The 72,089-nt window shown below is 43.5% G+C and overlaps 2 protein-coding genes and 2 non-coding genes across 4 annotated transcripts; 1 reads left to right on the forward strand and 3 right to left on the reverse strand.

Annotated features, from left to right (window-relative positions):
* Nucleotides 1-23,100: 23,100 nt before the first annotated feature.
* TRNAL-UAA (transfer RNA leucine (anticodon UAA)) lies at nt 23,101-23,184 on the forward strand. Its single transcript has one exon. It is a non-coding gene; the product is annotated as a tRNA-Leu (tRNA).
* A 6,246-nt stretch (nt 23,185-29,430) lies between these two features.
* On the reverse strand, nt 29,431-31,590 carry LOC142497345 (uncharacterized). Its single transcript, XM_075605005.1, has 5 exons — nt 31,393-31,590; nt 31,220-31,297; nt 31,018-31,116; nt 30,591-30,752; nt 29,431-30,440 (listed from the first exon to the last, which is right to left on the reverse strand). The coding sequence occupies exons 1-5, from the start codon at nt 31,463-31,465 to the stop codon at nt 29,431-29,433; spliced, it is 1,422 nt and encodes a 473-aa protein (XP_075461120.1). The 5' UTR covers nt 31,466-31,590.
* A 1,843-nt stretch (nt 31,591-33,433) lies between these two features.
* LOC142498116 (uncharacterized protein F54H12.2-like) lies at nt 33,434-34,741 on the reverse strand. The gene has a single exon (XM_075606621.1). It carries the CDS (start codon nt 34,739-34,741, stop codon nt 33,434-33,436), a length of 1,308 nt encoding a protein of 435 aa, XP_075462736.1.
* A 3,153-nt stretch (nt 34,742-37,894) lies between these two features.
* Nucleotides 37,895-37,978, reverse strand: TRNAL-UAA (transfer RNA leucine (anticodon UAA)). The gene has a single exon. It is a non-coding gene; the product is annotated as a tRNA-Leu (tRNA).
* Nucleotides 37,979-72,089: the final 34,111 nt, after the last annotated feature.

Raw genomic sequence — 72,089 nt, forward strand, 5'->3', positions numbered from 1 at the left:
AAAAGCCTCACTGAGCAATAAATTGTTGATGGGCTTTAATAAATGCCATAACCCTGTGCTGGAAATTAACCTATTTGATGCCTGTGACTACCAAGGTACACCACATGCATCAAAGGGGTTAATATTAATACAACAACACTACCTACTTCCCTTGGCTACCTAAGCTTTACTAGCCACCAAGTAAAACAAACCATCGGAGAGGACCTAAGCCCCCTACCTTGGGCAACTACCTTAGCACCCTCCCTCATCACCCCAACTCCCTCACCCCCTGTTATCAACATAACTCCCCCCTGTTGAATAATGGCCAATAGCCCTATTAGTCAAATGTGACTAATAGGGCTTTTGGCCACAATTACAGAAAAATAATACAGTAACTAAAAAATTACAAACAAAACAGTCATCAAAATTGATCAAATTATATGTGTATTAGAAAACACATTTCAAACATAAATCCATTGATTATTACTGTGGCTTCATGGGCCCTCCCAATGGGAATCTAGATAGCTACCTTAACAATCAATGAAAAGCTGTAAAAACATTTAGTGACTAACCCCATCCTAGATAAAAGCCCATTCCCTTTTTGTAATTCTTGGACTGCCCTGCTTTGGTCACTGGTTATTGTTTTATTAATTTTACTACAATCAATACTAGTACAGAATTACTGCTGTTCAGTATAGTTGTCAGTATTGAAAGAACGAGAGGGAAACAACAAAACAGTGAATACAATAAGATTCGTTGCCTAGCCACAGGCTGATGCTTAGTGAAAACAGGGAACTGGTTCTTATATATTGTCATGGACATTGTAACAAAAAAAAAAACAATTATCTTGCTATTGTCACTGGAAGTTGCCTGTTAGTTTTTGTATGGAATATGTTTTACTGGGTTTAACCAATTGTGCTGTCCCTTTGCTGCTGCAGATAAATTCACTTACACTTCACTCTGTGGATTATACAATAATAGTATCATTCTAAAACTTTAAAAATAAAATAAGGAAGGATTACTTGGCACAATTAACTCAGTATAATGTATTTGGGGTTTAAAGCTGGCTACTGAAATCTTTGGTAGAGATGAACAAATGGGTCAAAATTCAGCCTACAAAATTTTGCACTAATTTTTCTATTTCTTGGCAAACCCGCAAAAGTTCCTTTTGAATATTTAATTATTAAAACATTGATTGTAGCCTTTGGCTACTACAATTTGCTTTGAACTTTACCTATATTTCAGGTTCTGGGTGAACTTTTAGAGAGAGAGAGAGTTTGATAAAGGTGTGATGGGGGTGGTATATAGGCAACTTGGGATGCTAGTAAACAAGAGGCTCCGTCTTAATTTCTCTCTCACTATGGTTCTGGACAAAGTTTTAAACTCCGTTGAAGTGAATCATAGCGCCCAAAGACAAATGTGCTTGCTTTTGCTTTGTTCTTTAAAGGCTTTGTTTTTTTTGACAACTATTCAGCCTTTTGAATAAATGCCATTTTTGCAGCGGATTTGAACTTTGCTGAATGATTTCGTCCATCTCTACTCTTGGGGTACGTACAGCTTATAATGATACTATGTATATATGTACCTGTGACCTGTATTCATTATGCGTTATATGCCATAAGATACCTGTAATCCATAACAGTAGGGTCAGTGAAAAATGACACAAGGCTAATTGTGTATGAATCTCAACAAGACCAAAGTAATGTTCAACAAATGTGTCAACTCTACAAAGATCAAAAAAGAAACAATAGAACTAGAAGTTCAAAATGGTCTACCTTGGCCAGAAAGTATTAATGAATGGGAACTTTCTGCATTACATCAATAGGGAAAGATTATGGAAAGGAGCACATTTGGAAGAGATAAAGCAATTTTCCAGGAGATCTTGTCTCTGTGCCTTAAAATAAATACATTTAACCAGTGTATTTTGCCTATGCTCATAAACTGGTGTAAAATGTGGACCCTATAAATGAAGATAATTAAGAAGCTTCATACAAATAGAGAAGTATGGAGATATGTAACCTGTGTATTAACTGAAGAATTAATGGGTCCAGAAACAAATACAAGTCTGTGACATTCTCTCACAACTGAAGAAATGAAAATGGTAGTGGGTCAGTCATACTGCAAGATGAAATTACCATCGTTGGATTAAGATGGTATTAACTGGATTCCAAGAGTCATCAAAACACCAAGACCACCAAATGTAAGGATGGATGAAATTAGGGAATGTTTTGGAGTAACGCAGAGAAGAGAGGCTTGCAACCACAGTACCTAGAAGATTAATGGTGAGGCTTTTATCAAGCAGTGGATCGACAAGGGCTGAACAGGTAACCTTTTGGGTGTCAGCGTGTCTATATATATGTGTGTGTGTGTGTGTGTGTGTGTGTGTATGTATATATATATATATATATATATATATATATATATATATATATATATATATATATATATATATATATTGTGACATAGTCCAAAGATATTAGGCAACTTTCTGCACGGTTTTAGGTCAGAAAGTGCAGGAACAGTGCAAAATTATCTGTTCCACAGCTTCACATTTACTCAGGCTGGTGGATGGAAAATCCAGACCACAGTTTGCAATGTGTCTGGTTCTCCCTCACCTGCTCTCCTAACCACTAGAACAGGTATTTAGAGCAGAGAGGGTTGCTTTTCAGTCTCTCTTCTTAGAGCCTGGAGGTTTTGCTGCTCCCCTGTATCCAGTTCGGGGAGGACGCCCTTCAAGTATCACAGTACCAGAGGATTTGCCTGGACACTTGGGACCGAGTTCGCACCACGAACAGATAAGACAAACAAATGTTTATTGCTGTTTCTAAAAGACTGTATGCTGTGTCTAGTGACCCTAAATGAGAGGGCATTGTTTTAAGCTGGGGAACCAGGTTAGTTGGCCCAGCAGCAGTTAGAGAGGCTGATTCTGCTGTGTAGTTAGATCCCTGAATGGATAGGATTTTGTTTATATGATTTATTTCTGTTTCTTAAAGTAACAGTGTGGGAAATACTATAACACTGATATGAGTAAACCGGTGAAGGTTCATGTCTGAGTGCCTCCTGCCTACACATGTTAAAGCTGCAGTCCCTTACTGGGATGAAAATAAAGCAGGCAGAAGCCTGAGTTAAGCAACGTAATACTTCGTATGATCCTGTTTTTTTAATAACTAACCCTAGAGGACTGTGTCGGGAAGATCCCAGACAGACGTCAGCGCTACAAAAGAGGGGCGTTTGTCACTATATATATATATATATATATATATATATATATATATATATTACTGTATATAATGCATCAGTCTATGACTGAGCCATTACTGGGTCACCTGTGCTGAAACAGGGATATCTTGAAAATCTGACCTGTTGGTAGCTTTTGAGGATTAGAATTGGCTACCCCTGGCTTAACCTGAACCACAAGAGTGCAGGTGAGGGGACCAAGATTTCACTCCCTTGAACTCACCCATCTCTAATGATAATTCTGAAGTTGAGGGATTGCTGCTTTCTCTGCCTTCAAATTACTTTTGTCAGCATTTTGCCAAAGTGAAGGTTTTAACAATCATGAAAAGGGAAAATTCTGTTGGACTACATCTTCAGAGGCCATATAGTGAATAAAGGACATAAATCTATTGCTATGATTTTTGCAATTGACTTGAATTGTATAATTTGCATATGACGAAGTGATTCTTATTTAATGCTATATAAATATAGACTCAGGTTCATTTGGCAGCAAAGACATTATAATAACTATGCAGATGATCCATACCAATTGAACCTCTTAAAACTTTACATACAAACTTCTTCCATGTCAGAACAAATGGTTAAGTAAACCATGCACAGTTAAGACCATGAACAACTTTTTGAATCTATGATAATGGCAGGAATGTTTTAGGTAATGAATATAGAAAAGATGAGTAGGCATTGAACACAACTAGTGCTTAGTTGCCTGCTGTACTTATATTGAAGGTAAGATAATAAATTGACCTTGGTGTTCACTTGTGTCTTCATATTTATCCATTCATCAGTGACAATCCTGTAATAACCTTGTAACCTCTACTGTTGCATTATCTATTTATCAGTGTAGCTACACTATGTGGACATCACAGAAAACACTCCAAAGCACAAACTCCCCCCAAGCATAAAAATAGAAAAAACATGCAAGGTGCAGATGTGTATAACACATGTCAAATGTAAGTAATAAGAATAGTGAGGGCCAACTCACATGGTAGAAATTATTTTCAAGTGTTGCTTAATATATCTGGATCCGTTTTGACTCAGACAGAAACTATCCCGACCATGGAGGGAAGAAAAGGTTTAATAGTGTAAAACCATTTGATGATAAAAATATATAAGAGCAGTGAGCCCATTCAACACACATGCTGGAAATGGAACAAGAGCAATTTGACCACTCTAGCAGCAACAGCTCCCTGGTCAGTGATCAGCTGGCAGCAGGTTCTCCTCGCGCGTCCTCACTTCCGGACTCCCCGGCAGGTGACGGCACAGTTGGACGAGCCAATGAACACCTCTGATTGAGGTTTCCTTGATCTGTACAGCAGCAGACAATGGAGCCTCACAGCAGCACTTGCGGTGTTACAAAGTATTCAGGGACCAACTTACGCATTTGTTTCGGATGTCGAACTTCCCCAGGGGTGCAATAAAGTGTCCTGGTGCATGAGTCCCATAATCTAATCCCTAAAAGCGACGTGACGACGAAAGGGGGTGGTGCAAAATTCAATTCAAATGATCATAGATGGGCAGCCAATTTGAATAGTTGTCTGCATAGAAGTAGATTCCCCCTGCGTGGATTGTGATTAGGGTTATTAATCCCTGCTTCCGAATGGTAGCACACCTGTTGTAACGCCTGTATGCCCGCAGACCTGGCCAGTCCCCAGTACTGAGGGGGGTAAATGTATAACACGCACCCACAGCAGTGAGAGCGTGCCTGGAGTGTGGTAGTTGTGTTGACGGGCCTGGTGAGTAAGGGTTAACGTTATACTTGCTGCGTCCGGGGCGCCAGAGGTCAGAAGGTATTGTCCAAGAGCCAGAGTCCAGGGATTGGAGAGGGCAGCGTGGTGATGTCCGAAAGCCAGAGTTCAAGGGCAGGAGAAGGCGGCGTAGTCAAAGTCCAAAGCAGAGTTCAAGTTCAACCAAGGGAATCCAAACAGGGGCAGGGACAGGAACCAGAGCTGAAACAGACAAGGGAGCTGGGCATAGACACTGCACACACAGGAGCTTCAGGAAAGCTATGCAGAGCAAGGAAAGAGTGTACAGACTGGGGTTATAAAGGAGGGAGGACAAATAGCAGGAAGGGGTGGAGCAGGGGTTTGATGGGAGCTTGCAGGGATAGGTGTGAGGGAGCAGGGGAGTAGATAGGAGGGTAATAGCCTGCAAGCTCCGGGGGGCGAAGCCAGTACCTGGGGAGGGTTGGTAAGTAGAGCGGGTGCGCGCGCCCTCTGTAACAAAGTCGCGTGCGACGCGCGAGTACCAGAGCGTGGGGGAAGGATCGCGGAGGAGGTGCTCGGCTGGAGAGTATGAGAAGGGGACGGAGCGGAGGAACCAGGTAGGGAGATGGAGGTACGCCGAGGGGCGTGAGTCCCCTGACGGGAGACCAGGGACCGGGAACGCGCGCGCACAGTGCGCGTGCGTTCAGACCGCGAACCGGAGCGTGACCGTGTCGTGAGGGAATAAGGCCGAGATCGGGAAGGCAAGGAAGGGGGAGGGTTAGCCGGAGGAACCAAGGTGACGGGGACACGCTGGGCAGAGCGAGTCCCCTGATCCGTTACACCTGTGAGCACAGGACTTGTATACGTGACAAGGGCTAATACACACAGCTATGAAGCGGACCCATTTTTCTCCCCTACAGGGTTCCTCAAATTAGTAATATCTTCCCTCAATCCATCACAAATATAACTTTAAATCGCTGCCACCACCAAGGATATAGAAAAGCCTTATCTTTAGGGGTCCTTGATCCCAATTTACTAAGAAAAATATGTAAGTAACACACAAATATCTATTGTAGCAAAATGTGTCTGAAAATGCAGTTATTCTTTTCAAAGCGTGCAAAGTTCAATTACAACCCAAAGACAATACTTATTACATTTTAGATTTAATATACAAAAATAGTACAGTGCTTAGTTACAGAAAAAGTTTAGAAGAAATATACATTATAACATATGTGCAGACAGTTTCAACAAAATAATGGGATAAACAAACAGAAAATGGACCCTGATGAAGTATCGTTTTGGTCATGAAACGCGTAGGGCTATCTGTTGGAGATGCCATTGGGCTGAAATGCTGAAACGCGATCAATTGGTCACACTGTGCTGTCACCCAGATGCGCAGACTTTGGAACTCTGTCAAAATCTCCTGAACTAGTAAGGCAAGCATCTTCTCTTATTCTTATTTTACTTCCTATCTCAACCCCCTCCACCCCCCATCACCCTTTCCCTCCATCCATCACTGGAATGTCTACTGCAGCCAAGGTGAAATAACTTTTGGAGTAGATTTCCCTGATAAAATAAATAAAATAGAACTTGCACTCACCCTTTCCAGTTGTGTGTAACTGGTGATCTGGTCCAGTACCTCCACTAACGGGTACAATTAATATATACAAAAAATTAATTAAGACCAGCACTCAAATAAATACTTGCTAACTCAATGAGTAATTAACAAAAATAGATTTAAACAAAATGTACATTTTTTTTCAAAAATACTGTTTAATAACAAATTGTTACTCACAGAGAATGTAAGTGGCAAGTGAAAAGTAATTTTAGAGCTACATATTTACCACACAGATTTCCCAAATAAGCAACACTAGCGTTTCAGGCCTGAAGAAAGTTTAGGGTGCCCTGAAACGCTAGTATTGCTTATTTGGGAAATCCGTGCGGTAAATATGTAACTTGTAACTTATTTCATGGTGGTGATGCTGAATCCTTATTTCATGCTTGAAAGCCCCTGAAACAATGTTATCAGGAGAAGAACAGTTTATACAAAGGTTTTGCTTCTTAACCATCTTTTACTGCCCTGTTTTGCTTAATTTGCTTGTGTTTGTCGAAGGTTTTATTAGGTTAGCAACCCAATCTTCATGCCCTTGCTAACACAGACAATGATTTCTGTGTGTATTCATATGGATTAAGAATGTATTAAAATGGCTACTTAAACAGTGTCTAACCTTTTAACCGTAACCAGCATCCCATGAGATAGGGAAATCAGGAACTATTCTTATTCCAGCACACTGGGAAATCATTGCACTTTTGTGTGAACTATTTCAACCATTTCCGGGGATGATTTGGAGGTAGCGTGGTGCAATCATATAATCCACTGGAATATATTAGTCATCTCAAGAGGCATTCGAAAACAAATTACAACGGAGTCAAATTGACATTTGTTGTAAAGTTTATTATAGCAGACAGGGTGCACAACGTTTTGGCTGTTAACCCCTTTGTCAGGTGAACCTTGGCTTTGTTCATAACCTCTTTTCTCTGCTTAATGTCGGCCCAAGAGTTTCCATCATATTGAAATCTAAGAAGCACATTTTGGCAACCATTTTTAACCATCGGTTTAAATCAAACGTGTCTTTTTTACTTCCACTAGGCACAGATATAAAAACTTGTCTAACCCCTCCTAACCCAGCTGAAAAGGCATGTCACATCAAGTATCTGCTTTATGTACAGATGATGCTCAGGGTCTTTGTTTACCTTTCTCAGAGTTCTGGCATCCATGCAGGCTGGTATTGTAAGCTGTGATTGTAATGAAGGGTGTCAGGAACTTTTCTCTCACAAACAGTATTTGTGTATTCACATTGAACATCATATACTTCATCTTTGGTTGCCCATGCCGCATTCCCAAAGAGGTACATGGCTTGTCACCTTGTTACATCATTGATATCGGCAATCCCTTGCATAGCAACTGGGGCTTTCCTACATCCAACCGGGACCCTTGGCAATGGTGCCCTCTCACTCAAGGATCCATATCATGTCACCCTGTGCAGGAACATCCTAGTCCATACCTACTTGATGCAGATTTGTTGGTGGACCAGGTGTTTGAGCAGCTCCATGGTGATACTCCAAGGCCCATATTAAATGGACCTCTCTTGGAGTACCATGCACATCCCCTCTATTGGGTAGGACACACCTCACCCTCATTGTATAGCCCTATTCTCAATAAGGGGCACTTTCCCTAACTGGAAAACAACAAAGGTGACAATACATTCTGACACATTTTGTTTCACACTTAGATTAGACTCACCCTATATACAATGAGATTTCTCATCTGTCTCTCCTCCTGGGTACCTGGACGTAGAAGCCTCTTCAGCACTATATATACCCACTAATGACATCACAGGTCACCATGCCTATAGTGGGAGTGGCTAGAATGATACTTAGTATCCTATACCCAGTTACAGACTAGACACCTTCTATATCTAGAAGGTGCATGTTTTTAGGTTTCTGCCTAGTCACTATACATCATGCAATTGCAGAGGGTTTTACTTACTTTGATTATCATCATCATCATCATCATCATCATCATCATAATAATAATAATACAATTGCATTTCTATAATTATTTGAATTTTTTTCAAAGTCACTTTCCACCCATTATCTAAAAATAAAACCAAGGGATTTTAGGCAAAACCAGAACTAAAACCAAAACACAGAGTTAAGCAAACAACTCTAATGCTTATGTTTTTTTTTTAAGTTTCTTTCTTGGGGATCTTGTGGAGAATAACAGCTCAGGAATCCCCTGGTTTTCCAACAATGTCACTTGTTTGTGGGTTTCGTTTAAAAGACCCATCAGCAGCCATCATCCAAGAAAGCAATCAACATTATGGAGAGAAGCAAGTTGAATGCATATATAAAATATGTAGGTGTCAGCAGTGCTGTCTCACCAGTAGGCAAAATATTGATAACCATTTAAAACTTCCCAAACTCTGAAAAATGAGAAATAGGAGAATTGCTGGGGAGGGAGGCTCAAACTTAAAACTAGAACTGTTCCAGAAATATAAAAAAAACCCATAGAAATAATAATAATAAGTGCAATAATAATAATAATAATAAAAAGCAGACCATAAGAAATGCTTTAAAACTTAGTTCTAATTAATGCTGCAGTAAGGTGTTCTCCTTTTAACCACTCTAAAAATAATAAATATTGTAAGATGGTATATGATATGTATCATTCTTCTTCTCACAAAAGGTTATACAAAGTCATTTTATCATAGCCTTTACCAACAACATAGAAATGTTAAATATATAGCATCAGGATTCCCAGACAGTTACTAAAATAACAGTACAGTAGTTGTAGATAGAGATGGGCGAAATTTCCGCAGAAATCCGAATCTTCCTTGGATTGGCAAATTCCTTTCAAACGTGGAATTCCATCGATCAGTCTTTAAAGGGCAGATAAATGGGGGTTTTATCCTATCTCGGAAAAGCCGTCTCATGGATAGCCAAATCTGTGATGTCATCGTTACAGGCGACAATCACATAGCACAGCAACCAACCTCAGAGAGAGCAGAGGGAAGGGGGAGAGAAAGAAAGGGGGCAGAGAGAAAGAAGGGAGGGGGAGAGAGAGAGAAATGGGGAGATGAGATAGAGAAAGGCAGAATGTGGTGAGAGAGGTAGAAGGAGTAGAGAAAGGGGGAGGGGAGAGAGAAAAGGGGGGAGAGATAAAGGGGAGGGGATAGAGAGAGATAGAAAAGGGGAGGGGGAGAGAAACAGGGAGGGGGATGAGAAATGGCGGGTATAAGGGGAGAGGGAAAGGGAGGGGGAAGAGTGTGAAAGAGGTGTGGAGTGTGTTTGTGTGTGTGTGTGTGTGTGTGTGTGTTTGAGAGAGAGAGGGAGAGGTGGAAAGTGTGTGTGTGTGTGTGTGTGTGTGTGTGACAGGGAGAGGGGGGATAGGAGAGAGGGGAAAGTGTGAGAGAAAGATAGGAGTGAAGGTTCACAGAGGGCAGCCTCAGTGGGTGTACATTGCACAAAGAAACAGACAACATGGTGGTCATCATCACTGCCTTCTTCCTCTCAGGCCTCAAGTCAAATGACTTTTGGAAGTGGTGGTGTGAGTAGTGGTGGTAAGGGTGGTGGCAGTAACAGCAGCAGAAGTCATGGTGACTCATCACTATGGCATGGTTCACACTAGCACAGAAACAGCAGAGACCTCTAATACTATTAGTATTATGGAAATGGTGGAGGCGTATATGGGTGATAGTTCATTCCTTCCTCCTGACTATAATCCTCTTGTATATTGAGCTGCTAAAAGAGAAAAATGGCCTGCTCTTGCAAAGGTGGCAGTGGAGTGGCTGAGTTTTCCTTCTGCAAGTGTGTTGTAAGAGACAGTGTTTGGTGCAGCTGGTGCAATCCTAGCCAACTGCCGGACTAAACTGGCCCATGGTAACATTGAAAGACTCCCTTTGATCAAGATGAACCAACATTTGATTCCTCAGAAATATACAGCCTCTGCTCCCAGCATCAAAAAGGCCCTGGAGGTGCAGGCTAATAACTAAGATTATTACAACACTACCAGTGAAACCACTACTCTACAACAGCTGTCTGCCCATCTGCAGTATCAGTGCAAACAGCTGAGATGTTGTCAATTAGCACAACTAGTACTAGTGATGGCACTGGCCAGTGTATGGCATTGCCACAATGCTTGGCTTGTCGTGTCTAAAAATATATGTATGTCTGACTCCTAAACTAGTTACTGTTCCATCTCTTAGTAACGCACGGTATGAGGGAGGGCCCCAGGACATATCCTTTTATTTTGTTACAATTTACTCACAATTATTACTAACCTGAGAAAACTAAGTCCACTCCATTACCTAGTCTAGTAGCATTAAGTGACTGTCGGACTCTGACGTACCTAAGCTTTGTGGCTGCATGATCAGTTACAGTCTCAGACTGACGTATGTGCCACTGTGTGCCTGCTATCAGTGGCTTGTTATGTGTTGTTTTTCATCTGCCCACCACCACCACATCTACCAACACCAGAACCACCACCACCATCATACATCGTCATTTTATTAGCAATACCCAAACTTGCAAATATGGCATCAGATTAGTTATATTTTATTTTAACCATCTAGGGGAGGCCTAAACAAGCCAGCGCTAAAACTGCCATGCTGTGTTAGGCAGGTAGTGCAACAACAATCTCTAACATCTGTTTCAGAATTGCCAAACAGCAAATTGGCACCTTTCAATGCAGGCCAGCCAGCCAACAATTACTTAACATCAAGGTTGGCATTGGCGCAGTGCTTGCCTTGTTGTGTTTATGTATATTGTAAACCACATTTACTGTTCATCTCTCAGTAATGCATGGGTGGGAGGAAGGGTCCAAGGTCATACTACTTTAAATTTGTAAAAATGTTGCTCAAAATAATTATTAACACTAAGGAACTATTCAGGTAGCATCGATAAGTAACTTAACACTTGCAGTTACCAAGACATTTTGCATGTGTAGCAATTCAGGAAGCTTCGATAACATGTCAAAATCGCTTGGAAAAGGCTTTTTAACAATCGTTATCACTCTTGTTGTGACAAGCCATGTGGTAGGTCAAAAAAAGGTTGAAATGCACATTTTTTGGCAGTAACTGCTATTTAGCTAGCTTTGATATACACATTGGGGCCTATTCTATAAACTTCGGACAACCAACTCATCATTTTTTTGGCACTCCCCATATGATTTGGCAGATTTGCTATTCAGAAAGTTTCAATTACTGTCCCGGCCAGCTTTATTCTAAAGCTTGCCGGGTTTAATACGGGCCAATGGCGGGGCTTTTCTCCGATTTGAATCGGAGTTTCCTGCGCGACGGCCGCTTCAATAGATAAGCGCTAATGGCGAAGATTACTATTATCCAGATCTGGATGATAGCTCATTTGCCCATTTAAAATAAAACATTATCCAGGCAGCATAAAGTAAATACAACTTCTACTTACCCCTGCAAGGATGAAGACCGTCCTCCCCGTCCATGTCCTCCATGGGCAGCAACAGTAAAATAAAAATACAAACTAATGGCCACTAACCCTTTAATCACCTTAGCGGTTAGAAACTGGTATAGTAATTAAGGGGTTAATCCCCCTCCCTCACTACCCACCTGGGAGATCTAACCACCCTCCCCGGGGCAACACCCCCACCCTCTACCATTGATTGGCACAATGGTACATTATGCCCATATAATAGGGGCATGATTAGCCACTATGGCAGTCAATGGGCAACCTAAAAATAATTACAGCACCAAAAAGACACAACAATAAAAAAAACAAGCACCTAAACAACACAACAATTAAATAAACCAAGCACCTAAACAACACAACAATTAAATAAAACCAAGCACCTAAGCAACACAAAAATTAAATAAAAACAAGCCCTACAAATACATAACAATTAACTAAAAACAAGAAACAAAAATACAAAACATAACAATTAATAACAAGCATTTGACAAAAAATGCATTGCCTGTCACTGCATTTATCTATAGCCCGAAATGGGCATAGATAAACACATTGGCAGTCAATGGGCAACCTAAAAAAAACTAGCATCAAAAAAACAGAATTATAAAAAAACAAGCATAAAAATACAGAATTAGAAAAACCAAGCATTAAAAATTTAGAAAAACCAAGCTTAAAAAAAAGAATTAAAAGAACCAAGAATAGAAAAAACACATTTAAAAAAACCATGAATCCAAAAACACAATAAAAAAACAACAATCAAATATACACATTAAAAATATATACAATCAATGTTTTTCTTATTTTGACGTCTTCACCATCCGATTACGAGTCTATCAGCAATGACGCAATGATCCTGAACACCCTTCCCTGCGGGAGTTAATCTCCTTAACCTTATGATGGGCCCACTCTTTGATGTTTCCTGTGGGGGCTCCAACATGCCCTCTACTTTTGGGGTAGCTGATGGTGGATTGGGTACCACAGAGACACACACTACCTTCACCGATTTCACCACCACTGCTTGGGTAGATGGCATGTCCCTTGGGTCTGTGGTACTCTGGGGAGTGTCATCCTCAGTGAGTACCCCATGGGGAGGGTCCAGCCCAGGAGATGCCTCCTTCAGGGAGCCCAACTCGGACTCTCCACAGAGAGGGCATTTCTCAGAAACATCACCGATATATAATTTTGAGCACTCACCATAACATCTCCCCTCATCGCACTTCCGCTGCTCCTTTCCCCATCCACCCAACAACCCCTTTAATCACACTCCCATAGTCATTCATGTGGGTCAGCCCTATTTTATCTCCCTCCCTGAGTGACACGTACAGGTAGAACATCTGGAGGGGGCCTTTACTGACCCCCAAAGTCCATGTGCCCAACCCTTCTATGCGTTTAATGGGATGTAGGTCCACCGCACAGCAATGCCTTTCTGCACAAAAGTATTGGTGGCACCTACTGCAGAGGGGATAACTACATTAGTCACAGTCCTTATATAAGCTTCAAATAGCCCTGGATAAGTGATATAGGGCACCCCACCCATGCTTCCTGCTAAGGCTAGGCTGGGTCCCAGCATTGTTGTTGCTGGGGCCAGTGCCTGCAGCAGCCACCTGGCTGAGGAAGGTGCTGCCAGGGCACTGATGGTTCCAGACTGAGGGCTGTGGCCATGGTTGGCGTATTTTTTTTGCGCATGGGTCTGAGGGTCAAGGTGCAGCCCCCGTGCCCTACTGGCATTCTATTAGTGGCTTTTGTATCACGGAAGGAGGAAGTGCCTGGGAGAGAAGTGCAGAGAGGAGCTGTCCCTTTAAGGACCAATTAGCTACCTCTCTGCTGAGGGAGAAAAGCCGACAGATTTTAAAAGCCTGGCTGCTCTTTCTTTCTTCCTTCCTCTTTAAACCTGCTCTCTCCAGAAAGTAGCTGCACCCAGCACTCCTTTTTTTTTTTTTTTTTAAATAGAGCTCCCAAATCAACAAATTAAACAACTCAAAATAAGGGGCATAAAAATAAAATCAAACAACCAGTGGTGGGAAAATTAAAGGGGAGTGAGGCTGCCGTTACCAGCCCAGGGAAAGTAGGGCTGTGATGGGATGAATCGCTGCAGCCTCTGGGTGGGAAAGGAAAAGGGGTTTTAAAACACCCCAAATAAATTCCAAACACAGTTTGGAAGCTCTTTTCATGTGCTGCCACCCCCTCTAACAGCAGAAGAAGCATATTTTATGAAGAATTTAAACAAATTGGAATACCAAAGCTGGCCAATGTGTCAAAGGCAGATACTGATCAACAAAAACTGGGGTTTAGTGCAACTGTAAGTAAACTAAAATCTAGAGTAACATTGGGGGGCAGGAGGGGGTGCTCGGTGAAAAGGAATCTATAGTTGGGGACACTGGGCAGAGCACACTACCTGATGCCCATCCCACTGGACTCGGCGTATGTGTACTATGCCTGGATACAGGACCAGTGCCCAGAGCATCGGCACAATGTTCATTGTATTGTATTGTATGTCTTTATTTATATAGCGCCAAAAGTGTACTCAGCACTTCACAAAGAATGCAGTACAGGGAATTCTAATAATACAATACGTGCAGCAAAATCATACCATAGGAAAGGAAATCCCTGCCCAGAAGAACTTATAATTTAGAGTTTTGATGGGGAACTTACAGAGACAGTAGGTGAGGGAATAGGGGCTGTAGATGGCAGTGCTTGGTCACAATGGGTGGTAGGAGTAACTGAGTGTGGGAAAGTAACCGTGAGTGCAGACTATTGGGATGCTTGATTTGTGGGGCGAGTTTTAAGGCGAGTCAGTATTAAATCAGAAGATTAACACGATTTAAAGGGGAAGAGATGGCAATGAGGCATAGGTGAGATCAGGTGTGTATGTCTGGCTTCAGGCTTAGGGGAGATCCCCAGCAGCAGGAAGGAGTAGATAGAGGGTGTGAATAGAGCATTTGTGGGGGTGCATTGGTACCTCCCTTCCAAACACTGCTTCCTAATCTTATATTTGGCCACTTTGCCAAAGCCAGGTTGGGAAGGAGGTCCCTAGGCTTATTGCCCAGGGAAATTTGGCACCCGAAAATAATTAGATGAGGGAAAGGTGCAGCCAAAACTGCAGGAGAAGGCCCCTCAAAGTGGATACGAGGGGCTGCAGTCTGGTGCAACTAAAATAAATGTGAAACACGTACTCCCGCTTGCCACAAAAGAGACAAGTGGCGGGGGATTCTGTGAAGTGGGTTAAGTACTATTCCATGTTCAGTGCACTGTGGAGGACTCTCTAACTCAGATCCTCGGTGGGTTAGGAAACTGTGAACAGAGTTCCCTCCACCAGGGCCTCTCGCCCTCGTTTGCTGGTAGTACCCACTTCCAGATGGTATCAGGGCAGGTGATGAGGGAGAGGTTGTGCCCTATATGGAGTATGAAAGAGTACAGGCCCTTCCTTTGATAAAGTGCGGTCACCCGCACGAAACGCGTAAGAGGTTTCTCTTGCTACCTTTTATGTGCCTACAATAAATGTTTGTGTACCAGGAAGACAGCAGTCCGGTCTCCATTTTTCCACTCGTGGCAGTTGCACCATCGTTACAACCTCTTCCTCTATCCTTCCTTGGCATGCCATGGAAACATGTACGGACATATCCTTCAACTTACTGAGGTTGCGGATGATAGGAGCCTGAGTGGTTGCCATGGTATAGTTCCCACACAGAGATCCGAAGAGCTGGGGATGAACTGTGGGCATGGGTCTCCAGTCTACAAGATCCCATCGAGGAAGGCGCTTGAGTTGAGGGATATTACGTCCTTAAACTCCTAGATCAGACAGTGAAGGACACTTGGTGAGGGATGGTAAAGGAGCGTAAGCACTTTTGGGTCTACCCAGTCCCATCCTTCGTAATCCAGGAGATCTCCGACTTTGATCACATGCACAAGGATTAGTTGGCGGCGGATATAGGGTGACTCCAACATCCAAGCCCCCACTGCCAGTTTAAACAGCAGGGCCCGGTGAGGAAATCAACCCCGAACAACACCTTTCCTTCTCTGGTCATAGAGACCAGGCTCCAGGCCGTTAGTAGGTACCAGTAGTATGTGTACAGCACAGGGAGGTCTCTATTTAACCCTCAGGCTTGATTATAAAGAGTTGCCGGTCATAACCCATATTGTGCATCTCGCTAAAAAATGGCTATCAGCCAGTGCCACAGCTGACAGAACAACAGTTGGTTGATCACCAAGGCCCTTCCCCTGAGGGAATGCAATTTGTAGACAGCTACAACCACGACCCCAAATGAGCGAGAACTCATTCCTCAACATCTCTGAAGTTTTATGGGGTCAGGTTTTTTGCAGCGGACAGGTAGACTCCCAGAAACTTGAGTGTATCGCTCCCCCATGAGATATTATGAAATGTCAGGGGTAAGGAGTCTACCTGTGAGGGACCTACCAAATGGCCGGAACACTTGGACTAGTTGATCCATCATCAGCATAGGAAGACAGAACTGCCCGCATTTTGGGCTCTCATAGCAACAGCCCAGTGAGCCTCTTCCTCAGTAAGCAGAGGAAGGGCTTGATGGCCAGTGGGTACAGTTGCCCAGACAATAGGGCATCCTTGACGTACTCCACGATCAAATGCTAAAGATGCTGTCAGGGACCAACTTCACTTCCTCACATAAGCCTCCTAATTTCTGACATGCCTGGACTGCTCTGCCCTTCACTTTGCAGGGGGGAACTCCAGGGTCCTCCACTTCTTGGTGGCAACAGCTATTGAGGCCATGCCCTCTTCCAGCTACTCATAAACCTTGAAGGCCACTCCTCTGGTGGGTGCGCTGACCTGTGCTCTGCTGGTGTACAGCCTCCCCCCCCACTGGAACTTCCCTCCATTGGACCCTTTGGCTTTGACACCACGGGTGCAGCCACTGAGCAGCCGTAGGGGCGGCAACCAGGACATCTCACGCCAAACTGGGCAGACCTCTTCCATATGGCCGCTAAGAGCTGGCACTCCAACTGCGCAGTAGAGCTTACTTACACTGGCGCCGACCCAGAAGCAGTGGCATCCGAAGAGCGTGTGGATCTCTTTGGCAGCATGATGATCTGATCCTTGTGGCACCACAGCAAAAGAGGGTGAGAACTTCCTTCCTCGCCTTCTTATACCTCCCCACCTTAAGTTTCCACCCTCCTCTAACTACCACATTTCCTTAAACCTTGCTAGTCTACCCTCTGGATCCCAATTCCCCCCAATCCCCCCTCTCTGTCGTGACTCCCTTCCGGAGCGGTACAGGGGGCTATTTGTTTCTCACTGTGCATTGGATGGGTACATACATTGCATAATCATCTCTACATCTGGAATCACAGGCACACAAAATTTAGTGACACTTCCCTTATTCATCTTGAAAGGCAGGGGGGAGTTACCACGAGTTGCAATGAAGCCCTTTAAACACTTTAAAAATGTATTTTACTTATACAAGCAGCAGTTACAGTATGAGTGCATTCTGTGGTAGTGTTTAACTTTCTGTCTTCCAGGATGGGCTGCTGCTTTAAATATTTATATAGTTTCTGTAGCTCAAGCTCTCGCTTTCTTGTACTCATTGCTCCTAAACTGTTACATGAGTGTGCTAATGTTACTGGAATGCTTGGTCTGTAGTGCTAATTAATAGAGAAAATATTATCTTATTGTTGGAAGTGAATGAATAGTCTACATGCCCCAGGGTGCTCCTGGTACACTGCTAAATATTGCACATTGAAGCTAATTTTTAGACCCGTTGCTATACCATTAAAAAAGGAATACAGTTGTAACTGTAATATATTTGCATAATTTTTTTTATAAGACAGTAAACAAGGGTATGCTGAAGGACATTAGAAATATGTAAATATTAAGGTTTCATGAGATAAGACTGAACAACATTTGTAAAAAAAAGATATCCTATATTGTTTCAGTCACATGACCTGCAGTTAGATAAAGAATAAATATAGATACTGTCAAAAAGATAATGCGCATCTTCTGTAAGAGTGAACATTGACACAAACATAACTTTACTTTGCTGGCTACATAAAAATACTTTAATCCATTTAACTGTATTTGGTCCTTGCAGAGAAATCCAATTTTTATGACTATCACCCTGCTAGTTATGCTCTCCTACTGTCCAAGGCTTTTGTATTTAATATTTAACATTCTGTATTCCATAAATAATTGATGTGTCTGTCTTAGCAACTGAAGATCTGCAGCAAATTTTATTGTTGACAAGTGTAATAATGTTCTCTCACCTTCTTAACTTTTGCTATTAAATATTAATCTTCGCTGTGTTATCCATTATACAGCTGTGACCTCTGAAATGTTTAGGGCCCAAGGATTAATTCTTTATAGTATTCAGATAAATTATAAATAGTAATAAGGCTCCTAATGGAATAGAAATACACTGTTATAATGTTCATATGATTGTAGTAATTAGTTAGCTTTTAAAGAGTTATCACTTTAAACACAATTTATATTTGCTAAAGTGGACACTCCTCTTAATCGAATTAAAGATATTCATGGCATATTCATGTATCATAATAGATCAATAGGTACATTGTAACAGTGTGGATTCCCTATCAGATAATGGTGTGGGGGAAACAGGTATACAGAGCTTGAGCCAGCACTGAGGAGGTTAATTCCACAGCGGGCTGGCTTAATTGGCCTCCTCAGATGGCTTATTAGAGGATACAACTCTCAGTCTCTGGGACTCTCTGATCCATGAATCTACTACACTGGACCACGCAAGAGAGACAACCCTACGCAAGCCACACAGACTCTCTGATCCAGGGAGACACCCTGGACCACTGTGGAGAGCACCCTGCCCTTGTATTTTTTTTACCTCCTATGTTACCCAGGAGGAAGCCATTGGGCATGAAAGTAAAACTTGCCTATATCTGACTCATGTTATTGTTGTTAAGGGGCTTAGCTCTCAGACTTTCAGATAGACCAAGCACTACTTAGTCAGCGCTCCAAAGAGGAGCTAGGCCTATTTATTTTGCTCATGTACAGGTATGCTGAACACAGGCAGATCTTATGTTGTGAAAGCTTTGCCTAATAAAAGTCTATATTATTTTCCATTAAAATAAGTCTCCGGTTTTAAAGCCTCTGCACACATCTCTTACATACACATATATTACTCAAACCATAGGTCTGAAGGATGGACATGGCCCAACATGGTAAGCAAATTCAATTTTGGATTACAATACACCATTTTGATTTCACTTACCTCATTCTGCTGTCCATCTGTAACAGAGACTTATCACTGTTTGAGAAAAACTGCCTCTATATCTAGCAGGGAGCTGGTTAATTGCAGACAGGCAATTAACTAGACTCCACCTGGCCACATTAAAGCTCTAAGAAAAGCCTCCTGTGGGAAACAGGAGAGCGATTTCCTGAGTTCACAATTGGGCTGACACAGGAAAGCAGAGAAGCCTGCACACAGACACTGTATTGAGCACAAAGGTGTGCTGAGATCAAGATAACCAGACACCAAGAGACCTATATTTCTTGAACACAGAGGACACAGGAACCTGCCAGAGACTGACATGGAGGGTTACCTGCTTAAGGTTCCTCCTGAGACTTTGGGGTGATAGGGTGGTAATGGGAATATCCCTCCAGTCCTGCAGATAGGGTCTGGAAAAGTAAGTTAGCCCTTACTACGGGATAAAGGGATAGGGGTTTGTTATTGTAATGTTTTTGTATGTTTTGCCTGGATAAAGGAACAGGCTCAATAAAACCAAGATATAATTTCACCCTAATCAGTCTCCATTATATGATCCTCTGCACACATCTCTTACATATGGTGTCAGAAGTTGGGATGAGAGGTGGCCCTTGAATTTAAAAGGGGTCCCAGAGACTGCCTGTGAATGTTTTTGTACTCTTGCCTGCATACAGTTCCTGCAAACAGCCTGAGCAATTAAACAAAGAATCACGTGCAGAAGTGACCAGATTTAAAGGGCTACACACCCAGGCAGGAAAGCTACAACTGCACTGGAGAAAACCTGAGAGAGAGAGGACTGCGACAGACGGTGAACCACACAAGGGACTGACGCTGTGACCAGAGTCTACCCCACCACTTGTGAAAGAGAAAAAAAAACCTGGGAATTTAAAATGGCCTCCCAGCTGAAGTCAAATACAGGCTCTGCAAGAATGTGGAAGAAAAGGTGTTCCTGGTGTAAAGTGCCCAACCACACAGAGCAGTGTCGCTTCAGGCCTTATTCCGACGATGAGGAAGATCCTACGTGGACCCAGAAAAAGGGCAGCAGCCAGAGGAATATTTTTTTCAATGTGCCAAGGAATTGCAGCAGCAAGAAACGTGCAGTGGTCACAAGGAAGGTACAGAAGTTTTACAAGGGCACAACCAGTATCACTGATGAGAAAGAATGTGTGCTTAGTACTGCTGATGTTTCAGAACCTACAAGTGTAAAGAAGAAAAAGAAAAAGTCTACAGAGACGCCCGTGAGAGCTACAAACTCTGCAAGCAAAGTCTTCCCACCTGTAGGACTATCAGCTGGGGTTCTAGCGAATACGGTGAAAACAGCTGCAATAGCACCTCCCGAGGTCAGGAAGAAAAATACACATGATAGCCCCAAAATGGAGGACAAGATGTGACGTTTCTGTATTGAACCTTACACCACGGAAGAGTGTCCCTTCCGGTTCTATGAGGATATGGATAGGGATGAAGATATCTCTTATGGTGAACCGGAACCAAGTCACACCCACAAAACACCCCAAGAATGGTGGAGGTGCCTAAACTCGGTACGCACCGACAAACACGTCTCTGACCCCGAATATTCCTGCCAGCTAACGCAATTGCAAGAAAAGCCTGGCGGATACAGTGAAGCTGCTGAAGTTTCAAATAAAGACGGAGACCCCAGTATCCCTGATGGGACAGAGTCGTCCAAAACAAAAAGGCGGAAAAAGAAAAGCCGTGCTTCACTTACCATGGAAGGAACAGATCTCGCAGAGAAAAAGTGGGTCCGAGATGCCCTGCAGCCATAGGTGTCCGCAGGGGGGGGGGTAAGGGGGGGCGCTTGCCCCCCCCCTGGATCCAGGGCTGCAAACAGGGGGGGGCACAGGGGGGACAAATGTTACTGCTTCCCGGGCCCCGTGGGTCAGGCCGGGCCCCCTGCGCGGCCAAGCAACAGTTAATTAAATAAATTAAAAAAAAAAAAGTTTAAAAAAATGGCGCTGATTCCCCGCGGTCCCGGCGTGCATGCGCATGCACAGGGCAAGCAGGGCCCGCTTCCCCCCGCTCCCAAAGTGGGACGGAGGGGGAAGTACAAGCCAAGCTCCTCTGCGGCCCGCTCCCCCTCCCGCTCCCAACGTGGGATGGAGGGGGAAGCACCAGCTCCGCTGCGGCCCGCTTCCCCCCCTTGGCCAGCTTCCCGTGCACCCACCTCCCACGTGCCCCCCGGCCCACCTCCTGTGGCCTTGCCCCCCCCCCCCTGAGCCCACCTCTCGTCCCCCCCCCCGAGCCCTCCTCCTGCGCCCCCTCCCCAAACCCAACTACCGTCCCTGGCAGCTGCCGCGGGGATATCGGGGGCAGGAGGGGGAAGCGTCCGGCGACAAGCTGCACCCACCCGGTCAAGGTAAGTCACCCCACCCAGTCACTGTCACCCACTGTCACTGTCACCCACTGTCACCATAACCCACTGTCACTGTCATCCACTGTCACCGTTACCCACTGTCACCATAACCCACTGTAACTGTCATCCACTGTCACCGTTACCCACTGTCACCATTACCCACTGTCAACGTCAACCACTGTCACTGTCACCCACCCACTCACTGACTGTCACTCACCAAGTCACTGTCACCCACCCAGTCACTGTCACTCACTCAGTCACCCAGTCACTGTCTCCCACCCACCCAGTCACTGTCTCCCACCCACCCAGTCACTGTCTCCCACCCACCCAGTCACTGTCTCCCACCCACCCAGTCACTGTCTCCCACCCAGTCACTGTCTCCCACCCACCCAGTCACTGTCTCCCACCCACCCACTGTCTCCCACCCACCCAGTCACTGTCTCCCACCCACCCAGTCACTGTCTCCCACCCACCCACTGTCTCCCACCCACCCAGTCACTCTCCCACCCACCCAGTCACTGTCTCTCACCCACCCAGTCACTGTCTCCCACCCACCCACTGTCTCCCACCCACCCACTGTCTCCCACCCACCCAGTCACTGTCTCCCACCCACCCAGTCACTGTCTTCCACCCACCCAGTCACTGTCTCCCACCCACCCAGTCACTGTCACCCACCCACCCAGTCACTGTCATCCAGTCACTCTCTCCCACCGTCATTCACCCACCCACCCACTGTCATTCACCCACTGTCATTCACCCATCCACCCACTCACTCACTGTCATTCACCCACCCACCATCATTCATCCACCCACCCACCATCATTCATCCACCCACCGTCATTATCCCACCCACCCACCATCATTCAACCGTCATTCACCCACCCACCGTCATTCACCCACCCACCCACTGTCATTCACCCACCCACCCACTGTCATTCACCCACCCACTGTCATTCACCCACTCACCCACTCACCCACTCACCCTCTGTCATTTTACTGTCATTCACCCACTCACCCACGCAGGCAAGTAGTAGGGAGGCATACATTATGTCAAACTTTTTTTGACAGGTACCACGCCCCCTTTTCCCCTAAGCCCCGCCCCTTTTGGCCTTAAACCCGCCCTATGTCCCGCCCCTTCCGTATCCGGTCCCGCCCCATCCGTATCCGGCCCCGCCCCCTGCGCATTTTTAGGTTGCCGCCCCCTGCGCCAAAAAAACGCGGTTGACGCCCCCTACGCCAAAAAACCGCAGTTGACGCCCCCTACGCCAAAAAAACGCAGTTGACGCCCCCTAAGCCAAAAAACCGCGGTTGACATCCCCCAGACTCCATTTTTTATTATGATGTGCATTTTTTATTCTTTTTTGTGATTGGTGCGTACTGTTGACGTAGATTGGAGGGGGCGTATACATACGCGGGGCATGTCCGGGCATGTTTATAGGCTTTTGGGGCATGCCCGAACATGTTTTTTTCATACTGGGGCATGTCTGGACATGTTTATTCTGAAATAACGCCGTGCGCATGTCAGAAAAGTTCAAATGACGTTGAAAAGAGGGCGTAGCATTTTTTTTTAAATTCAGACAGAATACGGCTTTAAGAGGCTAAACCCTCAAGTGTCAGGGTGGCCGAGTGGTTTAAGGCGTTGGACTTAAGATCCAATGGACGTATGTCCACGTGGGTTCGAATCCCACCCCAGACATAATATTTTTATATATTTTTTTTTTATTTGTATATATATTTTTTATTTGTATAGAGACGGTACAGGGATTAGCCGCAACAGTCGGGGGTTACATATAAATAAAAAGCACAATTGTATGAGTCAAAAATTGCTTATTTTATTTTTTAAAAGATAACACAGTTTTCACCAGGAAATAATTACAAGACGTATTTACAAGTAAAAAAGTAAAACGGCTGTTAAGGCCTTAATAGACTAAAATCATCTAGAGGCGTTGAGTTAGTACGATACATAGTATAGAGGGACAGCAATACAATGTCTTATTTTACAGAGGGAAAAAAAAAAAAAATTAAACAGCTTATTTACAGTTTCAACCAGTCAGCCGACGGCAATAATAGACTACCCCTCCTCTTGTTTAGTAAATAACCCGGCGGGGATGTTAAGCCAGGGGCACTTAAAGAACTGTAACGCAAATCAGAGGTTCTTTTCTGCGGAGTTAAAAGGGATGATGAAGGAGGGTTCGTTGTATCGGGGGGCAGTATTTTTAAGCGATCCAGGCTTTCTCTATTTGTTGCATTACCCACAACCGATGAGGGGATATTCAGTTCAGCCATCGCAGCCAGAAAAGGGCTCCAACCCTGTGGTATTTTACGCTTTGTAACAGTGTGACTTTGTGTAACACCGCGTACCAAATCCAGTAAATTAGAGCCCGGTATAACCTGTTTTTTATAAATAAACTCCCCTTTGTCATTCCAGCTTGTAATATGTTTAGCCTGAAACATTTTACTGAGCAATAACTCTGCATTTTTCTTGAAGCGGACATTCACGTTAGTAACAACCTCACGAATCAAATTGTCAGGCGTATCTGATGATGCAATATCCTGGAAATGTAAAGGGTGAGAGGCTGTTTCATCAGTGGGCATTAAAAGGGTTAGGCGGTTCTTCTCCCCGTCGCTCTGTTTAGCATGCACCAAGTATTTCTGCAGTACAGTAGTGTATCTTTTTATCTTTTCATCCTCTGATAAATTATGGCTATTTAAGATCGCATTAATGTCTGTATCTAGGCGATGCATGGCAACTTCACGTATGTCGCCCACTCGTTGTGGGGGGCGCTGTAAACGATCCATATCTTGTTTGGGGACCAGGTACATTTTCTCAGCATATTCCATTAGCGGTTAGTGAGAAGGCCAGTCAGCAGCGGTATAGCAAAACCCAAAAGAGAGCCAATAAAGCCGCCGGACTGCTTCACCAGGCGTTTCTTTTTTACAATTGTAAATTTTTTGTCGCTCAGCTTTTTTATAATTTTACGCCACTTTTTAAGTATGCCAATTTGCCGTTTTGATAAAGGTATTTTACCTTTTAGAGCATTGAGGGCTATCTCGCATATGGCGGTGACTAAATCATTAGATGCTGAACACAGAATAACTTTTCTTTGCTTTGGTGAAGCCCTTATTAATGCTTTTAAAGTATGCCAATTGCGGCGTAGTCGGTTAGACATGTTTACAACGGCGGAGCGACTACAAGTAATGACAATTTACAGATAGTTATCTCTTTTTAGAAACGCTTTTTTTTTTTAAAACATAAACTGTGGGGTTGTCAGGCGGAAAGATACCGGTTCTTAAGCGGTACTCATCAGGGGTCGTGGCTCTTAAATCTACTAACAAAAAACCATAGGGGGACCGTGTGGCATCTTCAAATGCCTCTAAAAAGAATTGTGATTTACCAGGATACATTTGACGAGCTAAGGTGTTAATTTGTAATTTATCCCTTGGATTTTTAAAAAGAACCATATATTTAGTGTTTAAATTTATGGTTCTGCTTTTTTTACCCTGGCAAAAAACATTTTGTACGAGGTACATGATACTGAGGTTTCTGTGATGCACATACTTGGTGAATGCTTTTTCAATTTCAGAGTTCTCACTGGCTGCTTCCATCAAGTCATCAACGATTGTCAAATTCACTTTACCAGGGGGAAAAAGAGCATCGTCATTAAATGTAGCGGGTATACCCTCAATAAATCTAATGTGGGGCATAGTGCTTAACAGTTCATCATAAAGATATTGCCAGCATGCATAAAACCATACGATATTATCAGGTCGGTGCGACAAGTGAGTGCTAGAATGTTGCAAAAGCTGTTTAACAAAATAGCTTTTCCCTGAATTTGACGGCCCGGCTAAAATACATGAGAAAGGATGTTGAAGCCTGATATCCATTACAGATTTATAATTAGTAACCAAAGGGTAGGGTTGTGAAGTCGTTGGTCAGCTGTCGTTTCGTGTACACACACTTTTGTGTTTTCTGTAGAGGACGAGTCTCAATCTGCCAGTAACGTTTATTTCGGACAATCCCAGCCTGTTGTACCACAATCTTTTTCTGATCTTCAGGATCAGAGTGTAAGGGGTAGTCCAGGACAATATCTTTTAAAGTGTCAAAGTTAATCAATTCAGCGTTTGCAGCGTTCAGTGTTATACCTTTAACTTTTAGACACGTTTTACCAGTAGAAAGCTTGTAACCGTAAGTCTTGGGACCGGCGGAAACAAATTCTGTAATGTGTGTACCATTCGGTAGTTCACTAGTCAGCTCCCCTAAGTAGTCACCCAGAGGCGGATTCCAGTCACCTGTTTTGCTAACAAAAATGACAGAGTCAGTGTCATGGTAGAGACACCGCTCTTGTAGCTTGTCCAAAACATTGTACAGTTCAAGACGGGCATAGGCCGTCGTAAAACAGGCAATAAAAATATTGACATTACGACCTACAGTGTATCCCTCCTTTGTATACTTCCAGCTAACCATGGCCGTGTCATCATCTAGGAAGTCTAAAGATGACACATCGTATTGCGTTGAAAAGGCGTAACCAAAAAGTTCATCAGGGCTTGTTACAATGCTTGTATTTTGTAAATTAGTCTTTTGACCGAATTTACCCCACAAAGAATTTAGAAACAGTTTAGAAATTTGTCTTTTTGCCGGGTTAATGTCTATTTTATCAGCGCGTAAACGTATACCCTCTTTTGAAAAATACTCGCTGATGTATTTTTGTTTTTTGACCTCGTCTGTACACCAGCTGGGGTATCCAGATGCCTCCTGTTTGTCCCGGAGGTGCACCTTAATGTATTTAGCAAACAATTTTTTTGTATAACATGCAAAGTGCCAAATTTCAAAAATTTTACACAGCCGGTACCCTTTCTTCAACGCTGCCTGGATTTCAACGGTACACCACGTACCGGTCAATGAGCGCTCCTCATCCGTATGACAGCAAGGCGTCGTCTGATTGGTGACGGCGCATGTGCTGCATAGCGGAAACATGAGCTTGCCATTCATTTTAACAGGAAGGATGGGGAAAAATAAGCCTCTAGGCGGATAGACTTTTACTTTAGCAATCCCAAAGTACCTGTCAAAAGAGAGAAAATTCTCATAGATGATCTTAGGGTGACCGGTGGGGTACATTTTGGTTTTGTTGATAAAAGGATACAAGCTGGTAAAATCATAGTAATGTATACTCTCACCGGGCGCCGTTTTGTGGTACAGCTTAATAGCGTTTGTGCGGCCGCCGTAAAGTGCATCACGGGGGTTCATGGGTTGTGGAAAATCACTTTTAAGTAGAAACGCCTTTAGATCCGTATCGGTCTCTAACATGTGTTTCCACTCGTGCTCCCACAGCTCACGCACCGCATAGCCACATTTGGTTTTTAGAAAATGTGTTTTGATGGCTGTTTTGTGGTACAATTGACCATATGTGAGAGATGTAACAGTGTTTGTATCTTTTTCATTGTAACACATGGGACAGCCGTGGTAAAAGCAGCCGTTGAATTCAAAGGCTGTTTGAACACCATTAATCACCGCATAACCATCCAGAAAATAGTTACCCACCATCTTTTCACCGCCCCTTAAAGCATGTTGTATGACTATATTCTCCTTGTAGGCCACATACAGTAGCCACTGTGTGGCGGGCGTAGAGAAGCGTTTTTTTGTGATGTTGTAATTGTCAGGGGGTACAATGGCGATGGTGTTACTGGGTAAAAATTTGAGCCGATACATAGCCATGCACACAGAGGCGAGGGTTGTCAGCTGAAAGGGGTCCACATTATAGACATCTTCCTCACCAATCTGAGACTCACGGTCGCTCATTACCGTATGCTCTGTCATTTCTATGACACTGGTTCTAAAGCAGATACAGGCTTTCTTCAAAATTTTTACATCCTCAATGCAATAGCTTTTAAGCTCAGCCTGAAAATTGAAATCACAATGTTTGTTCGCTTCATACCATGTCATGAACCCCGTTTTCTCGTCGGCCATCATGTACTGGGGGCCGTAATGCTCTATAGAGGGCATAGAACCGCTGTAATTTTGATTCTGTACTGTGTTAAAAAAGTGTGGGAAATATCCTTTACTGCCTGTAAACCCCAGGGCCTGTGGCAACTTACTGAGCTTCATGGGGAGGAAATTTAAAGAGTCGATAAATCTGATATTCAGATCAGGTATTGTTACACATAATAATTTACCGCCTTGTGCTAGTAATTCTATTTTTATCTTCTCTTTAAGCAGCTGTTGCACCACAAAATAGGAATCGTAACGGCCGGCATTATGTGCGATGAAAGTGTACTCCCTAAAGGGCCTGTCTATGAATTTTTTTACAAAATCAGCCAAACACTCTGGACCCTGGAACTCCCAACCCACAGTGCCGTCTAAAGACTGGGCACAACCTTTTTCTTCATCATCCCTTAAAGGCATGGCGTAGACATAATTTGGTATGTGTACGCCCGTCTCCTGCATGCACTCAAAGTCATAAAAAATGTAGTTGTCAGTGAGGACCGGTGGTTTGTATGGGCGCATGTAGCACAGGTGATTGTCAAAACTGGCGATGTAAGCATAACAGACTCTACACTGCAAACCTCTGCATTCATCATGATCGTCATCTGTGTAGCGACCGCAACGGTCGCAGTATTTCTTGCGTTTACAATCTATTTTAGCAGCTTGGGCTAGTTTCTTGTGTTCACTCAAACAATCCTGTGAACGACAAAATGCCCGACACATAGGACACCTAGGCATGTCTGCTATGACCTCAACACAATTCCGTCTGTGGCACGATCGGCAAAAATAGCGGCATGAATGGTTATTTTTGTGAGCGAATGGAGTATGACAAAAATCGCAAAAGTAATTGGCCCCGATGAAAGCGTTTATTTTTTTTACGCCAAAGTAATGTGTGTCTTCATGGTATATAAATAAAACCCTCTCTTTGCAGGGCTCACTTGTATTAAAAAACTGCCATTCTCCCCGATTGTGGTAGAACACTTTAATGGTTACATTCAAGTGCTTTTCAAAGTCGGGTATGTCGCTAAAACTGACTAGACGATCATCAGGAATACCCAGGGTGCGATGTATCAAACGTGCTTTCTCCAGTAACACAGCGTCAGCCGTATCTCTCTTTTCTAACAGGGCACAAAGACTGGCTGCTAGACACAAGTTATGGCTGTCGTTATTTAAGTCAAAGAGTAATTGTCTTTTTTTGTTTACGATGCGACTGTAAGGCGTTGAATTAATGCGTCTACGGTGCATCACACCACCAACTCTGTTCTTAACAATTATGACCAATAGTCTTAAAGTACCGTCACCAAGAACCTCCGCGTTGCTTTGTAACATGTTTGCCACATGTTCCAAAAACGTCTCAGCGCTTAAGGCGTCCTTAGAGCGTTTAATAGAGTATAAAGCTCTATTTAACGTGTCACCGTCTAGACGTAATTGCACCATGTCATGGGGTCCTATGTCGGGCAGTAGTCTATTCAATGTACACTGTATAGAATCATGTACCGCCTGTAATGCCACTGAAAATGATGTTATACGATCAAGATTTACAAATTGAAAATGTTCAAAATGTTCCACAGCATTAAAATTTTGTCGTACTCTTTGGTACTGCGCTACACGTTCCAAAAATACAGACTGATCCGCCGCATCGTTAGGGGGCTGTATTATCAGTGGTGTATGTATTTCAACACTATTTTCAACCGGCAGTACAGACCTTTCAACATTAATTTCATTTACAGATGACTCTGACTGTACAGAAATTAATGGCATTATACCCCTCTGGGGATGTTCGACCGCAATTAAGTTGGGGCTCATAACGGGGGTCGATAAATCACCTGTACTAACGGGCATTAATGAGCATTCTGGCGTGTGTTCTGAGTTGTTGTCTACAACATAATTTATCTGCTGGCTGCTCTGCGTGCTTCTGTTTAACGTGGGGTGTTGATCTAAGCCCCTGCCCACCATATTTAGTCATGAATTGGTTAGTAATTGGGCCCCGTTGCTAAATACAGTCGTTAAACGATCAAGTTTTAGTTTGAACGCCGGCTCCATACACATGTTGCGTTCGACATGAGGCACCCAACAATGTGAATACAGTTCACGCATGAATGCGTTGATAGACCTCTTTACATCCACCCAGAAAAGGTATTCAGTACAACCCCGGCTCTCAATGTCAGATTCGTCCTCTATACACAGCGCTGTTGTGGCTTTTGGGTGTGTATTGTCAGTACACGGTGTTGTTATTATTACGTCGTGTATTATGTTTTGGTTGTTGGCCCCTGAATCCCCCTTTAGATGCATTACACCCTTGTGAAATATATCGCTTGAACGGCGAAGCCTTAATAACAAGGCTTTCATGCGCTCTAAATCGCGTTCATGCTCTTTCACAAAAATCAATGTTTTCAAGTCGCTTATTACATTTTCTATAAGCCGATTTAAATCTATCCAAAAAACAAAATGATTATAGAACCATCGCCAATAATGCGGTGTATCAATGTCATTAATCGTCGTACAGTTACCTGACTGACCTTTCTGCGCCCCATGATCATTGTTTGTGACAATCGTGATGTCCTGTAAAGGAAACCCTTGACTTTTACTGTTTGTGACCGGTGTGATGTCCTGTAAAGGCACCCTTCGTCTTTTAATTGTTGGCTGTGCAACAGCAGGGTCATTTACACGTGGGCGTCTGCCAAAGTCAATTCTACGCAATATATTTTCCAACTGGGCTTGTTGCAGGCCTGATACAGGTGTTGTGTTTATGCGTGCTGACTCACCGCCGGTGGCACGCGAAATGATATCCGCCTTTGCTGTTGGGGAGTTCAACATTGTAGCTGGTGGTGGTTCGATTGTAACCGTAACCGTTGTTGTTGGTCGCTTTACACCGTACAAAGCTTTTGATGTGCTGGGCTGCTCATTGTCGTGTGCAGGGGTACATTTATCAGGAACACGTCTAGTGGCATGCCTTACGGTCGTCTTTGAGGCTAAAAACATCAACAACAAAAAAAAAAAAAGAATACTGTCAGCTCATTTCATTAATAGATTAAAGTCCAGACAGCTTGAGGAACTATGTTAGTACTACATTACGCAACATCACGTATATAGATGCTTGAATTACAGCACAATAGACTCACCATGCTTTTCAGGTTGCGGGGCCCGTGGTTTCTTGTTCTGGGTTTGCATTTCAGCGTTGACTTTCTTTTCAGGTTGCGGGGCCCGTGGTTTCTTGTTCTGGATTTGCATTTCAGCGGCGACTTTTGGGCTTCTAACGCTTTGGTGCCGGTGCATTTTTGAAGCTGTGAACAATGACCTCATTATTAAAAAGTTTTATAATAGACAGCAGCATTTAAAAATAAAAAAAATAACTACACAATTATTGTGGCTGCATGACCCCTAATGTCGGCTATAAAAAAAAAGTGTAATAAAATGAATAGAAACACTATCTTAGTCCACTTAGATATATAATTACAGCCGTAATCTATAAAGTTTTAAATAAGTTCAAAACATGTCTATAGTGTTAGTTTTAAATATAACAGCGATACATTGTCATACAGTACATACCCCGTTTTTGATTTGTCATTATGGACGGATCAGGGTTGTGCTGTTTGATCGTACGTTTGACAGATCGTACACCGTTTTCCGTACCCCCCTTGGTTTGTTCTGTACGGCATAAAAGACCGCATAGGCGTTTATTCATGTACACAGGTAACTTTAAAAGTAAAAAAAAAAAAGTATATGCAACCGCTTTTATATAAATACGCACCATCGGTAACCTGTTTTCCAAATCGACAGTCTAGAGCGTCATTAGCCAACCGCTCAGCTTGAAGTGCAGCAGCCAAAACTACATGAAAGAAAATTACAAAAATAAATAAATAATAATAAAGAAATAAAAATAAAAAAAAAGAGCTGTCTTAAGCGGCCTCTGTCGATTCTTACATTCTTGGTCTGCCTCTGTGGAACTCCCCTGTGTATTTTCGGCAATATATGTTTGGAAGCGGTCAGCCTGCATGTATTATAAAGTACAATCAATTCTAGGCCTTTAAATATTATCATTAAAAGTCCTTCAATATAGTCTGATAAAAAAACGGACAAAAAACAAAACAATCAATGCTATTAAAATACACTAAATATCATGATATAAAATAGATGATACTATATTATCACGGGGGCCCCCTTTTTAGAAAAATAAAGTACATTAAATGTTACTTTGAAAAGACATATATGAATAAAACAATACACTTGCCCCTTTTTAGAAAAATAAAGTACATTAAATGTTACTTTGAAAAGACATATATGAATAAAACAATACACTCAATATACGCTAATAAAAAAAAAAAGGTCCTGTATATTACATAAAGTTTACATAAAAATACATTCAATGCCCTTAAAATACAGTAATTAGCAGTCTATAAAATAATATATCAAGGGTTTAGGTATATTATATCACATTTTTAGGTCTAATATATTATGGCCTTAGGTTCTACAGTATGTACTATATTATCAACGGGGCCACTTTTTAGAAAAACATTAAATGCTACTTTGAAAAGACATATATGAATAAAACAATACACTCAATATACGCTAATAAAAAAAAAAAGGTCCTGTATATTACATAAAGTTTACATAAAAATACATTCAATGCCCTTAAAATACAGTAATTAGCAGTCTATAAAATAATATATCAAGGGTTTAGGTATATTATATCACATTTTTAGGTCTAATATATTATGGCCTTAGGTTCTACAGTATGTACTATATTATCAACGGGGCCACTTTTTAGAAAAACATTAAATGCTACTTTGAAAAGACATATATGAATAAAACAATACACTCAATATACGCTAATAAAAAAAAAGGTCCTGTATATTACATAAAGTTTACATAAAAATACATTCAATGCCATTAAAATACAGTAATTATCATTCTATAAAATAATATATCAGGGTTTAGGTATATTATATCACAGTTTTGAAAAAAAGACAGACATGAATAAAACAATACAGTCAATATTATGTTTACTCACCATGCCGTTATATTGAGAGCACTGCTAGGCACAGACTGGATGTAAGGGCACTCACGATCAATGAGGCTAGAGACAGAAGTATTTCAAAAGCCCCCTCTTAAATAGTTTTTTCTTGAGGCTCTAACAATTCGTAGCTCCACCTTCAATGGCTAGTGGGGGTGTGAACAATCCTCTTGAGGCTGTCTTGTTCTTTGTTTAATAGCTTTAATTATTATAAGGTCTGTTCTTAACCCTTCTGATTTATTATATATATATTTATTTATTTTTTACTAACTTATCTATATTATCAAAGTGCTGCAAAAGACCATAAAAATAAAACAAAACAAGACATTGTTGGCAGTGTATAATATAATTAGTCTTTTATTAAACATTACACATCAGACACATGTTTTTAAAAAAATGGCCTTATATATTTTTATAACAGGCCACACATTTTTGTGTACAGTCAATGTGTACATATCGCCGCTTAAAATGTCTCATACGCTTTCTCACAAAATTAGCGACTATGCGGTCATTTTTTTTTAAATCATTAGTGAAACTTTTTAAGATCTCTTCAAATGTTAAACCTTTCCACATGTGATGAATGAAAAAAATACAAAATTCACCGCAGACAGAAGACAAAGTATCTTGCAACTGTGCGTTCTGAAACGTTATACGATTCACGTTCGTATTTAAAAACTGTAAAATTTCTTTAGGAAAGAGTTCACTTTTTGGTGATAATCCGTATGAGTCGAAAAAATGTCCAGAACCATCTGTATCAAAAAAAATCGCCAACCAGTGCTCACCAGGACCGTTATGAGGATGTGTATTTATGATGAAACATGTGGGTGCATTTGTCAGCGCGCGACGGGGTAATAAATCGCAGGGGTAAACTCCTTGAAACAATCCACGGGTGAATCGATCGGCGCTTAAAAACTGTGTTATTTGCACGGTATTCATTCTTTTTTTTTTTATTCAGAGAAAGTCATATAACACTTCTCTTCTCTGATTTATCTCAATAACGTTATCAAAAACGCCGTACACAATAATATTAACGGTTCTATCCAGAGCCCTTGAAAAGCGTATTTCAGCCCTCAGGTTTCCATTGCGAATTAGTGAGAAGTGACCACCGCGTTCCTGATCGGGTGACAAATCAAACGCAAATAGCGTGTACCCCTCAACATACTCTTCACGATTAATGAGAAATCCAGCGTCTGCATTTTGTTTACCGGCAATTTGTACCAGGGCCATGTATTCTCTAATAGAATTAGCATTCTCAAAGTCTGGTTGAAACGGTTTTGTCGGTATTTGTTCGCCGTCTAAATACAGCGCTGCAAAATTCACATGGTTGTGTTTGAAACAAAGGGGGTTTTTATCGTAAGCACCAGAAAAAGCGTCATTATCAACGAATCCTATAATGACCAGTTTGGGTAATTGACCCAAAAACAGGTTTTCTAGATTGCATACGCGACTTCCGACCGCGATGCTATAAATTTTCATCCCCACACGGTCGATAGTGTATTTTGCGTTGCCGCTTAAAAGCCCCTGCGCATGACCTATGCGCACTGCCGGCGCAATTTGCACCCTTTTGACAAACAGCGACGCGTTTAGAATTTGAATCTTAAACGGCTCAGCCTCAGCAGACATTAAACAAAATGTATCTTTATTTCTAGTGAGTTTAATTTTTAAGTCCAGACCGTTCAGTATAAGTTTCTCTTGAAAAAATATATCGCTATGTAGATGTCCCAGTAATTCTACGGCTTTACCACGTTCTGTCATTTGGGAACGCTTTGTAAAACCATGGTTATCACCACCCACTGTGCGGGTTTGGTGTTGCCCCGCTGTATCCTTGTAAAATAAACCGGTGGTAAACTGCGTGGATAATGCATCAGCGCTATAGTTCAGAATTGTTTCAATATACGCCCGATATGCGTACAGGTTATTGGATTGCGATATGAGTCTGTCCCCCAAAGTTACATCTAACTGATTGAAAAGCGTTGCTATCGGATAATTGATTAGACTCACGCGTGCTCCATCAGCAATCGGTGTATTGTCCTGTTTGACGATTTTACACGTAATGTAAATCAAAGTATTATTGAGGTCGAAATAATGTTCCCCGTTGCCAGCGATATAAAACTCCAACGGTGCCGTTTCTGAAAGGGCGGCCAACGGTTGTATTTCCACATACAGACTTTTTTCTATGCTCGTCTGTGTAGGCTGTATTTCAAAGATATCCAGTTCAGATTTAGCGCATTCTATGGAGTTGGTGTGAATAAACGCCATGCTGAAATAACTTTTATTTATTTTTTTGTCTTGTCAAATGAATCAAAAGATGTCGTTTAAGTTCTGTCGCGAGGTTTTTTTCTTCTTTCTGACGTTGCGACTGTTCTTTTTGTTTTGATAACGGGTTGTGCTGGGTGGGAATGCAACGCTGCGCTTGCGTTTGCCTTTAGCACTGCTTCTACTGATGTACACGAGTCCTGATCCGTCTTGTGCTGCACCACCCATTTTATTCGTCACAGCGGTTGAAACACGACCCACAACGTCTCTAGCGATATTTAGTGCTGCAGTTTTTACATGAGGTTTTACAATATCAAAGCCGCGCCTGAATAAAGGCACCGCCCGTCTAAAGAGACTGCGGAAAACGCCTGCTAATCCACGGCCGTACATATAAGGGCTCCCATGAAAGCCCTGTAAGCCATTTCCCGCTTGTGCTCTATAGTACATACTGTAAACCTGTGGTTCTCCATAGTTTTTAACAGCCACCATGTTGCCGGACCCTCAATACAGAGAGCCTTTGCGCGGGCGAAAGTGCAGTTTTACAATGGCCTTCCCGTACTTGAATGAGACGTTCTTATTTTGGTCGTTCTTTATCTCGATTGTAATGCAATCGATGTGATATTTACTGACGGGTATGTAATCAGGCTTTATGTAGCGCTGCGTAATGATATCATTATTATTGCCGGTGATTTCAACAGTCCGCAGTAGGGGGACAAAACTGTGACCTACGCGTTGATGCATAATGATATCGGTATAAACAAATATTGTATAAAAGCCGTTTTTTATATCTGCTCATATTTTATCACATTTTTCAATTTTATCGATATTATTAGAATCCATGCCTAGAATGTTCATCATACGCTCTGAGGCTGTAAAGCGATGTGAACCCGGAACAGATACTATTCTTTCAAAGTCGTCATATTTCAATTTCACTTTACTGATGGCCATCGCCTCGTTAATAGACCTAATCAATTCATTAATATCACTATAATACCCCGCTTTTACCATGAAGTTTGATTTAATGGCGTTTAGCGTTGATACATGTAATGTGCTGTCTGGCGCAGCATTCCGTAACGGCGGTCTTAGTTGTGTTACAGATACGTTACCGTCCACGTTTTCAAATGTATTCCAAGTATGCGGATACTGTATTTCTGTTAAAGCAACCTCCCATTCACCTTTTAAAATAATGGGCTTGGCTAGTTTTGTCGTATAATTAGAAATGTCATTTTGGGGGAACGTTTCGTATGACGCATTACTAGGCAGCGTTACATAAAAGGCAATATCCTCCATGGTGACGTCTTTTTACAAACGAGTTAGTTGTGCTTTTTCTATCCAGCTGTTGAATTTTGTAGGGTATCCACACCATTTAACGTAGTAGACGATTTTACGCCTTACGCTTTTTTGTTTTAATATCTTCTCAATTCTGTAAACGCGATTTAAATTCTTTGGTATTTTTTGTATCTCTTCAGCGTAGAATGAGCCTTCTATGGCCTCACCAGCGCTATCTGTGATCTTATACAGCGGTTTTACGCCTTTCGTGCGTACATCAGCAATAATAAATATTTCATCTGTAAAGCACTGTTCATAACCCTTTGTAAAAACTCCTTTATATTTTGATATCCGAACGTGGTCTCCAATTTTTAAAAGTGGCTTAAGTTTCTTAGAACACACATGTGACCTATAAATAGTATTCCAAACGGTGAGAGAATTCGCTTGTGTTACATCCTTTGGCGCACACTTAATGGTGCGATGTGGCGTGTGGTTATAGCTGTATATTAAGTCTGATAACACATCGCTGTACCTGTGCGTATTATGTGCTGTGAAAAAACGCCACATTTTCGTTTTTAATGTCCTATTAAAGCGTTCAATAATGGCTGCCTTAACGGCGTTGCCGGCGATGAACCTGTTAACGCCATATTTTTGGAGCAGTAAATTAACATTCTTATTCAAGAATTCTTTACCCCCGTCAGTTTGTAACTTTTGAGGCACCCTTCCCTCTAAAAAAATCTCTTGTAACGCATTAGCGACGCTTAACCCTTTTTTATTTTGCAACAATTTTGCCCAGGCGTATTTTGACAAAATATCGATAACGGTCAAAATATAACGATTTCCGTCGTTACACTTGGCAAAATCAATCATTGATACGAGGTCGGCTTGCCACTGCGAATCGATATTGGACACTAAAATCATATTCCTTTTGAAATTTTTTCGCGCCGGTTTGTATAACGTATAGACATCTTGCTCTGAAAGATAATTTTTGACCGTTGCGTTTGAAATACCGTATTTTTGTGCTGCATTATTTAAACTCTGTATGCCGCCAAAGGAACCAGGCGTTTTCGGCGTGTAATATATTTTTCGTAATTGTGCATCCGCTTTTTTTGAGCTTGTATGGCTATGCATTCTTTAATAGTATTTCATAAAACAATATAATGCTTCTATGGTGTTTTCAGCTTCTGTTTAAAACAATCTCCCGCAGTTCAAGGCTCTTCCAAGTCTTTTGAAATGCCTTATTTACCGCTGTTAATGAGGCTGTTCCCACGACACCTCTGCTCTCAGTTAACAACCATGGTGTTTGTCTAGCTTCTTGTCATTATGACCCCACACCATCTGCTAATGAGGTTATTGCGTCAATTGCTATGACACGCTTTTCAAAGACTTTTGAAATGACTTATTTACTTTTTTTACTATGGCCCCACAACATCTGCTAATGAGGTTATTGCATCAATTGCTATGAAAAGCTTTTCAAAGACTTTTGAAATGACTCACTTACTTTTTTACTTGTAAATACGAATTGTAATTATTGCCTGGTTGAAACTGTAAATAAGCTGTTTAATTTTTTTTTTTTCCCTCTGTAAAATAAGACATTGTATTGCTGTCCCTCTATACTATGTATCGTACTAACTCAACGCCTCTAGATGATTTTAGTCTATTAAGGCCTTAACAGCCGTTTTACTTTTTTACTTGTAAATACGTCTTGTAATTATTTCCTGGTGAAAACTGTGTTATCTTTTAAAAAATAAAATAAGCAATTTTTGACTCATACAATTGTGCTTTTTATTTATATGTAACCCCCGACTGTTGCGGCTAATCCCTGTACCGTCTCTATACAAATAAAAAATATATATACAAATAAAAAAAAAATATATAAAAATATTATGTCTGGGGTGGGATTCGAACCCACGTGGACATACGTCCATTGGATCTTAAGTCCAACGCCTTAAACCACTCGGCCACCCTGACACTTGAGGGTTTAGCCTCTTAAAGCCGTATTCTGTCTGAATTTAAAAAAAAATGCTACGCCCTCTTTTCAACGTCATTTGAACTTTTCTGACATGCGCACGGCGTTATTTCAGAATAAACATGTCCAGACATGCCCCAGTATGAAAAAAACATGTTCGGGCATGCCCCAAAAGCCTATAAACATGCCCGGACATGCCCCGCGTATGTATACGCCCCCTCCAATCTACGTCAACAGTACGCACCAATCACAAAAAAGAATAAAAAATGCACATCATAATAAAAAATGGAGTCTGGGGGATGTCAACCGCGGTTTTTTGGCTTAGGGGGCGTCAACTGCGTTTTTTTGGCGTAGGGGGCGTCAACTGCGGTTTTTTGGCGTAGGGGGCGTCAACCGCGTTTTTTTGGCGCAGGGGGCGGCAACCTAAAAATGCGCAGGGGGCGGGGCCGGATACGGATGGGGCGGGACCGGATACGGAAGGGGCGGGACATAGGGCGGGTTTAAGGCCAAAAGGGGCGGGGCTTAGGGGAAAAGGGGGCGTGGTACCTGTCAAAAAAAGTTTGACATAATGTATGCCTCCCTACTACTCAGGCAGGCCGACACATGTCTTTTGTTGAAAATATAAAAATAAACAGGTTGCATTGTAATGTTTTATTCTGTAGTACAATAAGAAAACAGGTAAGTAAAAGTTGCACTCTAAAAGATATTTTTTCGTGGTAGGTGCGCTATGGGTACGGGGGGGGGCTCTGGGTTCGGGGGGGGGCCTGCTCCTTTCATTTGTCCTGGGCCCCATGATTTCTGTTGGCGGCTCTGCCTGGATCACTCGCAGTCCTGGGCTGTTTTTGGCATTTATGGCACCGTACAGTACGTTTACGGCGCTATAAACGCCAAAAACAGACTCTGGGTGGACCGGGATGGAGGTGGGTGGACCGGGACGGAGGTGGGTGGGTGCCCCTGGTGCCGCGGCAGGCAGTTAGTGGTAGGCTAGCCTATGCTGCTACGCAGGAGGAAGCGCAGCGCACTGTCATTGGTAGCACTCGGGAGTGATGCGGCTCTCATTGGTAACACTACCTACCAATGAAAGCCGTCTCACTCCCAAGTCGGGACCAATCTGTGCCACAGCTGGGACCGCCATTGCGCTGTGGTTATTAATAATTTGACCCCCCCCCCAGAAAAAAATTCTGCGGACGCCCATGCCTGCAGCCTAGAGAAAATGGAGGATTCGTCATGCAGAAGACAGGATATCCAGATGGCCCAAGGCAGAAGTTGGTAACCCAAAGAAGTGTTTTTCTGGTGCTAACAGTGAGGAACCCTCAACCAACCATACCAGGGAAGCGGAGCCGGAACCAGTGAGTGACGATCCCTTGGCCAGCCCTGAAGATGCGCTGCAAGGCATAACCGTGATCTGCTCCGTGAAGAATTGAAAATGGAGAGAGAAAATAATGCTGAACTACAGAAGACTGCTCACAATTTACTTGGTGGCCAAGACCTAATTGGAGGATCTAAGGACGGATCTAGATACTGCGAACACTACTATTACAACCATGGATGAAAAGCAGAGCAAGTCTGACTGAATGATTGCTAGTCTGAAACAGAAGTATGAGGAGGCACTGAAAGAGATTACAGTCTTTCACCAAGAGGTTCGCGAGTGCCATAGAGAGTTGGAAGTCTCGCAGAATGAGGTTGATACTCTCCGCATAGAACTGAATGCCTAACACCAAGAAATCAGCAGTTGCCGCATAGAAATGGAAGTCTCTAAAAAGGAACTTCACAGTCTCGCTGAGGAGCTGGACAGCTCTCAAAAAGCTGTCTGCAGTCTAAATATGGATCTTAAAGTCTCTCAAAAGGAACCCTCAACCTAGAAATAAAAGTCTCACACCAGGAGTCCAGATCTCAACTCAGAAGTTTGTAAATGGAAGGAGGACTACAATAAGGCCCTGGAAATTATAGACACAGTAAAAAGAGAAAATACCAGTCTGAAAGATGTAAATTCTGATTTCACTGACCACATCAGTGAAATGAATAGCAAGTTACATGAGCTAGGAAAAAGGAATAGACTATTGAAAGATGAAAAGTTTGAAGCATTGGAACAACGCACACAAGCAGAGCACCTACTGCAGAACCAACTGCAAGGTTTCTGTACCCACCTCCAGAATGCCGAGGAGAAGCAGCGAACTCTGCAGGAAGAAAATTTGCAGACTGCTAAAGAAGTACAAGTACTGCAGGAATGTCTAAGAAACAAGTATGTCCTTTCAGAACAGCATGAGGAACTGAAGGCTACCCAGAGCACACCAGAACATCGTTGGAGACCAAGCTTAGAGGCCAGATGACTCTGTATGAGAGGGAGCATGAGAAGGGCCAGAAACTAGAGCAAGAGATGGAGAAGGAGAGCTCCATCCCCAAAAGTCAGTACGCTCAAGAGAAAGAGGTGTGGAAATCGCAAGCAGCGGCGACCCTGGAGAATTCCAAAATATGAAGGATGCATGGAAGCAAGCTCAGAGAAAGTATAGTGAAGAGATAAAGACCCTGTGAGGAGAATTGCAGGATGCACTCAAGAAACAGGGATCTCTTGCTGATGAGTTAAAGCTAGCAGCTAAACACACATACCAGCAACTTACAGCTCTGCAGACGCATATTGCTGAGCTCAAGACACAGCTCACCAAAAAGGAAGAGAGTGAAGAGGTGCCCATTCATTAAGTGGCCAGCCTGACACTATGCTATGAGGCTAAGATGGCTGATGACCGCAAATTGATGGACAATGAGAGGGCCCGGCAGATCAGAAATAGAGAAAAGGAAATAGATTTAAGCCTTGCTCTGAGTCAACTGGGAGATGTGGAATCGCAACTCAATTCCAAAGAAGCTTAACTGGCAACTGCATTGAGTGGAAAAAGAAGTGCAGAAGGACAGCTTCAAAAGCTGAAAACTCAAATAACTATTCTTGAATGCTCTTTAAGTGATACCATGAAATGGCACGAGTTTAGTATGTAGAAATAGATTCCGAACATCAGACAGAATTCAAAAGTAAGCTGGCAGAGGCTTTTCAAGACCTGAGCAAGGGTTACAAGGAATGGACATTTAGTGCTAAAATGGAGTCCATGGAAAAGATGGCGAGAGAAAGCAATTTGCATAAACGCTCTGTGACTGTTGCCATACAGTCTGCCTACAAAGAGAGGATCGCCCAACGCAGGGGAAATCTCATGACCGCGCGGTCAGTTGAAAGACTGTATTTGGAAAAATTCCTCCTCGAGCGACCTGAGGAGTGCTGATCTTAAGCACATTCTGGAGGAGACACTAATAACCTGGAGAAAGGGCTCCAATCCCAGTGGGACTTAGGGTTCTTGTACTCCATCCACTCTCATTTGAGCCGCAGAGATATCTCAAGTGAGAGTGGAAGGATGGGTTTGGGCCGTGTTAAGCCCGAGCTTCCCACAAACAGGGGAGGTATGTAACAGGGACTTATCACTGTTTGAGAGAAACTGTCCCTAAATCCAGCAGGGAGCTGGTTAATTGCAGACAGGCAATTAACTAGAGTCCACATGGCTACATAAGAGCTCTAAGAAAAGCCTTTTGTGGGAAACAGGAGAGAGAATTCCTGAGGTCAGAATTGCGCTGACACAGGAATGCATAAAAGCCTGCACACAGACACTGTCTTGAGCACAAAGGTGTGCTGAGATAAAGACATCCAGACACCCAAAGACCTATATTTCCTGGACACAGAGGACCCAGGAATCTGCCAGAGACTGACATGGAGGGCCATCTGCTTAAGGTTCCTCCTGAGACTTTGGGCAGATAGGCTGGTAATGGAAATATCCCTCCAGTCCTACAGATTGGTCTGGGGAAGTATGTTAGCCCTTACAAAGGGATAGGGGGTTGTTATTTTTGTTGTTTTTGTATGTTTTGCCTGGATAAAGGACCAGGCTCAATAAAACCAAGATATAATTTCACCCTAATCGGTATCCATTATATGAACTTCTGCACACATCCCTTACACCATCCTTGAGACCTATGGTTTTGATGATATACTGTATATTTGTTTATGTGTGTATTTTGCTGGAAGGGGACCCAGGGACCAGCCCATGTCTGTCTCTCCCTGTGGCTCATACGGCCCACAGACACCAGTGTTACCCAGTTTAAATGTACCTCGTAGCCCCTTGAATTCCCTGTAACTGTGTATTCTTTACTCCTGAGAGATATACTGTTTACTAAGTGCAAAAATGTACTTGCTGGGTTCCACTGACATGCAGGGCTGATATTCCCTTACCCAGCCTGCATGTCCAGGAAACAAGGGTTCCGCTCGGCAAAAAGGGCTGTATGGTTTGGGGAAAGGGGGATGGTTGGCTTTTTGGAATATTTTGGTCTGGAAAGAGGAGCCTTTGTTTACCTTCAGGCACGAAGGCGCCATCTCGGCGGGAAATATCTGGCAGGCCAAGGAAACAGTTGCTGGGCAAGCCTTGGTAGGCGGTTTGCTCATTGGCCAAAATTAAATACCAGTTCTTTGAGCCCACTCCCTGTGGGTTGTTCTTTCCACATTGACACACCTCCGGCCCAGATTGACTAATCCAGGTGAGCCTTCATGCTGTGATTGGTCCCGGTACAACATCCGTGCTGTGATTGGTCATCGCTCCATTTCCCATGCTTTTCAGTGGAAGCAGGGAAACTATATAATGGGGGCCCAATCTGAGCTCCACAGTTCCTTCTTATGCTGGTGTTCTTAGAGTACAAGGAGGAGGTTCGGGAGTGATCACAGGGCCGCACTAATTGAGTGAAGTGATAAAGTATATAATAGTGGTAATTGTAAATGTGGGTGCAAACTGTGAACTGAAAAGTGAATCAGGCAAAAAAGGGGGGAAGGGGAACACAAAATGAATGTGTCCCCTAAAGAATTCACTAACTGCACTCCTACAAAATGTAAAATCTAACTTTTAATAAATTTACTTAAAACATATATTACCAAACGTTGTGTACTAAGTATGAAAAATGAATTAAATTAACAATGTCGTACATCCCTGTCAATAAATGTGTGATTATACAATCCCAGAATCAATATTCCTGGGGTTGGAAGGACAAAGGATGTTATAAGTCAGGGTGTTAACCCCTCTGGAGCAAGTATGCAAACTGTAGGTAAACGTATCCTACGCGGTGAGCCTTTGGATGGTCAGAAATATAGCGATCCTGCTCAGTTATATACCAGCAAGCACCTATAATGGTAGTAAAAAACTTTGAAGGTAACGCTGACACTGGAAGCTAATGCTGTCCAGGACGCGCAGTTGTGTCAGTCTCCTACTTGGAGCTGTTTTTAATGTAGTGCTTTTACGTCTCCTGGTTCTATATATGCAGACAGCATTAGCTGGATAATCTTAACAACAGGCAGTGAGTTTGCCTTCCTGCTCTATATGATATATGCACAACTAGAGCCTCTCTGCTGGGTAACTCACTGTTAATGATACTGTGAGTCCCAGCTTTACTATGATGTGAATTATTTTCTAATAACAGAGCCTGTGTCAGCGTTACCTTCAAAGTTTTTTACTACCATTATAGGTGCTTGCTGGTATATAACTGAGCAGGATCGCTATATTTCTGACCATCCAAAGGCTCACCGCGTAGGATACGTTTACCTACAGTTTGCATACTTGCTCCAGAGGGGTTAACACCCTGACTTATAACATCCTTTGTCCTTCCAACCCCAGGAATATTGATTCTGGGATTGTATAATCACACATTTATTGACAGGGATGTACGACATTGTTAATTTAATTCATTTTTAATACTTAGTACACAACGTTTGGTAATATATGTTTTAAGTAAATTTATTAAAAGTTAGATTTTACATTTTGTAGGAGTGCAGTTAGTGAATTCTTTAGGGGACACATTCATTTTGTGTTCCCCTTCCCCCATTTTTTGCCTTATGCTGGTGTTGAAGCTGACTAAGTGGTGTGCTCCAAGGGCTTTGCCTGAGACCCCCAAAATGAGGCTTGAGGCCGAGCGGGAAATATAAAATTGGTTTGTGCCTTTGGACTATATGATGCAAAGCCAGAGAAACTATTCACAGGCATGTTTCAACCTTATGCAAATTCAAAGCCAGCAGTACAACCAACTTCACACTGATTATACCCATTAAGGTTGAAACATGTCTGTCAATGGTTTCTATGGCTTTGCATCTGATTCCCATGCTGTGCTTTTAAAGCTGTGTTAACAGCGAGCATTAGCTTATATGGGCTCCATGTAACAATGTTTTTTCAGACAAAAGATGACACATTGTGTGCTCATTTGCATGTCATTTCCCAGAATCCCTTGCTGCAGTGGAAGGGGATAATGGTGAAAGGCAGGGTTGCAGACCTGCCTAAGACATGTGAATGTGCTCACAAGTGATCTTTTTATTTGCTATATGCAATACGGTGGAGGTTTCTTGTTGCCTTTTTCACCCACCATAAGTTAAAACGTGTAGAAAAAGAAATATCCATATTCTCTCATCTCCCTATGGTGACATCACCTTTTCCAAGACCTTCTGGGAGTAGTTATTCTTTCTCCAAGTCATCATGTATCACATTATGGGGAGCGAAATAACTCTTTGTGATCCCACACAATTAACCCTCTAGGGTCCTTAACCCCTTAACTACTAGTAGTCCGTAGCTGAGGGGCTACATAACTGGTATATAATAACTGGTAAACATCCTACGTCATATTGCCAGCTTTTGTAAAATTCCATAGATTGGTTAATTTAATTAACATTAACACATAAAGATTTCTCTTATTCTGTTTTTTACCTAAACAAGAGAACCGAAATGTCCCAATTATTTCACTTACATTCTCAGTCATTTTCAAGACTAATTTTTTGAATCAGTGATGACTCCCAGTCAGTGGTAAATGCAATGTAGTCCTAAGGGATAGCCCTGGTTTAGGTACACTAAAACAAATGGGGTTAGGTGGACTGTTGCTTTAAACTAGATGGTACCAAGGAACCTCTTCTAATAAAAAAAAACCAGTTTGTGTAGTGTAGCCCTGGAAAGAAAATGGGCTATACGTCTATCCTCCTACTGGTGTAAGCCCTGCTAATGGCAGGCTGCCAGTAGTTATCGTGGGTTTCCCCCGCTTCAAGCCCTGCCCTGAGTGGTGTAGTTAGGCCACCTGACTCTGTGTCTAAGGCAAGAGACATAGGGGAGGGGCCTGCCAAAGTCATAAAGGGCAGTGCACAGTCAATTTAGGAGTAGTCAGTTCTGAGTAATGAGTTGCAGAGGATTAGTGTGTTACATTGGAGGAGATCAGGCAGGCCCTGATTAGAGTTGATAGAACTGTGGTGGACCAGTGCCTCTCACCCTGCATAGGGGGCGAGGGAAGAGCTAGCCCCACCCTGAGCCCCTGCGGCTTGGGGTGGTGGCAGGGAACAAAGAGCCCCAGACAGCCCATCCTGAAGGTGTACAGTCTGGAGGAAGAGAATATCCTATACCTGCTGTACCCTGTGCTGCTGTTGCTACTCTGCTGTGTGCTGTGAGCAATAAAGAAGCTGCTGCTGTTTTATAAGAGACTGTGTGAGACTGAAATCTCTCGCCCCAGAGTGGGGTTCTCTGGAAGGATTTCACCCTACCCTAATAGGGCTTGCCAGAGATGGAGGTGATGCACCACTAGAACCAGATGAAGGTATGTACCCCAGAAACCTGTCCCTGTTGTCCCCCATACCATCGCGGGAGACTCAGGCCCTCCTGTTCCTCACAGGTATGCACCACCAAGACACATGTAGCCAGACCTTAACACACCCTAGGGGGTTCAATCTGCGACCGGGGGGGGGGGGGGTGTCTGAGGGTTACAGTATGAATATCTCAGGGAAGATATTTAACATAATGATCCACAGCTAAATAGAAACATACCTCAAATCCCCACCTCAAAAAAGCAATCTTAAAAATGAAAGCACATATATTCTATAAGATGTTTAAATTGTATGTTCTTTTTATTCTAAATTTGAAGACTGTTCCATGTATTATTCTACTAAACACAAAGATATATACAGCTTAGGACCCTTTTCCCTAAACGTTCAAGACAAACAAGCAAAACACACCATTAATGTCCATACCTTTGTTTTACATGATAATGTTGGTTCTGTCCAGTTCGTTTTACTTGCATATTTATATATACTCATTATTCTAGTCAATATTTCACATGGAGAATCAATACTACAGTACATGGGGCTAGTCGCACATAGTGAAACCAAGTACAAATCTATTTTCAATCCCAATAGATTATACAATTGCTTGAGCAGCAGGGATGGACTGACATGACTTGGTCCCACAGGATAAATTGATCGTCAGTCTATGCTTTTTCTTCTAGCTATGTCTAATAAGAGATCCTCACTTCAATTCTTTATCTGCACCTTGTCCACCCACCCTCTCTTTCCGCCTCCCATTCTAAGCATCTCCTAAGTGATCAGTGCATTTTTTACTTGTTAGCTCTCAGTTTCTGCAACAACAACAAAAATGTTGACTCTGTCCCAACATTCTATTGCTCCTTTACTATACCAAGAAGGATCGTTAGAAACATACAAGCGAGGGGTGTGGGTATAAACCATTCACCTTAAGACAGGGGTTGGCAACCAGAGGCTTCCGAGCCACATATGGCTCTTTTAGCTCCTACTTGCGTCTCTCTGCAGGTTGCCGACTCCCAGCTCCTGCCGCTCTCCGTCACTATCCTGCCGGCAAACCTAATCTGGCCTTATCTGCAGAGGTGTCCTGCTGGAAGGTGTCTGTGGAGGTGCCTGTCAGGCAGCTTGCTGTAGACAGGTAGAATGGAGGTTTACCTGACAGGCACCTCTGTGGGCATCTTTCAGCAGGCTGCTCGGCAGGCTCCCTCCAAAGGCCTCTAACAGGCCCCCTCAATCCTCCAGGGCAGCCAGTAGGCAGCAGCACACTCAGTTCCTCTCCTCTCTTCCAATATCCCTGCCCCCATTCTCTTTATCACTCTCCCTCCTCTTTATTCCCATTTCTCCTTCCCCATGTCTCTTTCTCATTCCCCCATCTCTTTCTCTTCCCCCTCTTTTTCTCCTTCCCCCTCTATTTCTCTTTCCCCCCTCTCTCTCCCTCCCCTCTCTCCTCCTTCCCCCCTCTCTCTCTCCCCTTCCCCCCCTCTCTCACTCTCTCTCCCGTCTCTCTCTCCTTCCTCCCCTCTCCTCCGCCCCTCTCTCTCCTCCCCCTCTATCTATCTCTTTTCCCCTCTCTCTCCTTCTTCCTCTCTCTCCACCCTCTTCTCTCTCCTCCTTCCCCCCTCTCTCCCACCTTCCCCCCCTCTCTCCTTCCCCCTCTCTCTCCTTCCTCCTATCGCTCCTTCCCCCCTCTCTCTCCTTCCCCCCTCTCTCTCCTTCCCCCCTCTCTCTTTCCTTCCCCATCTATCTATCTCTTTCCCACCTCTCTCTCCTTCCCTTCTCCCCCTCTCTCTCCTTCCCAGGAGTTCTGTTATTCTATGTGGTTGTTATATGTTAGTGTGTGTACAGTAAAGACTAGTTAACAACATTGTGTGTGTATTATTCATTACTGTGTATTGGTTCATGGGAGGGGTTATCCCGCCCATGCGGGGATCCCGCATGGAATTATGTACTGTATGTATATCTTTATTTAATAGCGCCATTGATGTACATAGCACTTTACAGCAGTAATATACGTGACAATCATATAAATAACAAATAATACAAATAACACATAATGGGAAGAAGTGCTTCAGACAATAAAGTAATATTTAGAAAAAGGAGGCCCTGCTCCGAAGAGCTTACAATCTAATTGATTGGTAGGAATAACGTACAAAGACAGTAGGAGGGTGTTCTGGTAAGTGTGTCTGCCAGGGGCCAAGGTTTATGTATTAGGTGTAAATTATCAGCCATGGAGCTTCATTAAGAAGGTGGATTTTAAGGTGGTTTAGTATAGTTAGGTTGAATGAGTTAATTTATCATTATATTCACTGCAAGTTTTTTCTTTTCAAAGTCAAATATTTAATAGAAAATGGGCCATGCACAACCTCTTACTACTATTAATATTTTTGTATGTAACCGTAATGTTTTGCTGCACAGTTTTTTATTCATATTTCTATGTAGCTGGTCAATTTGACATTTACTCAAACTTTCAAAAATTCCAGTCATGGCTTCTATAAGTTACAAACATTGAGATATCTTTAGCAACTCAGCCAATTTGAACGCTTCATTAAATCCCAGTAGGAGGAAGTATCTGATGCAAAGCTACAATGTAGATTATTTATCACTTTTTCCTTCTGCATTTTCCAAAAGGATGTAGGTGTTTATCTGCCACACTACAGATGGGAAAATTCATGAGTATGAATTAGATTCTCTGAACACTAAATTTGTTTTTGCAAATAATTAATGAGAAATCGGTTTTGAAGATTATTCATAAACTCTGAATATCTTTAATGTTGGTCAAAGGATATTAATATATAAAAAGAACTACATAGCTACTTTAGCTCAACAGTACAAAATAGTTATTGAGTGCTGTCACACGAATGCCCTTAAACTGTTCAGTTGTGTTACCAATGCAGCAACCAAGGGGTTAACTCCCAGTTTAAAAATACCTATTTTTCTCTGTCTCCTGTGAGGTTATCTTGGTTAACCTGGTCAGTGAATTTATTGGTCAATAAAACAATGACAAACAATATGTTTTGATGGGTGAGGGGCCCAGATGCCCCAGAAATTGACCTGGTAATGACATTTGTATCTTGAAAGTCCATCGTATAAATTCCTAAGACCCTCTGGCTAGCAGAAAAGGTGACTGAAAGGACACTCTCCATGTCCTTACAGATTTAAAAATGTATGATAATTAACATCTGTGACGTCAAGGGTGATGCGCACTGTCCGCAAGCTACGCGCAGGCGCCGCATTGCCATGGGTACACGAGGGGTTCATTTCATCTCCACTTATTCTTCACCTGCACTTCTCCCCGCCCCTGCCTATCAGTGGACTGAATATGTCTAAGGGGCGGGTTTCATTCATTACCATGCAGCTGTCTGCTATCCTACCATTGGCTGCCTGTTCCGTAAATGCTCAGCCAGCCCTGCTGCAAACTGACTGAGCTTAAACTTCGGTTTGTGTAGCTAGTGTTTTCCTCAAACACCCTGCTGCCCTGCTATTGCCTTGTCTGACCTTGTCTTGCTTCTTTTGCTCGTTTTTGACCTCGGCTTGGACCTCCACCTTCTCTGACCCCTGGACTCGGCTTGCATTTGGACTTCTACCTTCTATATGCTTGGACCCCGGCACCGCTCAATGACTATCCGATCTCTCTTACCCTTGACCACGGCAAGTACCACGACCATTCTGTCTTCTCCTACCCTGACCCAGCTACACGACCTTCACTCTGCACTCCTGACTTGGTTGCTCGGTTGCCGGTCGGTGGTTACTAACATACCCACCTCAAGCCTCACGATCCTGTCCTGTTTGTGGTGAGCACCCATTACAGGTAGATTGTTGCAGTTGTGAGATGCACGGTAAGAGAAGGAGGAGCGTCCGGATACTTTGTTGAGCCTTGGGACCATGAACAGTTTTGGAGTCAGATCTCAGATGATAAGTGCTGCATGTAGTAAGGGGGAGGAGCTTGTTCAGATAGACGGGTAGCTTGCCCAGAAAGTATTTGAAGGCAAGACAGGAAAGATTGACTTTATCCTAGACTCAAGTGATGACCAATATAGTTCTTTGAGCATTTTGCAGTGATGTGTGTTGTAGTTGCATTGGAGGACAAAAGTGTATATGTAATTGTAGAGGGTATCAAGTTTGCTAAGGTGGGTTTGGGGTTCTGTGCCATATACTATGTGCCCAAAGTATATAATTGGCGTTAGCATCTGCTGTGCGATATACTTTCTGACCAGCAGACTTAGGGGATCATGCACTAAGCTCCGTTAAGTCGCTTTTAGAGCGCAAAGTGCTCTTAGAACGTGATCTTGCGCTGAACCCGATGCACTAAGCAACGCAAACAGGCACTTTGCGCTCTAAAACTGACTTTTTACTGGAATTTTTTCTAAGTCCAACTTTGCTCGTTCGTAACCTTGTTTGCGTTAAATTCTGCCCTTAAGCGGGATGCACTAAGCAACGTAACCTTAGCGTACGCGAAAGTTGCGTTGATCAGAACACGTCAGCTCAAGGTAGACGAAAAAAAGCTGGACTTAGAAAAAATTATTGCTTTTCATTTTTGCATGTGCAAAACCCATACAACAGGCCAAGGGTGTCCCCGGCTGACCCCGCAGGGGTCCCCGAGAGAGCCCGGGGGTCGAGTGGGTGTCCCCGGCTGACCCTGCAGGGGTCCGGGGGTCCCCGGCTCACCAAGCGGGGGTCCCCGTGGGAGTGTGGGGGTCCCCGCGGCCGTCCCGGGTCCCCGCGGGAGTCCCGGGGTACCCGCGGGCCTGCGGTACCAATGTTGCGCCTCCAAAAATAATAAACAATATTTATAACTAAATACACCCCCCTAACACATACTATACAGTAATGGGCAAAATTACTATTATCCACATATGGATAATAATGCATTTGCCCATTTTAAATACATATAACATTCAATAAATACAGTAAAAACATATTACACTTACCTTTTACAGGCACCCACGATGAAGGCCGTCTTCATCCTCATCTTCATCCTGCCCATGCCCCCTCCGATGCTGCAAAACATACACAAGAATAAAAACATCCAATGTAATGCCCCCTAATCCCTTAATCACCATAGCGGTTATTAACCGCTACAGTCATTAAGGGGTTAACCCACCCTCACCCACCACTCGTGAGGCCTAACCACCCTCACCCACTACCCAGCCGGGAGGCCTACCCACATACCCTTGGGGCCAATACCCCCTTCCCCCACCCCCAGTACCCACAATAAAAACAATACACTGCCCCACAATGAACATTATTCTATTTATTAAATACATAACCCACCCCCTGTGCCCCCCCATAAATACATGATTTATTCTTTTACATACAGGGTTCATACCCCAGGCACACGTGAGTCCCTGGTGGGCCTGACGGGTCACCTCACAGACCTACTGGTTACCAGCATCATGTTTCACACAGGGTCTGTAGGCCTCTTGGTGGGTCCCGCCAGGCGCCATGGCCCACCAGGTGGTCTCCGCGGGTCACCGTGGGCCACAATGGGGTCCCCACGGTAGGCCCGTGGATGTCTGGGGGGCCCTGGGTCAGACCCATTGGTGTCTGAGGGGCCTCAGGTGGTTCTCACGGGGGTCTGGGGACCCACGGGTGGTCCCTACGGGTCCGCGGTGCCCCCACAGATGTGGGGCCACCGGTTCTTCCCCGCAGGTGTCCCCCGTGGACCCGCCAGCCTGTTACCCGTGAGAAGCCCGAGGAGACCTCAGATGGTCTCCAGAGGTCTCTCGCAAACTAAAAGGAACCAACCCGTAAGTAAAAAAAATAAACCGGGCCTATACATTAAATACATACATCCACCCCCCCCCCCCACACATAAAGTATAATAATGTGCAAAATAACTATTATCCAGATATGGATAATAGATTATTTGCCCATTATGAAACACATAAAACATGCATAAATTAAAACATGAATTTTTAATCTTAAAATCACCAAATTGCATGTTAAAATAAATCCAGCATCAATTGTAAATATAAACCAACAAACCAGCAGCTACACAAATGTATATGAAATGTCACACAATTGCATGGAGTGTGTACATGATGCAATTAATCTGTGCATCATGTAACACTATGCAAAATATATGTAACAATAAAATACACTATGAACAATATCCCCTAACCACCAATGCCATCATGAAAATCAAATAGAAACTAAGCAACATCAATACATTTACCATCAATTAATTAATCCATTTCCTAAACCAATTACAAGACAATACAAATCAATTAAACAATTCCCTATTCAATTCCTAAAGCCAAACCATTGCCAAAAGAATTCTAATTGAAAGTAACCACAATCATTCTAATCTAACTACCAGAAAGAAGCCATTAAAAATAACCTGTAACTAAATACAAATTACATTATTCACACCAATGACAAAATAAAGCTGATAAATACATTAGACATACATGAAAAGAACATAAACATTAGCAAAAAAAATCAATTATTATCCCTGTATGTCTATCCATATATATAGATATATAACATACAGGGGCAATAATAGAGCATAAAAAACAATGCATTTACATACAAAAATCACATAGAATACACCCATTCAGTGTCCGTTAATGTATGTACATACATAGATACATTCACGGGCATTAAATGGGACTGAAAAAATAAAAGACATGAATCAAAAATCCAAAAAATCTGTAAAAGTATAAATAATACACTTTTCTTTTGTTTACTTACCATTAGGTGCCCACTCACCGAAATCAAGGCGACCTGGAAGCACTGGAACCAATCCACAGGTAACCATAAAAAAATAAACTCTTACAATACAAAACGGTGTCTTCTTTCTTCTATTTGTAATCCTTCCCGTCTGTCTTGGGGTCTTCTTTTCTTCTTTGGGGTCTTCTCCGTCTTCTTCCATCTTCTTCCATCTTCTTCTGCCACGCCCTTCTTCTCTTCTTGGGAGGGGAGGTGTTCCCTCCTCGGTGTCTGGCTTCAAAATGAGGCAACATAGGCTTTTATAGGCCTATGACGTCACATTTTGGTCAAATGTTTCCCACGGTCCTGAATGGGCCGTGAAAAACATGTGATTTGACCGAAAACAAAACAAAAATGATGACGTCATTTAAAGGCAATGACGCCAGCCAATCAGAATGGCTGAGTTTCAATTGCCTTTAAGATGACGTCATCAAAACAAAGATGGCCGGCGACACATGGTACGGTAGCCAATCAGAGCGTGGGAACTCCATCCCAACTCTGATTGGCTCAAGTAGACTATGTGACAGAGGTTTTGCTTCATAACGGGGCCTGTATCTCCTGAAATAGGGGGTCCTCGAACCTGAAACCAATGCGGTTTCATACACTATTATTAAAATGTATTTATTTAGTGTACGATCGCCTGTAACAGTCTTGCATGGAGATACAGAATCTCCATGCAACTGTTACATGCGTTTTTCTTTTCTATCAGCTAGCGTACGTAAAGGTTAAGAACGCTAGCAGGGGGAAAAAAAGCAACACGTACGCTGTGGGTGTTTTGAGCTATTTTGAGCAGGTACGTTAAAAAATGGGCTCAAGGCCTTAGTGAATCGCGTCCCCGGCCTCACTTTTTAACGAACCTACTTTTATGGAAAATCAGAACGCAAAGTTATTGAGCTTAGTGCATAGCCCCCATAGGGAGGATTTGTTCCTATAAAGTACATCTGGTTTGGTATAGGTTTTGGATGTCAGGGTATCAATGTACAACCTAAATGTTAAATGGGAATCAAACCATATGCCCAAGTATTTAAAACTAGTAACATGGGCTAGGGTGGTTTTAGTGTTGGTTTTGATCTGGAGCTCATTCATTGGAAGCTTTAAAAATGTAGCCTTGGTCCCAAATACCATTTTTGAAGTGAAACGTCTTTGTTGGCACCTACAGAGTTTTGATAGGAAAAATCCCTTCTGTTGTAACAAAATTCCATAACAGAAGTGACATCACTGCGGGCAGAAGAGGCCATCAGTGACGTCGAGGGAGGGAGGGGAAAGAGTCATACACACGTTATAGGAAGCGCATGCACAGAGGAGGTTGTAAACTGTGATGGGCATGTCGCTCCATGCATGCGCAGAAGCCCTATTGATTTTCCCATGCGCAGTAACAGCGTGGCCCGCGCCGCGCGCATGTGCAGGCCTGATGGCGTGTGTGCGCAGGCTCGCCTTGCACCATGTATGTGCGCAGGCCCTCCGGTGATGCACGCGCAGGCACACCAGGTGATGTGCACATGCGCAGGACCCCAGAAGTGATCAGCTGCCTGACCACACTGAACTCTCTGCTGCACAGGTTGGCCAGTCACCCACCCAGTCACCCAGTCAGTCAACCACCCTGTCAGTCACCCACCCAGTCAGTCACCCACTCAGTCAGTCAACCACCCAATCAGTCAGTCACCCTCCCACCCAGTCATTCACCCAGTCACCCAGTCAGTCAGCCACCCACCCCGCCTGACACTGTGCATATGCACAGGCCCTCCGGTGATGCATGAACAGGCCCGCCCGATGATTTGCATGTGCGCAGGCTGCCCGGTGATGTGCACATGTGCAGGAACTATGTGTGAGGCTCAGGGAGCCGCATCGCCCTCAGTGTGCTCCCCACTCACCGTGTGTGGCTGCAGAATCCTCCGCACTGCATGCTCCCCTCGCCAGCACAGTCGGACAGCCGTGCCACCTCGAGCGCACGCGTGCACTCCCGTGCCACCCTTTACAGTCCTCTCCCACACCGTGGCCAGGCACGCGCACGGACACACGCCCAATAGTTCTGGCAGCCTCTCTGCTATAAGAGACCTTCCTTGCACCTGCACTTCATCCTATCATTGCTCCCACCCGGTACACACCTCCACGCTGAGCTTGCCCATTGGTTTCTCTCACCTACATATGCTCAGCTGTGCCATTAGCACTTTGGCTGAGCATAGAACCAGTTAAGTTGTTCTTACCTTTCTCTGCCTCCACAGTCTTGCCTTGTCTTGCTTGCCTCTCTCCTACCCTGACCTCAGCAAGTATATCGACCATCCGTACACCTCCAACCCTGACCCGGATTACCCGTCCAAGTCTACACTCCAGATGTGCCCCCGTGGCTGTGGGGGCGTTCTATCCATTCCCACCTCAGCACCGTGGTCCCGTCTTAATTGTGGTGAGCACAGCGTGACACCAAGGAGTGATCAGCTGCCTGTCATACACTGAACTCTCTGCTGCACAGGTGGGTCAGTCACCCACCCAGTCAGTCACCCACCCACCCAGTCAGTGACTGTAGTCACCACCCACCCAGTCAGTCAGTCACCCACCCAGTCAGTCAGTCCGTCAGCCAACCAGTCAACCAACCAGTCACTCACCCAGTCTGTCATCCACCCAGTCAGTCAGTCAGTCAGTCAGTCAAAGTCAGTGACCCACCCAGACAGTGACTGCAGTCACCCCCCCCAGTCAGTCACCACCCAGTCAGTCACCCACCCAGTCACCCACCCAAACAGTCAGTCACCCAGTCACCCACCCAGACACCCACCCAGTCACCCACCCACGCAGGCAGTCACCTACCCAGTCAGTTAGTCAGTCACCCACCCACCCACCCAGTCAGTCACCCACCCACCAAGTATGTTACCCACCCAGTCAGTTAGTCAGTCAGTCAGTCACCCACCCAGGTCACCCCCACAACCACCAGGTACCCCCCACCCCCACAGGTCACCCCCCAGGTTACCCCCCACCCTAACACTCTCTCTCACACTCTCTTTCACTATCTCACTCTCATACTCACTCACACACAAGGAATTCACAGTTGGTATAAATATAGAAGTGCAAATAGATAAAACAGGTGGTGTGTGCAGAGCACGCGCGTTCTAAGTCAAACGTTTCTGCGTTTTGTCACTGATTTTGTGTTTTGATTTTTTATTAAATACAGCACCATCACAAATACAATTTGTGTGACCAAACAGTAACAGAAGACAAAGAAGTTTCACTAAAAATGCATGTGCTTGGCACACGCACCCATTTTTACAGTCTTGTCAGTGTTTAAAAACAGTTTGTTTTGGGAAATCCAATTTTCAAGTCTCAAAAAGTAATCCGCTTACATGTGTATTGAAGCTCCCTTACAGGCTGTAGGAAGATAATTGATGAAGACTGAGAAGAGAGGGGGTCCTAGAACAGAGCCTTGCAGGACACCGCAGGTGATATCCAAGGGGTTGGAGTTAGAGCCTGAGATAGACACATGATGGGATCTGGGTTTATATATAGTGGGAAAAAGAATATATATAATAGTGCAACAGAGTATATGAATATATAGAAGTTCTCTCACTCACATATAATGCGAGCAATGCAGGCCTTGTGGTTGTTATGAGTAACCAAATCAGTTGCAATAGATGTTTTGTTGTCCTGCAGGAATGTGGGAAGGAGAAACCCATGGCATGGAAAGAGAGGACGCAAAATATGGTGCAGATTGCTTTATAAATGATATTAAAAATAGTATAACTCACAAACGGAGGTGGAGTGTGGAGCCTTTTGTCTTTTGCTAAGCATTTTAATTCCCGTTAGAAGGTATCACAAAAAAGGACAAGTGGTTCTTATACAGAAAGTTCACACAAAAATGTCGCACAAATCGCAATCATTTTCATTGTATATTCTTTAAAAGAAATACCTGGTTTATAGATAAACATTTTATAGAAGGTTAATAAGCATTTATACTACTTGATTTGAAGGTCTGCTGGGTTATTACAGTGACAATAAATGAATAGTGTGCATAGAGTTTCTGGCTTTGCATTAATAATACCATTAATTAGAAGGATAGTATTAGTCAGAGTTGAACAGTCTCATTATTATTTCCATTGATTTGGATACTGATTATATTACCTGAGGGTGCTGGTAATCAAAAAGGCACTTTTTACCGATATTTTTTTCCTCAGACTACTTTTTTTTTTGCTTTCACATCTAAAACAAGCCATCTATTTTGCAAGCCTATCACCTTTCATCCATGTGTAGGACGTACTGATTCACTCAGAATGATAGCTAATGCAACAGAGAAAGTCCTCTTAGCGGTGACTACTGAATAAAAGCTAACCAAGTAATTGCTTAGGGTATTAAGTGAGGTGCTTCCTATTCATTCTGAGGCATTGGATTTATGATTGGCCCTGTACAGTCATTAGGGTATTGGACAACCAATAGTTATGGACTAAAATAATGGCTTTCATTGTTGGAGATGAGCAATAAAAACTAAATAGTTTGTTCAAATGAACATGAAATATAACATGAACTGAATATTCACTTTATGTAATAATAACCCAAAAATAATAGGGTTTTAGTGTAATTTTTTCCTTATATTGTGCTAACAGTGTACACTTCAGCATACATAGAATTTTTGTAGGCACAATAACTGTGCCCTATAGAGCTTACAATCTAATATTGTTGCCTGAGGAACAGGCAGATAAAGTTCAGCTTTTCCATTTATATAAAATACTAGCTGATTGTCAGGGTTCTGCTCGCCACAAACCAGGGTCGGACCGCGAGGCTGAGGTGGGGTTGTAAAAGCACCGACCTGAGACCGCGCAGGCTGATCCGGATTGCGCAGTTCGTAGTCATATGTCGCAGGATCAGGATTGGAGAAGACAGCGTCGTCGTTGTACAAGCCAGGGTCAGAACAGGAGACGTCAGGATAAACATTGTCCATGCAGGAGTTCGGCAATAAGGAGATAGGAGAAACCCGCTTCAGCTTAGGAGCGCGGGGTTGACCTTTGCGCGAGCGACGACCATGGCCCATGGTGCTGGTCACAGGAGATGGTAGGCAGACCAGAATAGCACACCGTCTTGCTGCACGGGTGCACCAGTGCTACAGCGCAAAAGTCCTGAGCGGGCAAGGGAATCCACCGTTTCAGCGCAGGAACCAGGACACGGCCTCTCTATATTAGGGAAAGAGTAGGCCCCAGGAACCAGGAAGCTGTAGATACAGGGAAACCTCCACTTCAGTGCAGGAATCCAGGAGACTGCAGAACGCAGGGACGAAACCTCTACTTAGTGCAGGAATCCAGGAGGCTGAAGGACGCAGGGACGAAACCTCTGCTATCAGCATAAGGGAACAAGCGGCTTGAAGGGAGCTGAAGGATGCAGGACGTAGCCTGAAATCAGCATTGGAGAACAAACGGCTTGAAGGAAGCTGAAGGACGCAGGGCGTGACCTGGTATCAGCAAAGGGGAACAAGCGAGAGCTTGTGGCAAAACAGTAGACATCCAGTTAGGACTATGCTCGGCAAGGAGCATTATGGGCAAGCAATACTTAAAGGCCAGCGGGCCAATCCCCGGCGGGGGTGTGAAGGTACTGCCCCTAATGAGTGAATGCAAGTATAGTTTGCAATGAAAGGCTGCACAGCTGCAGTAGATACCAGAGGGAGTGTGTATTGCTTTGAGTGAATCCAGGCTGCAGCAAACCTCAGGAAAGCTGTTCCAGAACTGCACCGGTCTGCAAGGTAAGGTAACCAGTAAACCGTGGAGCGGATTCCTTACACTGATATACCCGGCGTTGCCCGGGATGTAATTTTGGGGGGGCGGGCGACAGGGTTGGGCTTCCCCCCCCTTGACAGCTAGGTGGGTGACTCAGTTGACTGAGTGTGTGGGTGGATGGGTGACTGAGTGGGTGGGTGGGTCAGTGACTGAGTGGGTGTGTGGGTCGGTGACTGAGTGGGTGACTTTGGGTCGGTTTGACTTTGGGTCGCTCGGTGGGTGGGTGACTTTGGGTCGCTGGGTGGGTGGGTGACTTTGGGTCACTGGGTGGGTGGGTGACTTTGGGTCGGTGGGTGGGTGAGTGACTTTGGGTCGGTGGGTGGGTGGGTGACTTTGGGTCGGTGGGTGGGTGACTGAGTGGGTGGGTGAGTGGGTGGGTGAGTGAGTGGGTGGGTGAGTGGATGGGTGAGTGAGTGGGTGGGTGAGTGGGTGGGTGGGTGAGTGACTGGGGGAAAGTGGGTGACTGGGGGAAAGTGGGTGACTGGGGGAAAGTGGGTGACTGGGGGAAAGTGGGTGTCTGGGGGAAAGTGGGTGACTGGGGGAAAGTGTGTGAGTGAGTGAAAGTGGGTGAGTGAGTGACTGGGTGGGTGTGTGGGTGGATGTGTGGGTGTGTGGGTGTGTGGGTGACTGGGTGGGTGACTTTGACTGGGTTACAGTGGGTGGGTGGGAGACGGTGGGTAACTGGGTGACAGTGCATGGGTGGGAGACGGTGGGTGACTTACCTTGACTGGGTGGTGTTTCCTGGCGGCAGACAGTTCCCCTCCTGGCACGGATATCCCTGTGGCATCAAGCTGGGGCAGGAGGTGGGTTCGGAAGCTGGTGGGGGGGCAAGAGTGGCAGGCTGGGGCAGGAGACCCGCGCCACGTGAGGGTGAGTGCAGGAGGCCCGGCCCGCGCTTCCCGTCCGTCCAGGAGCGCACGTGATAGTGCGTGCAGGAGGCCGGGGGAGTGCAGGAGGCCGGGGGAGTGCAGGAGGCCGGGGGAGTGCAGGAGGGCCAGGCCATGCTTCCCCTCCGTCCGGGAGCGCACGTGATAGTGCGTGCAGGAGCCGGGGGAGTGCAAGAGGCCGGGGGAGTGCAGGAGGCCGGGGGAGTGCAGGAGGCCCGGCCCGGCCCGCGCTTCCCCTCATCCAGGAGCGCACGTGATGGTGTGGCTGGGGATGTTGCGGATCATGCGGGTTTGGGGGAGGTGGGGGAGAGAGTGAGGGGCACCGGGAGAGGGGAGAGGGGGGGGGGAAGGTGAGCTGCGGTCGACGGGGGAGAGTGAGGCCAAGCAACAGTGTGTGTGTGTGTGTGTGTGTGTGTGTGTGTGTGTGTGTCCGTCCCCTTTGGCCCGTCACTCCGCCTCAGGCCAATGAGAGGGGGGCGGGCGGGCCAAGGGACCAAGAAGATTTCCCCTAGGGACACAGGACATCCAGACAAGCATACAGTGCTTTCACTAATATAGTATAAGATATAATTGTGAAATCGTACAGAAGTGATTTATTTGTGGGAAAAATTTGATGTCAAATAATTAGCATGATGATCAGGATTAGGCTCTGATTGCTATAACATGAACATATTAAAACAAACCTCTCTCTCTTATGCTTTCACTCATGAAGTAGCACTGATTATTTAGTATGAAGTGTCATGAAGCCAGAAGTGTCCAAGATTCTAAGTCTCAAAGTTGCCTTTGCACACTAAAGACCTATCTTATAGTCCAGAGCTTCTTTGTCCTATGAGTGTTCAGTGATCTATAAATAAGACCGAAGGTTTATAGAAATCTATACAGTGTCTGCACTTCCGAGACAATAGGCCACTATTCAATATTCTTCTAAGAAAGCAGGCTGTTGGCGCATTCAATATCATTCTGAGACATAGGTTAGGGCAGGGGTGCGTAAACTGGGGGGCACGAAAGATTTTTCAGGTGTGGCACAGCGGCTGCAGAGGATCCGCACAATGCCGGGGATCACGTGAGGCCTCTGCAACTTCCCTTAACTTGTCTTCAGCAACGCAACGTGGCGTCAAATGATGCCTTGGTCACGTGAACCCGCTGCATCATTCGGAAGAAAGGTAAGGAGGGGGGCGCAAGCAGGGGGGGAGAGCAGACAGGGGGCGCAGCTGGGAAAGTTTGCGCTCCCCTGGGTTAGGGACCTATATATTAAACCCCGATAAGTGTATTTCCAAGGCAAAAATTAGAGATATGCAAAGTTTTCGCAGAGTTTGCGACCATTTGTTGTTGGTCAGTCAGCGTTTGTTTTACTATGCCATCCACTCTTTCTCAGCACATGCAGGCTCTCTCTCTCAGCACATGCAGGCTCTCTCTCTCAGCACATGCAGGCTCTCTCTCTCAGCACATGCAGGCTCTCTCTCAGCACATGCAGGCTCTCTCTCACAGCACATGCAGGCTCTCTCTCACAGCACATGCAGGCTCTCTCTCACAGCACATGCAGGCTCTCTCTCACAGCACATGCAGGCTCTCTCTCACAGCACATGCAGGCTCTCTCTCACAGCACATGCAGGCTCTCTCTCACAGCACATGCAGGCTCTCTCTCACAGCACATGCAGGCTCTCTCTCACAGCACATGCAGGCTCTCTCTCACAGCACATGCAGGCTCTCTCTCAGCACATGCAGGCTCTCTCTCAGCACATGCAGGCTCTCTCTCTCAGCACATGCAGGCTCTCTCTCACAGCACATGCAGGCTCTCTCTCACAGCACATGCAGGCTCTATCTCACAGCACATGCAGGCTCTCGCTCACAGCACATGCAGGCTCTCTCTCTCAGCACATGCAGGCTCTCTCTCACAGCACATGCAGGCTCTCTCTCACAGCACATGCAGGGTCCCAAATGGTGGCGGGTCCCAAATAGTAACTTTGTTACTTGCAACAAAGTAACATTTCTTCCACCACTTGTATAGTTTCTACTAAGGTAATTATCTGTTTTTGTTTTTTGTTTTTTTAGTTTGTAGTTAAAATCACTGTCCCCCAACTTCTCTTCCCATTCTCCCCTTCACCCACCTCTTCCCCTCCCCTCTTCCCCCCCCCCACTTCTCCCCCCTCACTTCACCTCTCTCTCTTTTCTCTACCACCTCACCTCGCTCTTTTCTCCCCCCACCTCTCTCCCTTCTCATTTGCTACTTTACTTCTTTTTCCTACACAGTTGCAGCAGCTAGTTCCTAGTTATATATCTTTACAAAAGTGTCTATTATTTTATGAAAAAAGCGTACATTTAGCCTATAATAGTAATAATCCCCTCAGAACAGGGCATTATGGCCAGTAATGCCCTGTTCTTCGGGGATTATTACTTAAATAACATTTTAGATTTGAAATATATGACAATCCGAAATTATGTGATAATCCAAATGTTTTTTAAACATTAATTGATATTGAATGTTTAATAATTTGTTGATACATACATGTTGAAAAAGTATCATGTTTTGTGTAATTTGTTTGTTTAGGTGATCTTTATCTACAGGTATTATTAGGACTTAGATTAAGATCTAATAACATTTTAGGTTTTAAATATGTGACAATCCTAAGGGGTTCACAAACGTTTTCTCGCCACTGTATATCGATATAGCAAAGAGAGAAATAACTTCCGTTTGTCCTTCTTCACATATTGTAAATGCTAGAACCATTCTCAAAATAATATCATTTAGTTACTTTAGTACTTTTCTTGAAAGTCTGTGCTCAATTTATAGAAATTATGTTATTTGGTTACATTTTGATAGTTACACTTATACTGTATTAAAAAAAAAGTGTTATTTGTATTATTGAGGCGATCTGCTTTATGCATTAAGAGCCTGTTCATGGCTGCTGCTCTTCTACACTTCTTAACAAACCCATTCAGCACAAAAGTGGTTAAACTTTACCTTAAATATGATAAGCTGCACCTGCATTGCTCTGTGTAGTAGAATATTTCTCAAGTGTATGCAAATGTTTTAAAGGGGTGTGTTTTATGTAGAGGGCCTTGCAGCACATTGCATTTTGAGGTACACGTTCGTTGTGCCAATGCACTCAGGGTACAGGTTTACATACATAGTGCTAGATACAACATAAATTATTGTCATCAAAATGTTTATCTGTTTAAATAGAGGGGTTGCATTTTTAAAGGCTAGAAAAGATATGGACGCTTAGCAAGCTGAGGGAAATAACTAGGCCCCTGAGCTCCTTCATGCATCATCAATGACTGACCTGAATCTTTCCTCATTCATGTTTGGATAAGTAGAGTAGACAGCTCAGATGGTCTCTGTGTTATAGAACACCAAATAAGAGACAGGCTTAGAAATTAAAGCACCAGTCATTCCAATATTATTTCTCTCATCTATGAAAAAATATATATTTTTGCTGTAATGTTTGTTTATCCTTCCCAGAACGTTTTTACATTTTCTTATGTTTTACTATTAAAACAATAAACTTTAAAAGGAGCATCACAATGGAGGAAGTTAAAAAAATTTGAGAAGAAAAAATTTGTCACTGCCAATAAAAAAACATAGAATTTAAAAAATGATAAACAATTTCTACAGTCCTACATATATGGGAGATAAAAGGACTTGAATAGATGTCAACCATCAAGAATGGAAACAAGTGAGATTTGGGGGCTCTAGACCAAATAATTGCATTTTGACAGAAAATTACTGTATTGTATCAGTGAGACTCCACTGAAGTCTTTGAGGCTGTTGATCGTACAACTCAAGGAGACAAAATTCAAATCAGTAAGGCTCACAGAAAATCAGTGAGAATTGAGATGTCTGACTCAGGAGGTGTTTCAATTGGGTCTTATCCCAAGATTTCTTACTTCACAGACCCATGCCTCAAACACTGGGGCGATCCTCAGAAATATATTAAATGGTAAGCTAATAATATTTTTATGAGGAACTCATTTGAACTGATGGAATACTTATTGTGAAGGTTGGGCTCTCAAAAGCCCTTTTCTGTGGGAGAAGGACACCCAGCCGTCAGTGTAATGTCTATACACCAGCATTTTTGATAGTTCCGCCCCTTTGTATTTCCATGCTCCAGAGCCTGTATCCGGTGGTTTATGCTCGATAGAGGAATATCCATATTTGGGCATGTCACCCTATGTTTCAAGGTCCACGGCGCCCTGGTAATCGAATCACCTTACCTGAGCCATGTGCAGAGACCTGGCTAATCAGTCCCCCGGCCTTGAGAAACAATTCCCCCCATATAAAAGTACATTATTTCCCCCCAGAGTTGACGGTGGCTCCCTTAGTGGGGAAACAGTATATCCACAGCCATTGCCCTGAGTTAGTTTGTTATTCTTGTGACTTTTCTTGAAAAGTTGCTGTACTGTGGTTGGTGACTAGACCCTGGACAGTGTGTTAGTCTCGATGATTGAGACTAACGTGGACTCTGACTTTACTTCTCCTATACGGATCCCAGAGGAATATAAAAGTTAAGTTTGTTTTGGCAACACCTTCCAACTAGAACGGGCTTTCAACCATGTGGCCCACAAGTTGTTAGGATCCAGGGTAGGAAGGGAGCGATGGTATCAGGAACACCCAAAAGAAAAAAGGGGATTATGATGGTGCAGCAAGTTAACACAAAAATAGTGCAGATGAATCTTGGCTCTAATAAAATGCCTACTTACAACAAGTAGGTATAAAAACAGCAGATACTGGTGTTGAGATGGGAGATGATTCGTGAAGGCTTCCACTCGTATTCAATGTCATAAAAAACAGGGAGATACCATAGTGTGTACCGAAAAATCACAAGCTTTATATTTTAAAACACATAAGAATTGTACTCACATTGTACAAATAAATCGAAATCACATAAGATTTTACTTGAGGCAGTAGGTAAGTCAGCAATCAAGATGTTAAAACTGCAGCCACTTCAGCGTCCCTCCACGAGAGTGCCCCCTCGTCGGATCACGGATGGAGAGCGTCTGACGTCACGTCCGGTCTCGGACTGACGACTTCCGGCTGGAGCAAACAGAGAAGTGGACGACAGGTTCACAGTGCAGACTCTGTGCCTTCAATGGTGGAGCAGCTATCAGACTGTAGTACAGCTGTGCCGCATGCAGGCTCTATGCGTTTCGCTGTATGAAACAGCTTCCTCAGGAGCATAATCACACCCCTAATGGGCTCACAATATATATAGTACAAGCAATCAATTAATTAATTAAAAACATTTATTGTTTATCAATAAGCTAGTCAATTAAACACAGGTTCTCCCCGTATATGGGTACATAACTCTGCGGTCAAAGCAAACGACGCACTCAAATAAATAGCACTTAAACAAATAAAAATACAATTGTATATAAAAACATAATAATATATTTTAAAAGACATAATATTTAACGCAATTAATTGGTTAACTCAGTACATGGGAGAGAGAGAAAGAGAGAACTTCAATTAGTAGATGGTCTTGTATCATTATCAAAACATGTAATTAATAACATATTACAACACACAAAGTGAGGGGTAAAAATGGATCTATGGAAGAAAGAGATAAATATACTCTAATGGGAAGCAAAATATATGGCTAAAGCAAAGGTGTCATTTCAAAATCTGCATTTAAGCCATTTGGCATAAGGGTGTTCAATCTATGAATCCAGTACATCTCCCTTTTGTTTAAATCTAAATCCCTACTACGGCCTCTCCAGTGCTGAGTTACATGCTCAATTGCAGTAAACTGCAAACCTTTAGTACTGGAGTTATGAAAGTTAAAAAAATGTTTTGAAACACTATGCGTCTGGACACCACGTCTAATGTTGCTTAGATGTTCTATGATGCGGGTTTTAATAGCCCTTTTTGTTTTTCCCACATATTGTAGCCCGCATGGGCATTCTAGGACTTAAATTATGTATTCAGTGTAACAATTCATATATTGTTTTATTTTAAAGTCCTCTTTGCGGTTGTTACACTTAAAGCCCTTTTTATCTAGTTGTTTGTATTCGCAGGCTTTGCAGGTTGAGCACCCGTAAAATCATTCTAATTTCTGAAACCATCCATTGTTTTTAGTATCTAATTTTTTTAGGGCACTAGGGGCAATAATGCTCTTCAAATTTCTTGCTTTTTTAAAAATCACTTTTGGATTTTTAGGGATTTCACTTTTTAGAACGGGGTGATTTAGCAAGAGATGACAATGTTTATTGATTATTTTACTAATCTTATTTGCGCCGCCATAGGACAATGCCCACCCCCAGAATGCCATTGGGCCAAATGTGCCCACAAGTTGTTGCCATGCGGCAGCGGCCGCTCTGCAGACAGACCCTGCGCTTGAACCAGTGGGGAGAGCTGGGACTCCTAGCACCTGCGGGGGCCCGGCAGTCTGGAACTGGAAGTTAAATCTGGATGCCGGGCCTCCTCTCCCCCCCTCCTTCTCGTGTGCACCATAATTAGGGCCCACACAGCACTAGTTGTTGGAGGGGGATATTGTGGGGAGAGGGTGTTTGTGGTGGTACTGTGGGAAGGGGGGGAGTTGTAGGAGAAGGGGTATTGTGGGGGAGAGGGAGTATTTGTATTGTGATGGATGGGGTTTGGGCAGTGTCACGGGAGACCAGAACTTTTAACACCGAAATCACCAGACAGGACACAGAAGTTGAATAAACGAAAGTTTATTCTGGCAAGCCAGCAAACACACAAAATATACAGTCACAATGAAACACTCACCAACAGGGGGCCAGAGGGGCAAGAATCTAGCCTCAACTAAGTGCAGGGGCCTGCTTCAGTAGGCTTGCCTTGAACATCTTCTTCCACGGCTTCTCAGTGCTATTCGAGCAATAGCACTTTAGAAAATCCTGCCATCAGTGACTCAGATCAACTCCCAAACTGTTCTGTTCTCTGATCAGCCGTGCTCCTTACAAAGCCCTTGGTCTGATATGCTTTTCATGGAGCAGGGGCCCCCAGCCAATCAGAACATGGATCGTCACGGTGCAGCCAAATGGAGGATGAGGGCTTGCCCGGCTGCACCAATCAGAGGAGGGGTTCGGCTTCGGCACTCGGGACTGCCCCTCGAGCGGGGAGCTGGCAAGCAGGAAATTCAAACTGGCCAATGGGAATCATGCCTACGGGACTAAGACCCGGCAATGATTCCCTTGGCCAGCCCAAACCTCCCGCTTGGTAGGCACCTCTGTGTCTCGGGTAAACAAAAGCTCTGCACTGCCGAGAGCCAGTTCTTGAACCTGATTATCATCCCTTCCCCGCTTTCCATTATCCCGGTACTCACGCCCTTCCCAGCCTCTGTCACGAGATGGCATTGCACCGTAGGCAGCCCAGCTAAGTGAATTACTGGGTCTGCACGCGGAGAAATGCTGGCAACACAAAAGACAATGCTGGCTGCCTACTAACTGTATGGGGAACATACTGACACAGGGAATAAAAGTGCTTTTTATGATACAGTCCCCATTCCCTAATTCATACAGTTTTCCCCCTTTACATTCAGGCCAAATTAGCCTCACAGATGTGGCCATTACACACAGTATTGGGGCAGCCAGCCGTACTTTATCCTTATAATGTGAGGCTGCGAACCTCTACTGTCAGAGGCAGTGTGTATGTATTGTAGGGGAGGGGGCAGTGTGTGTCTATTGTGGGGGAGGGGTGTTGTACTGTGTGTTTCAAAGTTAGCTCCGGCTGAATAAACTTCAATTTATTAAACACTTGCGTTCTTTCTCGTGATTGTACGGTCCCTGGTAGTCCAATCAACCCTGATGGTGACACATAGTTCCTATTGTCTGCTCGCATCCTTCACCACTCATGTTGTGATAAGAGATATCTTCAGAGGATGTGCAGTTGAATGCCATTATAATTTCTGGACTTCTTGGAGTCGTCCCCTATTGGAAATCAAAAGGGTGGTTATTACTGCATATCTGTTCTAGATGACAACATAACAACTGTAGAAAAATAGTTTCTAATCAGTCATTGCAAAAATGACAGTATAAATCATTATAGGAACCTTACTTTGTGGCTTTATTTGTTGCACATGTAAATATAAAAGGGTCACGTACTGTATGCAGATTGAGGTCCTCCCCAAACACATTAACTGGGATCCAGTGTACAGAGACACATTTGGGCATTTAAAAATGTAAAAACTATTTGCCCTGGAAATAGATGGCCTTAAAGTGAGTGGAAACTGCACAATCAATGAATATTACCATGCACTTACCATCATTTTCAGAACCAAGACAAACTTGAAAAAACAAATGTGTGAGTCTCTTTAAATAGTGTGGTAAATGTTATTTGACCTTTGCATTCACTAATGTTAATAAAGGACACCCCAAATAGCTTGCCCTTTTTAGATGGCAGCAGGCTTTAGCTCTATTAAAGGCCTAGTTGCGTGTACCTCTGTCCTTGGAAAATTCATTTAAATCTTCCTCTGAATAGCCTTTGCTTAACAACGATAACTGCTGTGGCTTAGCACTCCAGAGACGGTCTTATCTTCACCAAAGCAACAAACCCAACTATATTTGTTATAACTCTATAAAATGAATTTTACATTCAATGAAAAGGAATAACAGGACTTGACACTATGATTTATTACAGAAATGCAGAATCAAATAATGTAAATGAATACAGTCTTGATATATACTGGAAGTAATCAGTTTACAATGGAGACAATCAATTAGCATGTAACCTTGGTCAGTGGAGTGCCCGAGTGCTATTCATCAAAGTATTCCTGCTGCAAAAACAGCACCAGATTAATGTAATTGCTTTGACCGCATTTTATTTTTTTTTACATTTAGTGCTGCCTTTGTATTACAACGAGATTTTGATAAGCGTCCCTTTACGATTTTTGGAGATCTTTTATTAAAGTCTCCTGGCTGCAGAACTGGAGCAAAAATACTGCACCAGATTAACCTTTTCACTGCCCCATGGATTTACCTGGTACATCAATGGCCCTGGAACTCCAGTGGCCATGTGACTGTATCTGGTACCTTATGGAAAAATGCTAATCAGGCAGAGCACTCTAACAGAGCTCAAAGTGGAGCCCCCTCCACATCAGTTTGCATCAGCTAGGGGGTTGGACGATTATGTGATTGCCGCTATAGCAATCACATGATCGCAGACACCAGAGATCCACTTGGCAGTCTGGTACAGCGAAACTGCCAGCAATTAATCAAGAAAAGCCTTTCCATTGAAACCAATATTATTTTCTTCCTTGATAAATATGGTAATACAACTCATATTGTCTGCCATCTTAGGCTGGTTCTATATTGTGCGCGCGCGGCAGTTTTAGTTGGCTGAGGATAGCCAGCCATTCTATAATTGGGCCGCGCACGCGCACAGCAGGGAGATTAGACCGAACCGACGAGGGAGACGATGAGGAAATCAATGATTTTGCGCCGCTATTGGCGCTGTAATGTATGTATGTATGTTTGTGTGTGTGTATGTGTCAAAGTTAAATAAATAAAAATTATTTTTATTATAACATTTTTTTTTATTTAAAAAATATTATTTAATACATAACTAAAAATCTCTACACACACATACACACATGCACACACATACACACACATACACACACATACACACACAGTACCTTCACTCACAGCATACACAGCAAACACAGGAAAAGCATGCGGCACGTGCACACAGCCGCACACAATATAGAACGGCCCTTAGATGTGACTGTGGACAGGGTTACATAGAAAGAACAATCAGACCCCTCAAAGCAAGGGTTATAGAACATCTGCGTTCCATACAAAATGCAGACAGACATTGTTTCTCTTGGCATTTTTCAAACTGTTCCCAAGGGGGAGTAAACCATTTCTCCTTCCCAGGTATTGAACATATCCCCATCTCCATTACAGGAGGTGACTGACTAAATCTACTCAATCGGGAGAGATGTTCTGGATCTTTACAATGGGAACGTCAGCCCCCTGAGGTATTAATACAGACTGGAAGCTGCATCATTTTCTACAAAACTGAATGGATGTTTCATGTGCTATGAACACTGTTGCGAAGACACGTGAGTGATCTGAGTATAGGCTTTTATTCAGGCTCAAAACGTAGAACACAAAAGAGCATACGTTCAGCATATCCGAACAAACATAAAAGAGCTTACTTTCAGCATGTTAGAGCAGTCCAAATAAACAGTCCCGGACAGGGCTGGGCCCTTTGCTAGAAAGGCCCAGTCTTTAGTCCCGCTAGGGCTGCTCCCTCCGTAGGGTACATAGGTTTGCAGGGAAAGGGGGTTTCGAAAGTCCAATCCATTTTGTATTGTTTGCCATGTGCTAAATAAATAGATTTTCATTAGGCTTTCTACGCTCTATCCCTTCATCTTTTTTTGCTGTGCGCCACCATTTTCCCTTTCTATTTCTGTCGGCGGCAGGGAGCGCACCATCAGAGCTTCAACTGGCTCAGTTTTTTGGCATCTCCTTACAGGTTGGGAGCCGTTTTTATTATACAAGAAGATTTTCTGTTTTGAGGGCTTATCCATTTTGCTGTATAATGTGGTTTATTCAGTGATCAGAGACGTGACATATGAGGATACTGACCTGACCTCGACCACAGGTACCTGCCTTCCTCAGCTTACCATTCAGCATTTAGCACCTTGAGCACATACTGACCCATCACACCTTAGAGCAGGGGTGCGTAAACATTCCCCCTGCACCCCCCTGCCTGCTCTCCCCCCTGCTCGCCCCCTCCCTGGCTTTGCTTCGGCGCCGTGGTGTCATGTGATGTCACATTGCCATGGCGACACATCGCCCAACTCCAAGGTATGGAAAATTACAGAGGCCTCGCGTGATCCCCCAGCCTTTAATTTAAATGCCATCGGGGAAGCGCGGGGCCTGTGTACCCACACTTTGCGCACCCCTGCCTTAGAGGTCAGTTTTCAACCATGGCCATTATATTTTGACACACAACATCTAAGAAGGAACTCTGCATATCTTAATTATAAACACATGCTGTTTTCAGACTCGTGGATGAAGTCATATATTGTTTATCCTACTGTATGTCGTCTCTTAAGCACTGATACCGGACTTTGTGTTTTCTTTGTTGATAAATATGCTGCAGGATTTTTGCACAAGTTTTGCAGCTGGGAAAACTCGAGGTCTCTTTATCAGTTTCCCCGCTGCAAAACTGCTCCAACCAGCCGCCAATGGGATTTTATTTTTTGAGAAACATGGTGCAGTATTTTTGCATCAGTGTTGTCCTTGTTTTATAGCTAGAAAACTTGAATAAATGACCACCTTAGATACGTGACCTTGTTTGCTACTAGCAGCTCAGAAACAGAAATGTGCATATTACAACAGGGTTTTTGAAAACATGTTGAATGACTATAAAAGCAAAGGTATAGTGGACCATGAACAATCCATGCATTTAGTCTGATCACTCGTTATACATGAGGTTATAGAATGTGGTGCTATTTTAACTGGAAATAAAAATACCTTATTAATTATGGAAATTGTTCTCAATGACTTTAATAAGGCAAGCTGCCTGCAGGTGCTGTTAATACTTCCTTTAAACAACTCTGCCTTGACACATCTGTCCTGACCTGAAAAACTCCTGCTGTTTTAATTCTCAGATCTCTGTGAGTACACCTTGCCAGTCAGTACAAGCAGTGCCCAGATATAATGGAAAGCAAATTAAATATGCTTTGTATCTACCTAAATGGATTTATTAATAAAATAAATTAATAAATGTATACAGTTTAATGAGCTGAAAGCAAGCCTTGTATGCAACAGAACGAGTATATAAATCAGCAAACAATACCTAATTAGTGATTGTTTTACACTGTGGTTATATCGTCTTATTATTGCATCTTATACCCCTTATTAGATGCAAAAAACAGAATCAGATCTAACAAATGAAAAATACAGTTAGAAACATGGATAAGGACTTTCCTTTGATAAATCCAGTGCTGCTTTCCATGCAGCAGAATTGGACCAGTTTTGTAGTCTAGAGACTGATAAATAAACCCCTAATCAGTGAAGTCTATCATACAAAGCTGCCTTTGTGAACAGTTACGTGGCCCTCTCTGATTCTGGCTTTAACAGTTTGCCCTGTGGTTATCTCTAGCTTGTGTCAAAATACAGGACAAACTTTTTTAACAAACCTAATAACTCACCACTTATTTACTATGCCTTGCATTAAATTGATATGCTGGGGCATATATCCAAAGTGTCAATGTACTAAGCGTTGCAAATATCATTTTAGAAGTTAAATTGATGCAACATAAGCACAAAATATATTACGTGTGCATCTTCTATTTATGTATAGTTTTATTTATGTAGTGCCAACAATGTATAAAGCATTTTACAAAATTACAATACAAGATCAATATAGTACAAACAATGGGGATAAGTGCAATAAGTAAATTACAGCATAAGGCAAAGAGAGACCCTGTCTCAAAGAGCTTACAATTTAAGTGGTATGTCGGGAGGCTTACAGATACAGTAGGCGTATAAGTGCATTATAACAGAAAAAACAAGAAGAGCGCACAACTAATAGTGTAGTAAATAATGTAATATTTAGTGAAAAAGTGGAAGTAAGTAACGCACGTACAGGATAGATAATACTTAAAAGCATGTCATGCATAAACCAGCATGGTACAAACAAACACAAACGGAGCCCAGTGCTACATCCAATGGCAAAAATACACAGTGAAATACCTATATATCTCATGAATAAAAGGGTTATTTAGTTTAACACTTTGGCCAAAGTATTGTAAGCCTGTGAGCCCCTCCAAGGCATGACCAGAATTCATACAGCTATACAGCTGAGGACCATGATCTGTAAATACTGATTTTTTTTACACAACCTGTGCACCTGTGATCTATACAGGTAGTCCTCACTATCCAACGTTTTACTTTACAACGAATGGCATATCCAACGCTTCACAATGCCTCCCTATGGGCCATTTTTCAATGCCAGAATGCATTATCCAACGCTTACCGCCACTGATTAACATGGGCCTCACTTTGCAACGGTTTCACTATCCAGCGCTACTTCCAGAACGGATTCCATTGGATAACCTGTAGTGTTATTTTCTGCACCAAAATAACTAAATATTAATGTGTCTCTGCTAATAGAGGGGTTTATATAGGAACTCCCTGCCCCTCACATCACCCTCTCTCCCCTGCC

Source organism: Ascaphus truei, chromosome 6 (assembly GCF_040206685.1).
Source record: "Ascaphus truei isolate aAscTru1 chromosome 6, aAscTru1.hap1, whole genome shotgun sequence".
NCBI classification, from domain to species: domain Eukaryota; kingdom Metazoa; phylum Chordata; class Amphibia; order Anura; family Ascaphidae; genus Ascaphus; species Ascaphus truei.

Excerpts from the sequence above, each read along its gene's own strand:
- LOC142497345 (XM_075605005.1), bottom strand. The coding sequence starts at position 31,465 with ATGCAGGCTGACCGCTTCCAAACATATATTGCCGAAAATACACAGGGG. Across the intron at positions 31,117-31,219 it reads TGGAAAACAGGTTACCGATG|AACAAACCAAGGGGGGTACG; the intron begins GTGCGTATTTAT and ends TATGCCGTACAG. Across the intron at positions 30,441-30,590 it reads CCCGCAACCTGAAAAGCATG|CCTCAAAGACGACCGTAAGG; the intron begins GTGAGTCTATTG and ends TGATGTTTTTAG.
- LOC142498116 (XM_075606621.1), bottom strand. The coding sequence starts at position 34,741 with ATGGCGTTTATTCACACCAACTCCATAGAATGCGCTAAATCTGAACTG.